Here is a 55,507-nt window from a genome sequence, read left to right on the forward strand (position 1 = left end):
TTATTTTTGAAAACTTTTGAACCAAATTAACCTTAATCCAAACCTATAGTCAAATAAACAGATATGGCCTTTCTACAAAACTGTAGCTTTTCATAGAATTTTGACCAGTTATGCCCTTCAAATGCTCCTTCCATTAGATAATTAAGTTCTCTATTATTTAATAGCTAATGAAGTAGTTCTAATTCCACTAGGAAAAAAAAAAAAAAAAGTATTCTAATAATTCCATACAACAGAATTGTGGAACTTTCAGGTCCTGTCTGTCTCTTGAAGAAAATTAGGAAGTTCTCTAAAACCCATCAGCAAATGATGTATATGCTTCAATGGTAAGATTTTGCTATAAGAGGTGAAGGAAACCTCACATTCTTGATGTAACTTCCACACAATTTTTTCAAGGAATATTGGTGATGCAGATATTTCTGCAGCATTTTGCTTCACCATACTGTGAAGTGTTGAAATAAATATTTCACCTAGTAATAGCTCTACCCATTTTACAAATGTAAGCAACTGAAGCAAGCAGATAAGACGAGTCTGAGTCATGACCAAAGCTAAGATATGGATTAGAATGAATGGAAGCTATTTGGTTATTTATTAATCCAAAGGTACAGGCATGGTTTGCTCCAAATTTATGTATTTTTTTTTTTTTTTAACTGTTCTCTAGCTTTTGGTCCTCAGATTACTGCATTTGGTTTACAAGCATGCATAATAAAAGAGATATTGTGTTACTACTGCACAAGATTGTGCACTCCATATTGAGGGATATATAAAGCCTTACATTTTGCAATTTGTGTGCAACACCAAAGACTGTCTCAGAAATAACACTACTGTTATACTATGGATGACCAAACTCAAGGTCTTCAGACAGCAATGGCTGGTACTTTCCACATACAGCTGAATTGTTTCCGTGTTGAAATAGGGACCAAGCTCTGTGGATCTTTATTGTTATTAAGTCTGTTAGCATCATGGTTTAAAGTAATTGGTGCGACTCACTGTAAATAACAACATGCTCTAGGCCAAGAAAAAAAATACATGGGATGTTAATTATACTGTAGAAAGTACATCAGCTTTTTAAAAGGATAAAATCAAGATGAAATGAGACAGTCATCAAGGTTTATATGAAAATAATCTTACAAGCATTGACAACACACCTGGTATAAACAGCTAGTAAAATATTTCCTGATTTTTATGATTAAGGAACCATTTACATTTGTCATTAATGAAATAAGTACGTGCCTAGATACACAGAACATCACATGCTGCCATCTCATGACACCACTGTCACATCAAACACTGGTCCAGTATTCTCATCTCCAGGGAGAACTGGTGACAGAGGAAACAGCACCCCCATCTTAAGTTAACAGAGCAACTAGCAGCAGCAGCCCTGGGCATTTCTTACCTTACCCTCTAACTGCAGGAAACAGCTGCACTCTGAAAAGAGTAAGAAGCTGGAATGAAGACTGCATACCATTAAACTAATATGTAATGTATATGCTCATAGGAAAGATTTGAACATTAGCCTGTTAGCATTTACAAAGAAGTCTTCCAAGGAGATTTTATACTTTGACACGTTTATTTTAGTTGGATGAACAGAACCCATGAACAAGCTGAAACAAGTATTCCTTCAGCTTCACATTTGCCTCCCTGAAGACTTCAATAACCAAATGTTTAGAGATATCAGAAGTATGTGGACATTCGCATGAAGTAGTAGTTCAATAGTTATTTTTTGTTCCATGCTTCCCTTTCAAGCCGTTCACGGATTACTTCTTTAAGGTATGGTTCAAGATAATGCTTATCCTGAAAAAGAAGAGAGTATTTAAGATTAGTTAACTTCAACTCAAAAGGGAGGTCCAGAAACAACTCAAACCATCCTACGGATTACTTCTCTCTCATTCTTCCTCAGATTTGGCTACAAACTAATCTACAGAGGGGGAAAAGAAAAAAAGAACTATACCACTCACTCTGAAAGGGAAAGCTTGGCATCTACCGAGTCTGCAACGACAAACTCTAATGCAACCACTGCTAATTCTTAATGCTCCCCCAACATTAACAAGTCAAACGATGCCTTCAGCTATAACTTCATATTTTTTGACAAATATCCAAGCATGCAAAATCCACTTTAAATTTTCCTCACACTGCAGAAGCTTATTTTGAACTTAGCTTCTAAACAGCACTGCAAATTCAAACATAACACCTTGTCTGTGTATAACTGCAAATCAATTGCTGCTCAAGCAACTTATACAGTCAATACCAAAATATGACCAAGAACACCACAAGAAACAACCTCTGCTTCTATCGAGAAATTAATGCTCTTATATTATTTTCCAGTCCAAAGTTTAGTGAAAAATTCCTGCTAGGTGATTTGGAGAAAGTTGAAACACGCAGTAACGCAAAGTCTGAATTATTCCACTACAAAGAAACATGTTAATTGAAAATAAAAATGAAGGTGTAGCTTGATTTGGTTTTCAAATTACAGCAATACATTTATTTTAATACAAGGCTTTCCTTTAAATTATTGACATTTTCATAAATAAAAACTTTGGCTCAAGATTTTGTACAAAACCAAGAAACTCATTCAAAAGAATTTCCAAGCCAGTTAGAGCATACTTCCTTACTTGATAGCTTAGAATATTTCATCTGAATATAGAAGTGCTATAGTTTTGAGCTGTAGTTTAAGCCTTTGTCATCTTGAGCAAAAAGATTTAATTTCCAATGTTAAAATACAGATTTTTAAACAGCATTTAAAAGCTGTGTTTTTCAGAGGTATCCCATGAGATGCACACTCATTATAAATAATATGGAAGCATGCATCTCTTCAAGAGACTGAACATCCCAATGACACTACAATGATGAGTCCTAACGACCTCTCCACCTTGAGGCTACTCCATACACATACCTCTTCGTATTTCACCCACTGGTCTTTCGGAAGGATCTGATGTTTCAGGCTTAAGTCGAGTGCTCGCTTTATGCGAAACATTCTTTCATTGTAAAGATCCTCTGGAAGTCTCTTCAGTGCTTCCTTCACATCATCATCTTCATAAAATGTGTCATCTCGCATTAACCCTGTACCAACGATATTTTACATTATCACTGAGTTGATGTTCCTAAGTAAGATTTAGGACCAACACAGGTGTTTTTGCATAACATGGACATAACACTTAAAACGCAAAATTTTGAGGAAAAAAACAAAACAAAACAAAACAATCCAGGCAAAGAGAACCACTAACTGCTCACAGAGAACAAATTGTGAATGCTGACATTCACGTACTCTATTTAATTGCTCTTGCTCCTTTTCTTAAGAAGGAATATGGAAAATTGATATTTGATTTAATGTATTTCATAGTATTTTGCATCATCTATGCAGAACAGTAACCATTCAGGATCTGATGGGTGGACTTTTGTTCACTTTATTTCATATCCTTGATTTCAGATGACTGTCTAGGCAAAGGGTTTAAGAGCTGATTCTGTTGTGGCCAGTCAACTGCAGATGTGACTATTTCAGTTCCTAAGAATTATTGTCTAAGCTCCAGTGAGGATAATGCCTTGATCTCCATCAGCTACAACAAGCAAAGGGAAAATGAACCTACTGAATTTTTTTTGTGCCTGAGTTTCCACTTCTTCCCTCCATCAGAACGTAGTTCAGGGAGGTGTAACTAGCCTTCTGACAGCATAAGGAGATCCCCACACTGTTTTTGGAGTGAAGAATTTCTGAAATTTAACCAATCCTGCTTGAAATTTCAGTATTAGTAACAAAGCACAAAAATGTTACTTCTGTAACATTTTAAAATTGGTATAGATTACAAGTGCACACCTACTGCCTTGAGGTTAAAGGTTTTGCTCTCACGTGACCAAGTTGGCAGGAGCCTCCCAGTAAAAAACAAATTTCCTTTGAGCCATATACTCTTGAAAATATAAGGTGTGGTTTTACAGTTTCTGTTTAAAGGCACAAGAAGCACAGCTGCTAATTTAGCCACTAGATTTCAGTCACATTCATAGAAAATGGAACAAATGTATAAATGCCATCAAGAATTTCAGTGGATAGCACTTCACCTCTAGAAGTGAGTGACCAAAGAATAAACTTTAGTCCTTCATTTTTCTTTTTTCTTTCTAGCTTTCCTGGGGCAGGCAAGTAAACTTCTTTAAATCATGCCCTGAAGGTGCAGCCAGTACTAGTAACAGTCTCTGAATATTCAAATTATCTTGTCATTCAAGAACAGTTCTGCAATCTCTATTGTTGAAACAAACTTGGTAATAACAAGGGATGAATTAATAACAATACCATCAAGGCAAAGCCCTTTACTTAAGGAAACACTATTTTTACAGCCACTTTCCCATTATACAGGCCAGAGACACAGCAGCTCAAGTTACAGTGATACAAAGTGCAAAAATAGCTAAATCCTTTTATACAGGTTGGATGCTTTGCACAAGTAACCCAGACAGACCAACTGCTATTAGCAGCAATCTCTCCAGTTTGGAATGCAGCCCTTGGGAAGGTACCAAGATTAGCAGGTACTAACCTATGCAATTAACTTGGTGGGGAAAAAAAAATAAAGAATCAAGCTTTCAGGACTGCTTTCTGAAAGTTTTTTCAAGGGCTCCAACTTAACCTTAGTTGTTACAGGTTATTTCACTGAAAAGGGGAGCAAACCCAGAAACAACAGAAAAGAAGTCACTGTCTCATTACTAGGCAGCAGTCACGGTGACTGAAGTTGTTGATAACTTTCTTCTTGAAAGAAAAGTAGTAGCTAATGTTGATAAAAAGACATGCAACAAATTGCACGTCCATACACCAGTTGTGAATTATAACTAGATGGAGAACGGTTAACCTTGCAAAGTTTCTAAGGCTTAATGAAACACTCACCGAGCTTGTTGAATCCAGCCGCGTTGTAATACCACTTGCGGATTCTGTCAATCAGACGGCCACCTCCTGAAACTGAAAGCGACTGCCATCAGTCGGGGAACACGACAAAATGCAACCTTACACACTGCTATGACACTATTTGTTGACTTTGTTCACGTACAGTGACGAAACACCACGTCAGGTTTGGACTTGAGCATGTATGACCAGGCTCCTCTGCTTTCCAGTATTCTTACATGGATCCTGAGCATACAGCACGAGTGCTTGCTCCATACGATATTCTGACCTCTCTTTCACTTGATTTAAACATTAGAGCGCTTTAAGACTTGGAACACTGCTCACAATTCATCCCCAAGCACATCAGCAACAGCTTTAAGCTCCATAACTTTCTTGAGCTAACACCACAGTGTTTACCGCCCTGTTTCTCAAAGCGTTTACCTAAGTTTCACAGCTCTCATTACGGGTTAATGTGATTTCAAGACCAGCACATTATGTTGTTAACCTTCTGCTCCCCTCGCCCATTACTTAAATACTATTCCAGACCTGCTTTTCCAAACAGCTGCCAAAGTCAACGGGAAGGTCAACACCGAAACCTCAGAAGAATCGTTGGCTTTAAGAAGGAAAGGATGCAAAATGCAGGATACCGATCTTTTCCTAGCTGTGATTTTGGATATCAAAGGAGGGTTGGTTGGTTGTTTTTTAAGTGTAGTTAAATGCTGTTTGGTACCAAATTAATATAACTCGGCAAGGGTCTGGAAAGGTGAAAACAGCACAGTTCAGGCAATGCGGTGAACACAAGGTTATATTTCATGACTTTAGGAGGGCTGCCTTATGAAGACAATCCAGAAAGTCAGTGCTATGTGTAATAGCAGCACACTATCAGCATGTCGCCTGGTCAGACTTCGACCTTCACATTTTAGCTGAGAAGCAACCACACCAAACGAACCGAGCCCGAAGCCGCTACTTACCACAGAACAGTTTGGGTTGAAATGAACCTTAAAGCTTAAAGCCCACCCAGTCCCAGCCCCCTGCCATGGGCAGGGACACCTCCTCCCAGCCCAGGCTGCCCCAAACCCCATCCAGCCTGGCCGTGGGCCCCTCCCGTGGCGGGACACCCGCACCCTCCCCGGGCAGCCCCTGTGAGCGCCTCAGCGCAGCCCCTGCCCGGCCGCCCCCCCCCCGCTCACCGGTCGCCCTGGCCGCCATGTTGACCTCGGCGCGGCGCGCTGCCTGTTGGGGGGCGCCCGGGGCGCATGCGCGGCGGGGCGGGCTCGATCCGGGCACGGCCGTGAGGGGAGGAGCGGGGCGGGGGCCGGGTCCCTCCGCTTGTCCGTGAGGAAACGTGCCGCTGCGCTCCTAAAGACAAAAATAAAAATAAAATAAAGAAAAAAAAGTTGGTTTATAACAGCAATCTCGTCACACTAGACAATTTGAGGTGGCTGAGGCTCGCAGCAGCACTCAGGGCGCCCTTCAGGCAGCCGCTGCCCGCAGCAGGAGCGGCGCTGTCGGAAATTTCTGTCAGCTTGCAGCCAAAAAGTATCTGATACAACTCAGAAAAGCCTTCTCCCCCCTCTCCTCTTTTCTTTTAGCACTTCTCTCGGTTGTCTTTCTTCACGGTGTTTCTGGGAAGCTATTTTGGCATAAGTCTCACAGTTAGCATTTCAAGGAACCCCTTTAGCTCTGGCAGCGGTGTTCTTTTTTACATCTAAATTAAAAGCTCAAAGTTTAAGACATCCCAAGTTTCATATGTATTCTGTAATGGGTAATGGTTTATCACATGCTAATAGTGCTCAGGGCAGCCAAATAAATGCAAAACCAAACTAATTTAGTGTTATGAACGCACACGTTTTCTGTAATCATTACTCTTACTAGATTGTAATAGTTTATTAGCGTTTAATATTTAAAATCTGATCTTAAGTTAGATTTAGATCCTTGGGTTTGAAAGGAAGGAGCGGGGAAGGGTTCAGCCAGCCCATTTTCAGCCACCACTTCAACTGGTATTTGTGCACCTCCAGCAGGAGCAGTCAGCATGACAGAGGATTCAGTGATCGCTGTGGTGATCAGAACAGGAGAGCATCACGACAGACCCTCAACACAGCTTTTTCCTGCATTTGAAATGAAGATACTCTGGTAAATCAATCAATATACTGCTTATCCTGATGCTATTCCTTACCTTGGGTGGTGTTGCAATTCAAATTTTAATTTTTATTCTGGGTAAAAGTCCCAGATTGTGGTGCTGAGAACTCACTGCTCTTCTCGTTCTTTAAGCTGCACTTTAACGTTACTGTATTCCCCCCTGATTAGGGGAATTTAACCTTTTGCATTTTATTCCGCTATCTGCAGTCAGAATCTTCAGGCTTTTACTCCTGTGGCCCAAATGGGCATTTTAAGTTCCAACACTAACCTTAAAAAAACAACGACAGTTTCATGAAATAAAAAGCTTAAATACAAAAGACAACATCTGGATTTCAATTTCCTGACCTATTTTAACTGAAAGAATAGTTTATTGTTTACAAGTTTCTATTAGTTTGCATTTGTGCAAAGTTAGTTTCTTCACTTTGCGCAAATACACTGTGAAACATTTCGTAACTCTGTGTTAATGTGGTTTATTCACTGATAATATTAACTACTTTTAACGCTCCCACAATTTCTATTTTACTTCAGTTATAACTGAGCAAGATAACTATCAATTAAGTACACATTATAGCTTTTTTTTTTTTTGTGCACAGTTGGTTACTTCTATACTAAAGCCATATAAATCACATCAGGGTGGAGTAAAACTGCTTCTTCCTCTCAACAGTGCCAAAGCAAAAAGTGACTTAAAACTAGACGTGTCCCTGAAATCTAGGCTAGAAGGAGCTTTTCTTCTTATAATTTGTCTAGATTCAATTTGCTGATTTTCTCTTACGTTTCAAGCCTAATTTCACTGTGCAGCTTTTAGGATACTAACTTCAGCAGCCAAGGAAACACCTGGGTAACCTGTTGAAAAGCACCTTCTTTTATAATGGGCTTCACGTGTCATACTGTACTTCTCTTTACTGTTTAAAAGAACAAATAACATTACTAGCTCTTAAGATGACTGGGGAAAAAATAAAGTGATTAACCATTTTTTCCATCTCCCAAGCTTCTGAAGTTATTGAAAGAAAAGAAAAATCACCTTGATTTACTTTGGTTAGCATGCTACATCATTCATACTGAATTAAAAGTTAGCAATTATTTACAAGGATCACATCAATAAAAATGAACATATACTTACCTAATCCTTTTAATTCACCACAAAGTTACCATATGCCTTTACATACTACAAGTGTTTCATAAATAATGATGACAAACAAATAATTAAAAAAGTTTGAGACCATAAAAGGGAGCATTTTTTAAAAATGTTTATTTTACAACTTTATTCTATTCCTTTCTACATGTGTTAATAATTAAATCGTTTTTAAGAATTTTTCAAAGTCCTGTATAGACGCTTTGGCAATCTCTGTACAAAACACCTCATCCGGCAAGGATACTAGCTGGTCCAGAGAGATGTAGCTGGGTTTTGCTGGGTCATACTGGGCTCTTCCCAAAAATGTAAGAAACTTGTGCCTCTCTTTGATTCGTAATAGCTTTGCGTTGAAAACCTAAAAAAGAAAAAAAGGGGAGAATGATCAAAATCTGAAATTTAGACTACCTGAAACAATCTAAAAAACAAGAGCATTTTTTAGACAAACTAGGGATCTAGCAAGAAAATATTTTACATCTTTTTCCCCTCATTTATGTCAACCATAAGGTAGGTTGTATTTAAATACAAAAATGACAGGCTCAGCTGCCCTAGTCATGTCATGAAACTCACCGGTTTTGAAGATGACATGGAAGAACAGAGAAAGGAAAGACTGACCACACCAACAACATAGAGTGGAAGAAACTAACCACTTACTCTTCCGAAGAGAGACCATAAATAATGAGGTGAAGCACCACAAAGCCATAAGACAACTGAGAAGGAAGTGAACAGGACTTGTGATCATTTACAGGTAAAAAAAGGAGAAAAGTGAGACACAGACTGGAGTTACAGAAAGCACTGGTGCTAAGATATGTTAGATACCAAGATAAGTAGCCAAAATCCAGACGAGGAGTCATATTTCCCCATACAAGTTTGGCCTTTTAGCCAGTTTAATTAGAATCAGTTAGTATTAGCTTTAGGAAGAGCGTTGTTGCAGTTTGGAAGTAGCAATTTATACTTTTTTTTTTCCTTGTAAGAAGTTAGAGTGACTGCCTGTCAGTGCTTGAAGTGAGAAGTACTTTGAACTTCAAGTTTGTGAGGAAATAACTTTAATGAGAAGATGGAACAAAAATCATCAAAAAATTCATTTATTTTCACTGTTTATTGCTGCAGCAGAAGAAAGGTCAATCTAACCACATAAAGGATAAAACTTCTTTGCCTTTAAACTACATTTTCAGATCTTGGGATGTACAAAATTTAATTTTTAATTCGGCAAACATGAAATAAATGGTTATATGTTTATCCTGTTTACTGAACAGATCCTCTGCACAATCTGTCTTCTTTTCATGTCTCTGCACAGAAGATTTCAGGACAAGGAATCCCTAAGCTGCTATTAATTCTCTTTTATGAATCCAAAAGAGACAGGCATGATTATTTCTGTCAAAAACTTAAAATTGACCAGACTCGGGGGCTGGGAGGGCACATACACAAGGGAGAGAAGAAAGGCACTTTTACACTTGAATACTCAATGGTTGCTGACTTGTTAATAAAAGTCTTCCCAATTAAAGTAAAAGCCACACATTAAGTTGAAGAATTGTGTGTCCTGCATACAGCAGGCCTCCACTTTCACCAACCTAGTGAAACAGTGATGCACACAACACCTACAACATATCCCCGGATTAACAGCTCACCTGAGGAAAGCGAGTAAGCATGTGGTGGGGAATGCCCATGATGTTGTGCAGGTAGTCAAACGTCTGTCGGAGTCTCTTTCTACTTGCAGTTAAAATCTTAGGGGTTTTATATGCTATCTGTTGAATTTCGTTACGTTGAAAACCAAACTCAATTTGACAAACCTGAAAGAGAGTAGAATTTGATTTTCCAAAGTCAGCTACAGCAAACAGCTTATTTTAACATGCCACTGAAATAAACTTATGCAAAATTCTTCTACCCTTTGTCACATGGCAATATGAACGCAAGCCATATCATCATCTTCCAGTTCTCTGAAGTCAGAGAGTTTAAACTGTTTATCGTCCTGCATTAAAGTGCAATTTGCTTATGGAGTATTCCTGAAGTTAAGACAGCTTCTGTGAGTGCTATCTATTTTTCAGTTTGTCCAAGATATCAACAAAAACGCTTGTGTCTCAGTACGCATGGCAGTTGCGAGCACAAAAACTCTCCCCTGAGAATCCTTCCTAAGTTGAACCTGAAAGAGTTGTGTAGAATATGCAGTGTATTCAGTTTATTTTACAGTTGGTTCATGTCTAAAGTAAGATGTCTTTTTCAAAGACTGCCTTGACTGCAATTATGGTTTCCCAAAAGGAAAAACAAAACAGATTTTTTCAATAAAATCATGAGAACTCCTCCCGACACGCAGGATGGCAAGCAGTTCACTGAGTTGTTGAGAAAGGAATTCAGCATAGAAGAGTGTCTGGTAATTCAACCATTTCTTCTATCCTCCAGTGACATTTACAAGGAGCTTGTTTTCCGTCATGAATTGGGTGGGCTTGCCAGGCAACACAGCCAGACTTTCAAATCCAGCTCAGGTACTTCTTCACAGCTGGCACAAAGATGGTGCTTTTGTGTGTCCAGTTTGATGTGCCAAGACCACTCTCTTCCAGGACTGCCTGGCAAAAGCAGAGGGAAGGGCACGGAACTGGGTTTTGAAGATACTGTAGGATTTCCAGGCCTTTACAGGCAATTGTTTCTAGAGATGACTTTAATCAGGTCTTTCGACTCCTGACTCTTCCTTAACTGCTTTATAATATTTGTGTATCACAAGGAACACTAACCGACTACGATGGCATTCAAGTATGCAGAGATGTGTTTGCACTGTTGTGATGCCTTCCACAGATCTGAGTTAGCAGGGGACAGCTTACTGCAGTAAGAAATATGACTGCAAATAAGACTTCTTGTTAGATCAGTGGAGCCATACAACTGACCCCACTGCAGTTAACTGTGGCAAGTCAATTTGCCTTTTCTGATCTACTATGTGAAACATTTTCCTTGACATAAATAGTGAGCTCAAGTGTAATTTGCTTTGATTCCACTCAGATAATATATTTAATACTCAGTAACTATACCACGTATGCTAATATCCTTACTGTGCAAGTCCTAGCAATGATCAAAACACCCTACATGATTCCCACAACAGATGGTGGTAATGCAAACTTTCCAGCTTTACCCTCTCAATGAATCTCTAATTGTGCTTGAAGAGACCTTTGGAGGATGGAATATTCTATCCTTGAGCTTGCTTAGTCTGTGATTGGTATCTTTTGACAGCCAACATGAGCTGCAGCCTTTATTTCCAATTAGCAGCCCACTCAGTGAGAGGTAGCACCAAATCATTCCTGAAGTGGTGTTACAGGGTTATGCTTTGAGAATGCTGCTTGCTCACGACCAGCTTAAATCACAGAGGTCTGACTTCAGATTCTGAGTCAGAAACATCCAACTTCCTGAAAAAACAGAGCTTCTAATTATCAGTAGATTCAGATATCAAGGACTTGAAATTCTTTCTCCTCTCTTCATAACATACGTTAAAAATAAGGATGCTACACTTTGTATTTCCTTGCAGATAGGCAAGATAGTCAGATAGAACTGAGAGTCTCAAAAAAACACATTCATCATAATATATTGAATCCCCAGCCTGTGGAAACAATGTTCATTAAAAAGAAAGCAGTATTAATTGGAACAGGCTGTTACTTTCCAGTCTCCTCCCTTACCACACACACACATTTCAGATTGCAAGATTCCCAGTGCTTAATGGTTTCAGAGCAGTGAGTCTGTGTGAAAATTATATATTTTAATTCATAGTTATGCATTATAGGATAATGGGACTTCTCAAATTGTTAGACTACATCATGCTGTTTGGCCTAGCTGGCTTTACAGCACAATAATTAAACCAATACACAGTTACATTTTCAAAGAGGAAAGGAGTCCCTGTGGGTTTGAAGTTATTTACCCAACAGTTGTTAATAACGACCATCTGCTATCAGACAATAGGTGTCAAATGCACATTTTGGCAGACTAGCTACCTGCCAAGAGGAAAATAATCAAACGCACATTTCTTGCTCCTAAATCCTCATGAACAATTCGAGTTAGCAAAAAAACATAGTAATTAAGGAAAGAAAAAAAAAAAAAAAGGAGAGAGCAAGCCCTATTTTTCACTCATTGTAAAAAAAACGGGTAACAATTTGTGTCATCAGATAGCAAAATCTGGCAGGAAGGGACCCAGATGAAGTTTGTAACCTACATCAGAATAGAAAACAGAACAAGACATTGTTCCACGTATGCTGTACACTGACTGGCAAACCGCAGAGGAAAAGAAGTGGTCTGACAAAATCCTCAGTTGTTTTCCATCTTCACTAAAATTATTTCATGAAATTCTTTCTGTACAGATTCTTTTCCAGGGAATTTTATCTTCTGTCAACTCAAACTATGCAGGTACTCAATATATTTTTTAACTTCTACTAATAAACTTACCTGAAGATTCTCCTTCACAGGCTCTAATTTGCCAGTCAGTAGCCTTGGCAGACGAATTACCAGATCCTTTGTCTGCAATTAGGGAAAACAAACACAAAGGAAAGATTACCATGAAAGCACAGTTGCAAATATATCTGTAAAAAAAGAAAATATGGATTTTTTATTTTTTTTCAATTGGAAGAGAGATGTATTTTCACTTGCATTTCATCTTCTCTCTAGCCCAAAGCTGAGTTTGCAGGAAACAGTTATGTATTAAGATGCAAATGTTACCCAAATGTCATGTTAATTTGGAGAACAAAAAATACCATAGCCTCTATAAAACAGATGGGGAGAAGGAGTAAAAACACTCCCCAGAAGTAGATATCATGCTGAAAAGCCCTCTCTCGGTGCTTGAGTTGTTTCTCCCCATCTCTTTAAAGAGAAGTAAACAAAACACTACCTGCTAGAGGCTATAAAAGGATTTTTCAACTGCAGTGCTTTATTTGTCTACTTTGGGATCTAGTAACACCATAACATTATGGCAACACAAGAAATTACTCCACATCCCCTGAGCCATGGGACTACTTGTAATCCACCCTGAGTACAAGGCAGTGACTAAACCCTTTTCCAGAGACATCTCTTACCTCAAGCCTGGAAAGGCCAAGAACAGGCACTGTGACAGCTATGACTCTTCAACTAATAGAAGCCAATAGAAGAACAAACGATCTCCCTTGAAAATTGACATTTATTGCAATCACCAGCTACTGCAGGAAATAACTCACATTGTCCACTCATGCTAAGATGCTTCAGCTGCTAGCTCCTCTGACTATCCCAAAGCGTGGTGCTAAATACCTGCTACGCATGTCACAGTGTGGTAGCACTCTGAGAAACAAAGATTACTCTTGGTGAACTAGCACATGACTTGGCATTCAGTTTGATATTATATTTGCAGATTTGACTATTTAACACTGATGAGTGAAATGTTACAGTATCTCGAAGAGATGAAGAGAGCCAATTAATCTGCTTCAAGTTAAAAAGTTGCTTGCACCAACAGATTCAGTCCTGTGAACTACTGCAAATAATAAAACTGGGTACAGGCATGCTTCTTTGTCAACATCCTGCAGCTGATCATCTTCAAGAACTGTACTTAAGCATATTTTGAATGTCAGATGTCCTATTACATCTATGGAAGGTTAAAATCATGTTATACCTTCCTGCAATCCCGTGTTATGCTGGTAACATCAGCAGGGCTCGTGGATAACCTGCCAGCACTGCCATGTAAGCATTAATGTTCTGAGACTTTACAGATGTCATTGACAAGGTACCTAAAGACTTCAGAGTATAGTTTTTACCTTTTTTACACTGAGGCCAAGTTCATTTTTGAAGAAGCCCAGTCTGTTATCCAATCTTTCCACTGAAAACAACAGCAAATATGGAGCTCTTGAGACCATCTGAGCAATTTCTGCGTTACCAAATTTTTTTGATTTTAGGTAAGCCACTCTAGAAAGAGAACAAAAACAAAATAAAAATCTAGTGATGAAAATTTTATTGCCTCCATTTATTCAGTACTCGCTTAAATTCCTCAGTGATATCTTATAAACGGACAGATGTTCTAGCATTAACATGCAACTCTGCCAAAAATAATTAGGGGGAAATCTGCAGTTATCATAAAAGCAAAATACCATCCCTTCCAATTAATTAGAAGTAAAATAAACCTCAGAGCAGAATGTCAATACCGAAGACAGATTTTAATTCCTTCCAGCTGTACTTAAGCAGATAACTATGTTAACCTATATTTAACTACCAGCCTGTCTCCTAGATTGCAAACACATTAATAGATCATCATAGGGTATGGACAAGAAGATATACACAGCCTCTTGCTATTTTAATCAATTCCATTTCTACTGCTGAAAGAACAGAGTACTATACCTCATACATCCCTGTTTTGCCAATAGCACTGGAGGAGAAATATCGTACAACAATGCCATCTGTAGAGACATTGTCCAAAGAGACATTTCTAAATCAGCTGAAGTTACTTTGGTTACCATAGGTCCCTACTTTCAGTCGCTGCTCCAAGGATTTAGTCACAAAACATCTGGTTGTCAGAAAGGTGAAGGGGCTGACTACAGTTTTTATGTTTAACAGATCTTTCTTTCTTTCCAACTCAAAACTTTTTCCAATTTCTATTGAATTCAGTGAAAGTGAAATCCTACTTCAAGTACTACTTACAATAGATTATTACCATAGCTCCCAGGAAAAAAAAAAAGAATGGGGGGAAAAATACAGCATATAAAAAGAGACATGATTAACCCATTTGCCACCATTTACAAAAAACACACTGCTATGTGAAGAGGTTCCCTTTGGTTACAGGTGATCAGAAACAGAAGTACTTGTTGTCAGATGAACTTTGGGCATACAAGAACTGATTTCATCTGACTAATTAAGATACTGCATGGACTGGAGAACATTCTGCAGAAGTAGATACTCAGCAAAAGATGCTTGGTCGTATAGTGGGGGAAAAAGGCTGTGTGTTAAATTACATCTTGTTGAGAGAAAAAAGTAAAATACTTTCTAGTACCTTCTAGCCACTACAACCTCCCTTTCTTTCCACAAACCCTGAAAAATGAAATAACCGTAAGTGAAAAAAGCTCTTCAGAGAAGATAAAAGAACAACGTCTAGAGAACCAATTCCTAACTGAGCAGGTATCCCAACACAGAAGGTAGCAGCCTAGTCTCTAGACAATGCTGATGGAACTGGCTACAGAAACCTGAGAGACACAGACATCAGGAGCGGGAAGAAATACAGGATGCAAAAATAAACAATTGCCCCTTCAAAATGTATCCCGTTATGTTTTGAATGAAGCCGTTTGGCTATGCTGTTCTTCCATTCCATTTTTCGAGGACACAACTGCCAAGCATTCTAGAAACGGAGCTAAATGAGCAGATAAATAATAAAAAAATCTTTTGGTTGTCCTAATTCCCTTACTTTATCTCTGGAACCAGTCATTAAGATTCATACTTGAAGCACTTCTCTGCAACCTGGAAAAGCAGGAAGTCTCAAAGAGGGACACCAAGATCATAATCAGCTGACTCTAGGCAATGGTATATCAGAGAAGAACAGTCATTCACTCTGACCAGGGTTGAGATTGCTCTGTGAGCATCGGCACCAAGGTCAGCCCTCGTTCTCCTACAGCACTCAGCAGTTGTGTGCAGCATGTTAGCAGTTCTAAGTCATCATTAACAACACCGTAAAAACAAAGCATCTGGTGCAGCTGCAGTGCAGACACTGATTTGCAACTGTCAGAATTGTTATGAGTTATGGAATGTTTTGACTTTTGCAGTGTTTATCTGAAGTCAAATGCCAAATCTATTGAAATTTGTGTTTTGTTTCCTGGCAACACGGAATCCACAGCAATAAAACATTCCAGAGTGATGTAACCAATACCGTGTCCATCTGCAGTGAAGCGTTTATGCGAAGGTGATACTCAGCTTTCAAAGACAGCTATCTGAGCCACGTTCATCCTCTGCAGCACACTTACCTTAGAGATTACATTAAACCATTCATCAATGCCGAAGCGAGATAAACTTACTGAAAAATCAAGCTGTTGAATAAGAAGAAATTGGATTGTACTGTTCAGCCCTCATTTTGCTAACTAAATAGTGACACAGGACAGTCACTGAAGAACAAATCTGACTTCACAGGTGAGTTACGATGCTTATCAGAACAAAAACTACACTCTTCAGGAGAGTACAGACAACTCAGACAATCTCAGCTCAGGACTACTGCTGAAAAATCATCTACTTTCTTTCTGGATGCTCTTTCTGAAAGGCCACTTACTGAACAAAAGGATGGAACAGAGGAAAAAAGGAAAAGCCAGATCTGCGTTAGACCTGAATCTGCTGGTATACCTGTTTCCAAAAAGCTGTATTTTTCAGATTTCTGTCTTGGACAGCTACTACACACAAAATCTAAGCAGGCAGCCTTTCTTTTCTGGATTTTCTAAATACCAAGATATCTTGAATTCATTACAAAGCATGTAAGCACACACACGAGTTGTTCTGCAAAAGAAGAACTGAATTAATGCAATGCCTAACATAATTTTGAGAATGTGTGTCCATTCTCCTGCATTTTTTTCTGTAGTCAACACACCTAATGAAAGCATGTATCAGAAGAATGAATTAATTCCATTTCACAATCTGTTATTAAAAAGGTACAAAACAAGCAAACACAGCTGAGTAAAGAAAGGTAGGATGTCTGTAACTACAAGAGAAAGCAGTACAGTACACTCCTATAGTCTAGAGCTGCTACTCTGAGTATCTCCTATCTTAACGTGATCCCACCTGCCAGAACCTAGAATGAAACAGTAAAGCAAAGGAATAAAGAAAAAACATTTGTAGCCATAAACCAAAAAGAGAAAAGACTGGAACACAGTTACACGCTACTACATTGGCCCTGTAGCAGGAACATGTGCATGAAAACATACGCTCCAAACCTACACTCAATTATTTCAGATAAATGAAGAATTAAGGACGACATTTTTTGGGGAAAAAAATAGATTATTACGATGCATTATTTTGAATATTTTAAATTCAGGATATTTAACTTTTGGAAGGATTTTGTTTAAAAGTGAAGGATTTTCTGCCACAGATACAAACTTTATCTTTGAAGTTCTGCAAATAATCCTCCAAAGTTAACAGCCCCAAAATACTGAGAACAGGCTTCAGTTACAACTGTAAGACCAGCATCAGCACAGGTATCTCAGCCACTGCAGTATGAAGCCCAGCACCCTAATTTAAACCTGGTGCACAAACACTTGAAATCTTTGTAAAAGCAGCCAAAGTGCACACGCGTGTGGCAAAACACAATGGTTGATTTCAGACATAAGAAGAATGAATTGCTGCCACCAGTAACATTTTGGACCCTGCCAGGCACACAGCTCCTCAATATTCTTGTTTTACCCACCGTAAGTTACCCCTTCAACTCAGCTACAGATTTATAAAGCTACTTAAAGCAAACAAACAAAACAGTATTATCCCATTATATCTTTAGATATATGCTCAAAGTATTGGTATTGAAATAATGACCACTGAAGACGATGTTCCACTGTTGGCAGAGAACAAAGAATACTACTAAACAGCTTGATTCAGACAACACTAAAACCAGTGAAATTAACAGTGAGACTTCAGTTTACGACTGACACAAATCACAACTTTCTAAATCAGGCTGCTGGAAAAAAAAGGAGTATGTGCATACATCTATCTGATTTCCTCACTGCTTACTTTCAGTCAAATAGCTAGTATATTCAGAATGCAACATGTTTTAAGTAAGTGTTCTCTAGAAAGTCAGACTGCATCAAGTACAGTCTGCAATACACAGATTCTAAATCTAAGACATTGAAAAAGACTAGAGAGGACTAGGAGAGAGTGGTGCAGAAAACAAATGTTTGACAGTAAATGGAGAAAACAGCTTGTTTCTCTTACAGTTTCTGAATAAAGGCCCATAAACACAATGATTTTTCTTAAAAAAATAAACCATTCCACCTCTGGGGTTTTTGGTAAACACATCTACACATGAAGAAGCTTTTTAAAAAAACAAACAAACAAACAAAAAAAAACAAAAACAACACATCAGCAACAAAAAACACCCCAATTCCAAAAAGCAGCTAACTACATAAGCCTTGGTCTAAGACATGAGATCTAAAGAGACTGGCATTTATCCTTATGCACATACAATCTTGAATGACACCAAGGGACAGTCTAGTGCAATACAAGTGGGAACACACAAACAATGAAAATTGGTTCCCGGTAGTCTTGCGTTCAGTTTGGGCTGGACAACAGGAAAAAAAAGGCACCAAAACACTGTGCTGCTATTAAAATTGAGCACAGAAATGATCTGCTCTGCTTCTTTTACTGCAGAATCCACAAAGGAAAACCATACAGAATACGGTTTTGAAGCTTGATTGACAGAAGACAAAATCCATGCCCAGTCATCAGTATCTCCCCATCTGCAGATCACTACATGCGCAATCAACATCTGACAACAACAATACAAAAAAAAAAAAAGAGGTTTACATTGTTCTCCAACTTAATGGAAGCCTCAGGGATCATAATTTTGGAATCTAATTTGACATTGGTAAAGCGAGTGGCCTAGGATGGCAAGCTGCTGCTTCTGCGGCAGAGACAGGAACAGACATTTTAGCCTGAACAGCCGATCTTTGCACCAGTGCTGGACAGGTAAGTAGGACACCAGAAACTGCTGCAGGGTGAGCACAGGCACGTATGCACACGGGTAGCCTGAGAAGTGCACCTGATGAGCAGCAGCAATTGCCTCCATCTCCAGACACAGCAGACTTAAAGAACCTCATTCTGCAGAAACCCTTTCTTTCTGTGCAGCAGTAGAAGTTGCTGCCAGCCATGTCTTGGCCTCCCCCTCCTCCCTGCTCTTAACCCATGAACGTGAAGGTTCCTCATGGAAGGACTAAAAGAGGTGAATGCCTTTATACCCAGCAAAGGGTTGATCAACTCGGGTATCTTACTCCCTCATCACAGCACTACTGAGCATTCCCACTACACCCTTACCCACAGCTGATGCTATTCAACCTCTCCTGATGGCTTCTCGCCTAGTAGAGCAATCCTTGCTCTTCCAAATTCATACCTGTCTTGCTATTGCAAGCCAGCCTGCAACATGATTCACTTAACCAACAGTAAGCAACAACTGCATGGAGAGAGGTGGCTGAGCAGCCCCACACCCAAGTACTTGGCCTGATGCAGTCCCAAGTACATCCTTACAGAGGGATAAATCAAGGCACGAAATCTTAGATAATGTGTATTCAAGGGGCAGTTTCCTTGGTGAGTCAGTTCCCAGCTGCTACCAAAAGAGATGGTCTTACTCTGTTTCTCCTCCTTTCCGAGGTATGTTTCTCCTCATCCTTTGTATGGAAACTAACAGCACACAGCCACATGCCTCACAAATCTGACTGAAAACTTAATAAATTCTGGTAATGGTCAGTTTTCAGACGGATCAGGGGGTTGACTCAACTTACAACACCGCTACCACGTTAATGCTGACTGATGATAAAGGAACACAGAGCCAAGGGACTGAGTGAGGAAGTAAGCAGCCACAACGGGCATTCAGACAAGCTTAAGACAACTCCAAAACTACATCTTCAAGGCCTGGGGCTCAACATCCTGTTGCTGTGTAAAAGGCATACCTGGTTTCGAGAGCTTCCAGATCTTCACCAAGGATGTACGGATTTTTGGTCAGGAACAGTCCCAGCTGATTGTCTTCTATACCCACATCCTTAAGGAACAGGAGTATTTTTTTTATATCTTTCTCAAAGTCCAAGGTCAGTAAGAGCTGACCTGCCTTTTGACGTTTCTCCACTTGGGATAAGTCAACTCCTACAACAAACAAAACGAGATACTGTTTTAATTAAACACAGACCTCATTCCCTATAAATGTTTCAGAAACGCATGCTGATGTTTCTAGGACTATTCTTTTTTTCTTCATTTATTTAGCATACTTTGATTGCTTAACACAGTAAGGTCATGACACCTCCTATATGATGGAGGTATTCCAGATAAAACAAGCAGATTGGTTTCAGACTTTTGCTAGGATTATTTTCCAAAGGATGACATCTCCAAGGAATCCTGCACGTGAGGACTCAAGACACACCAGTACGTGCCACACGCAGTGACCTACTCTTGTCGCACGGAAGCATCTGTACAAGGAATTCCTAACTCCGCTATACCTGGGACAATTTTGCAGTGAGTGATTCACACACCGATTTCTTACTGCAGAGTGCCAGATCTCCCCATCGCAAACATTTGTTTCACCAGCTTTCTGGTATTCCTTGTGCTTCTGGGAAGCGAGGAAGAAGCTAGCAGCCTCGGACTCAACTATCTTTCTCGCACAGTCCGAATGCTTTTCGATGAAAACTAAAGTTCTCTCCCACCCCCTCATTCTTTCCACTTCAGTCTACTGTGCCCCACTTTTACAGTTCTGCATAGCAATCACTCTCCTTCCTTCCTGGAAGGGAGAGCTGCAGTATCTTTTGCAGCAAATTAAAAAATCGTTATCCAGCCTGAATTAAAAGACCAACCAAGGTGCACAAAGTGCTCCCTACCTCCAGAAGCTCTGGGAGATATGCTAAGAAACTAGAGCTAGGCAGCCTTGTCTCTAACTAATGCAGCATTCAGTAAGCCAGACCAATTTTTCTCTTTTTCCATTCACCCTGCATAACATTCTGCTGCCTGTAGCAAGTCACTGCTCCTATAGCTTGAAATTTTCAAATTTACAAAGCCACCACTAAGATCAAAGCACAAACTACAGGAACTCCAAAGCTCCAGGCACAAGGAAACCACACAAACAAAATCACACATACCTAGCTGGACAAGCTTTGTTAGTGTTTCTGAGTGATCAACATAATCTCGGAGCGTGGAAGACTGAAGGGGAAGAAGTGGGTCTGCAAGGATCTGCACGGCTTCTTCCTCAGAAATCTCCTCCAAAGCAGATGAAGGTGGAACATCATCCCAGTCTAGGAAATAAACACAGAAGAGCAAAGTGCATTTTGTGAATGACAAAGCTGTTCCCTTCAAACCCTACGCAGATCTTTGAATCCATTTCAAAATGCAAGAACACTCTGCAAGAGATGAACAGCCAAACTATTGCTGTGTGAAAGCATATGAAAACAGGCTCTGCTCCCAGTTTTTGCTTCTGGAACACTGCCTTGCCACTGCCCATCAAGTCTTGCTCACACGGCCAAATCCAAGCTTAGCCCCTACGTAGCCTGCCTTTGGTCTCCCAGGTTGATCACTGCACACAACAGATCACATCACCTTCCGTAAAAGTCTTCTTTCACATCTTCACAGATTTAATCTTGGCTGATTACATCCAAACCAAAAGCTAACACAAAGATTTTTCATAGCCTGATAAGCGCACCACCTGGCTCCTCCTCCAAATTCAATGCTTGAGCTGCAGTTGTTTCTGACCTTCAAGGCATTTCACAGCCAACTCCAACTGAGCCATCATGTCTTACCCGTTACGGGATGGCTGCTGACTGCCACCAGCTCTGACAGCCAAAGAAACAGAGCTCTGCCTACTCATTAAGGTTTCCAAGTAAGCATCATTATATTTGCTTCCACTTCAGTGTGTTCAAAGTCACAGAAACTCTGTCTTTTTTTGAAAAAAAAAAAAAAATAAAAAAATCTCTAAACTCATTTATTTTTCCACTGACAGAAGCTCACAGCACACAGATCAAGATTGCTGTTTTGCTGGCTGACCGCTAGCATTCACCTCAATTGTTAAGCTGATCACCCGTACTAATTATGAACTCCTCAGGATGGCAATTTTCTGTGTCCTGTTCCTTAGCACAACGACTTCCTAGAAACGAAGGTGACACTCTTCTGTGTTGAAAACACAAAGCTACACCTGAACAAGAAATTCCAAAACCAGCAGGAAGATTCTGATGTTCTAGGAAAAGTTGCATAGACTAGCTCAATTATTGCAGCTCTTACCACCTTTTTTTCCCTCAAAGCCTCGTCAACAGAAGCACAGTGGAACACTTCTAGCAACATTAACAGCTTAAACAGTAATAACAGCTCTCTGTGAATTTGTATGCATATGAAGCATTTCCCTTCAGAACCAAACCAAAACATACCAAGGTCCACTCTGGTAGCACTTTTTTGCTAGACATGCATTTTTTGGCCACTCCAAGTTCTTTGAATCTATTTTCCTATCAGGAAACAGGCCTCAAATGATTAAAAAAATGATAAAACCAAACCAACTACGTCTCTCCCATTATGCACTGCCAACTAGGCAAATTGCTCCACGCACAGCAGTAAGTCTGCCTGAGGATAAAAATCTGGCACGTAGATCAACTGTGTCGCAGGTGTGGACACACACAAGCTGGCTGACCTGTCAGCTCTGCTGCGGCACTGTTTCCAGAACCAGCTGCAAAAACACACAGACCTCAGCTGCAGCTCTGAGCCACCCCAAAAATAAGCTCTGTAGGATCCAAGCTGGCTGGACTCAAAGCCGAATCTGAATATACAGGACTGCTTAATAACTCCAGATCAAGTTTCCTCAGCATATGGTTCCTAAAACCATTTTGCAGAGGGTGGAATACATTATAATACGATATAAGTATCTGAGTAAGGATAAAAGAAAATGCTTACTGGAAGAAAGCGATGCTATTTTATCAGGGCAACAACACCAAGGAGACCTCGCATCTATCTGCCTTCCCTCAGCAGAGGGTTTGACAAAGCATTTCTCATCATGACAGTTCTTAAGGAGGCTTCACCCTCTGCTGCCTCCTGTTGCCCATTCCTAATCATCCTGGAACACCCCCCAGGCGTTGGGCATCGATGTGTGAGCTGCTTCGGGAGTGGCCTCCCTGACACCTGCTCAGCTACTACAAGTAGTTATGAGAAGCTCCTTAGTTGGCTGCTCCAGACTGAGGTTTCTACCCAGCCTGCTGCATTATATTTTAGCTTAAAGGTACTCTTTATAGGCTAGGGCTATCACAGAAATTCTATGTTAGCTATGGGGCAAAAGCTAAGTGAAAGTCATGAAATTCAGATAAATATTTTAATTAAACTGGACAAAAAAAAGAGAGCCAATGGCAACACAAGAAACATGACTTGAAGATTAATAAGAAAAGGTATCCTCAAGGCCTCTTACCTTCACACAGTATTTCTGTGTTCAGGTCAGGGATTGTTTCTGGTTTCACTTGTTCCTGTTTTACTGGTAGCAAATTATTTTCTTGTGGAGATGAGGATCCATCCTGGGCACTGGCAGCCTGCGAACAGTTCTCTACGGCTACATATCTGTACGCCTGCCATCCCCACGGAAGAAAGCCGCGTCTGGAGGCCAGCAGAGCCAGCGGGGCAGCCCCTTGCCGTGCCTGCACCGCCTCGCTGGAGCTCCTCAGCCTCTGCAGGGCCGATAAGCGGGCTCTTTGCAGCCAGCAGCAGCAGCGGGCGGCCGGCCGGGCCCACAGCGCCATCCTCCACCTCAGCCGGGCATCCTGCGGGGAGAGAAGGGGCAGAAGGAGGAGGAGGAGGAAGAGGAGGAGGAGGAAGGCGCTGCCCTCGCCTCAGCCAGCGGAGCGCCGGTTACCCCCTCACGGCGCCCGCCGCCCCTCGGGCAGCCATTTTAGAGCTCCGCACACCCCACGAACCCCCCCAGCGGAGGGCTGACCGCCTCCACAGCCAGGAGGGGGGGTGAGCGCAACCGTTGGGGGGCGTTAACGGCCCTCAGGGACCGTTGGGAGCCGCTAACGGCCGCTGGGGACCGTTAACGGCCGCCGGGGCCGCGCCGCCGCCTCACCTGCCCCTCTCAGCGCCCTCCTCCCCACACGGCCCGCGTGCTGCCGGCGGAACCATCCCGCGGCAAGCAGAGGGGTGTCCGGGCGCGGAGGGGACATCCCATCGCCTGTAAGAGATAGGGGGGATCGCTCCGTCCCCCCCTATTTCTCCCGGTTGGTCTCGCCCTCCCCCCGGCCGCCGTGGCCCCGCCCGTGGGGGCGGCGGGCGCGGCGCGGCTCCCTCAGCGCCTCAGCGGGAGGCGGCGGCGGCGGGGCCCGGCCGGGGCCGGCCGGAGGAGAAGGTTTTGAGGGTGAGGGGGGACAAAAATAAAAAAAAAGTCCCGAAATGGCGTCGTGCGTGGGCAGCCGGACCCTGAGCAAGGACGACGTGAACTACCGGCTGCACTTCCGCATGATCAACGAGCAGCAGGTGGAGGACATCACGCTGGAGTTCTTCTACCGGCCGCACACCATCACCCTGCTCAGCTTCACCATCCTCAGCCTCATGGCCTTCGCCTTCACCAGGTGAGCGGCACCGGGGGGGTGCCGGGGGGCGGGGAGGGTCCCTATGGGAATCCTATGGGGTCCTGGGGGTCCCTATGGGGTCCCTGTGGGGTTCTGGGAGGTCTCTGTGGGGTCCCCATAGGGTTCTGGGGAGGTCCTATGGGGTTCTGGAGGACCCCTATAGCCTTCCTATGGGGTTCTGGGGGGGTCTCTATGGGGTCACTATAGGGTTCTGGGGGTTCCCAATAGGAACCCTATGGGGTTCTGGGGGGTCCCTATGGGGTTCTGGAGAACCTCTATAGCGTTCTTATGGGGTTCTGGGGGGGTCTCTATGGAGTCCCTATAGGGTTCTGGGGGTTCCCTGTAGGAACCCTATGAGGCTCTGGGGGGCCCCTATGGGGTCCCTACTGGGTTCTTAGGGGCCCCCTCTGGGGTTCTGGGAGATCCCTATGGGGTCTTTATAGGGTTCCGAGGGGTCTCTATAGGAACCCTATTGGGCTCTGGGGGGTCCCTATGAGGTCCCTATTGGGTTTTAGGGGCCCCTATGAGGTTCTGGGGGATCCCTGTAGGGTCCTTACAGGGTTCTGGGCGGTCTCTATGGGGTCCCTAAGAGGTTCTGGGCAGCACGGCCCCTGTCAGGGTGGGAGACCCCCCTCAGAAGGGCGCCGCTCTTCTGTGGTGTTTGTTCAGACTTGGGTGGCATTCTCGCTAAAAATGAGCCTGTGGCTCCAGCAGTGCCCAAAAACGGCTTTTTACTAGGTTATCACGGAGCTCGGCGATGACATCACGCCAGCAGGTAACTTACCAAGGGTTCGTGGAGGGCAGGGACTGTTCTGTGTCATCGTTTTCACGCAGCGTGCTTTATCTGGGGCCCATCGCCCCTTGGCATAGGCCCCGGTACTGATAAGCGTAGCCACATTCTTGCCCCACCACAGGAACAGCCTTCACCACCGCAGTCGTGCATGGAAATAAAGCTGAGGACAGGCACAGGTATCTTCAGGAGCCTTATCTGTAAGCAAAAGGTATAGCAGTGCAGGCTACGGGGCACCTTGTGATGTTGTTCCAGGTTGTCCATGTCTTTTATTGCCTCCTGCTGAATGGGACTGTGAAGACAACATTAGCATCCTCCTCTAGGTTCAGTTTCTTGTGCAGTTTCTGGGCAAATAGGGATTCTGGAGAGGTTCTGGCTGAGCTAGTGCATCAGGGTTTGGGCTCGTTTATGCTTTAGTGATGTTGTGTGTATGTGATTACAGATTGCAGTGGCCTCATTCACTATACTCTGCTTTTGATAGAAGGACATCCTAACTCATCCCTAGGCCTCAGATACAATTCAGTGTGTAATCTTCAATATCTGAGAGATCCGTTTTTTTTAGTTAACTCAGAGATGTTTCTATGTGTTGGTACAATATCTAATCAGGAAGCCTTGCTGCGAGTGTTCCTCTTGCCTCATGTTCCCCTGTCTGATAACTTGTCCTGCTGTCAGGCTAATTTAGGTCAAATTGGCAACGTATTGGGGAATTCTCATCCAGACGTTGTTCTGAGGAGCTAATGGAATTGATTGCTCACCTTTGGGAGAAGAAAAGGCTCCTGCCTTTAGTTCTTCCAAGCAGAGGATGAGTCAGGCAGCAGCTTCGGGACTATGCACTCTTGTCGGCCCAAAGAATATTTCTTGAATTCTCAGGTGGTTTGTTCTTTTCTGAAGAGGATTGCTAGCTTTTCTCTCCATTTGTCTTGCTAGCTTTCTAACTTGCTTTGGTTTCATGTTCTTTCCCCTTTCTCTCTCTCTCTCTGCTCAGCCTCACTTCCTGTGTTTAAGTACCTATTGACTTCTCTTTAACACTTCACTGTTGCTCCTCTTGTCAGATTGTGGGAGTTAGTGTTTTTTTTAATGTGTTTTGTGTTGTTTTTTTTGTTTGTTTGTTTTTTCCTTCCCCTTTTCTGCTATTTCCAGCCATCACAGGAATTTCCTAAATCAGGGTGATACCAGAGCGTTGCCTCCGTTGCCTTATTTGGGACGCTGTTCGAGCCATATGTTCTTGAGAAGCTGAGGGAGGTGGGAATAGCTCCCCACGTGCTTCCAGTGTGTGCTCCCAGCTCTGGGCTTTCTGCTCCCATCAGCTTATTGCACGAGTCTCCAGTGGCTGCGTTCATATTTCCACCTCCTGTGCTCAGTCAGGTGTGCCAAATGATTCCTCTTCCTTGCTTCCCCTGTGCTGTCAGATGTTCCGTAACACTCCCGATCGATTTATAAAGCAGGGGATTTTTTTCCACATTACATTCGTACCAATGTTCAGCAAAATGTATTTTTTTCAGGAACTTCAGCATAGGCAGAGGAAATCTGGCTTCCCTTAAAGTCTCTCTTGCCTCCTCTGTAATTGTTCAGTGCCAGAAATACCCAAAGGTTCACGCAAACTTCCAAAATGCTTTTCCCTTGGATATACCAAGCCTCCCTTGGGATCAGTGGGAGCTGATGACACCGCCTTTGAGCTGGCAGATGAGGGTGAGACAGAACTCCAGATAGCAGTAATGTTCAAGGAGCAGTAATCAGAGTCCAGAGGAAGAAACGTGAGTGTTTTTAGCTTCTCCATTTTACAGCGTGGGGTAGTGGGCATTCTGTTTTTAAAGCACATCCTTCTGGTGCCTCTGACAATGGCTGCAGCTGCCGAGCTTGTTTCCTGCTGAACGAGCTAGACGCAGGCTCCTCTGCTTCCAGGCCTCACCCAGCGTGGAGGCACAGAGTGGTTCTTGCTTTCCCTGCCCTTTTCCTCCCTGGAGCATAGGGCTGTGGCCCTCTCCCAGCCCCAAGGCAGCCTGCAGGAGGGCAGCTGGCTGCTGGAGGGGATGTTGGTGGAGCACAGCAGCGTTTATGGAAGGCTTCTTTTCCCCTACACTCTAAATTTAGCGTCCTTGCTATTTTTACCCCAGTTCAGTGTCCTCAATTCTTCTCGTTGTGATTTAATACCTACTTCGTGTTTTTGCAAGATGCTTTTGGAATGCAGTGCTCTGGAACAGGGAGAAGATCAGGAGAGACAAAAACATTATGAAGTTATGAGGTGCTTTGTTTTTTTTATTATTATTTCTTCAGAAAGCGCCAGACTTGAAAAACGCATTTGTGAAGTGGGTTCAAACCGAGAGAATTTTCTTCCGTCCTCCCACACGAGCGTTAGAAATCTCATTTGTGCTGCATGAACACCGACATTTCAAAGTCGGCATCAAAGTTCCTGAGGCTAAGCGAGGAGATGATTTAGCACATTTTCCTGATTGCAGCTTGTTGTGATCGTGTCTTTCCTCCACCGGTTATTTTGCCTCCCTGTTTCCTTTGGTGTCCTCAAACCAACTCTTCTGGGCAAGCGTTGTAATTCTTATCTTAACTAGCACGCCGCAGCAGGTCTCTTGCTGCTACCTGTCTTTACCTGCTTCTGGCAAGGAGATCGGTTATCTAGCCCTCCTGAGAGGCACCTCCGAGCAAACAGCCAAAAATGCTTCTACCACTTGCTTGGAAAGAGCTGTGCGGTGATGTGACTTCAGTAATCTCTTCAAAATAAAGAAACCCGCCCAGTTGGTGGCACCAGTGACAGCCTGTGGTATTTGCGTGCATTAAAACAGGAACATGGCTTTGGCTGAGCCCTCGGGGCCTGAAGCTCTGTCTGGGAAGGGCTCTGGATGAGATGAGCTCTGGGGGTTGCCAGGGGAGCCAGAGTGAAGTCCTGGAGCTGGGAATTTGGGGCTGGCGTGAAGTGTCAGCCCATGCAGCATGGCTGCTGGAAAGTGACTGCGAATTCCGGGGTCAGCTGCTTTAAGGAAAATGCTGTAGGGGGTCCCCAAGGCCTGCAGAGAAACCATTCGTGTTTAATGTACATTTTGCTGCCGTACGGATGAACTAACACAGCGCTCAAATGTCTCCTCGTGATGAAAGTCTGCCATGGAGCTATTAAGGTTGGGTTCTGAGGGCAAGGGAAATAATTTGGCAAAGAGAGAGAGTTTATGGCTGCAGCAAATACGTCTAGTGTGGAGCACATTTGTGCTGTCACAGATTATTACCGAGCCATCCAGAAAAGTGACAAATGCTCTGCCAGAAAGAGCTGTAGTCCCTCTAAAGTTGTCTGGGACTCTTTTGTGTGTCGTGGGTTGGGGATAAATAAAGGAATTTATTTAAATAGATAAACTGATCACAGGCACATTGAAATTACCCAGATAGAGAAACTTTGAGCAGTAGTAGCTGATACATCGTGAAATATCAGTTGTGCTTTTTACTGTAGTTTGAAGCTTTTCTAATTTTATCGCTGAAGTCTCCTAGAAGCTGACTGCTGGTGAGAAGGCTTGGGTGCTGTCTTTGTTAATGTTGCTGCTGTATTCTTTAAATTCTACCTGCAAGAGAAAGAAGAGCTTGGTCAGGTGTGCCTTGAATTCTTAGATCTCTCTTCTGGTCATAATATGACAGTAGCACAAATAATACTCACATGTTATTCAGAACAGAAGGGGATTGCAGCATCAACCAAAACAGCAGAAGGGAAACTGGGAACTGCATCCAGGCTTCTAGAGTCTTGGTCACCATTTGCAGTGTAAAAATGCTTTTGATGATTTTTCTGTGAAAATTAAAACAGCGGGATTTTTTCACGTTACTTCAAATTTAGTTACTGTTAGAAGTCACTGCAGAAGCAATGCTTGTGGCTTGCAGGTGTTGATGATGTTTAAATGCCTTGTAAGAAAGGATAGCCAGAAGTGCAGAGTGAAAACCATTCACTGCAATTACTGTCTTGACTGGGTGCATAACCAGCATGCTTATTTCTTCTACTTATTTCCATGTAATCTTTTATTGAAGTAATTACATCTTCAGAGCCTTTCAACTTCACCTTCAAAATAACACTTTAACACTTTGATGTTTTCTTTCTCTCTCTCTCTTCAGAGATGACTCTGTCCCAGAGGAAAATATTTGGAGGGGTATCCTCTCAGTGATTTTCTTCTTTCTAATCATCAGTGTTCTAGCTTTTCCCAATGGTGAGTAAGGTCCATACATCATTTTTTGCAGCATGTGAATTTGCCTTTATCGCCACTACGTTTATTTTGATTAAAGTGCCACTTTTAAATGTAATTTTTCTCTACTCCTCTGAATTCCCTTATGTTAGGGCACAGTATAAAAATGGGTTGCAGTCGCGCTGAGTGGAGATAACAGTGAAGTGCCAGTTATTTATAGCTTGTCTGTACCTAACCAGGAAGTCGGGTTTTCAAAATCAGCGTCTATGTTTGCAGGTGCACAGCTGCAGCTCAGACTGCGAAGTAATGATGCTGCCAGATCCTTAAGTAATGTTTAAAAACACGCTGCCTCTGTGTGTTTTAGCAGAAGTGTAATTCTGCAGTAATTCTGAGATGTAACACGTAAATCACCTGGTGATGGTTAGGAACCCTCTACATCACATTACAATGTAAAACCACAGTTGCTCAGTAGACATTTAAGTCAGACAAAGATTTTGATAATTGTATGGGGAACAGAAGGTGCAAAAGGGGTAAAATCTGTGGGTGACACTTAGTTCTGCAGAGGAAATGCTGTCTTTCCTGTTTTTATTTATTTTAAATTTTTGCTCGTTGCTGTCAGCAAGAGCCTTATTCTTGGGTCAACTCCAACCAGTCTTAGGTTCGGCAGTGTTCAGAAATAAATGAACGGTAATTGTGCTCATGGCATGCTCTTGGGATGTATTTTTCTGATGTTTGAACATTATTAATTGATGGCTTTCACAAAGCGCTCCCTGAAAAACCAAGTGTGAGAGAAAAATGAACTTCATGCTTAACAACTGTGAAAGAGCAATCCACAGCGTGCACTGAAAAAACTAGTTGGCCACATCTCGCTCTCTAAATGTACATTTCGTGTTTAGATGTTTCTCACTTTTGCCAGACTCAACTTTTATGCTTTTTTGCATTAACTCAGGTGATTTTAATCGAATAAAGTCAGGTTAATCACTGGCTTTAAAGTAAATCATAGCGACACTGGTGAAGAGTACAGGGTACAGGTATTGCGCACAGCTATTAGATGTGTGATACTTAGTTTGGAAGTTTTAGGAGGCCTGTTTGCTAACGTTTCTTTGTCATCTGAAGGCTGAGCACTGTATTTCTTTGCTGGTGTGCAAAAAGAGTGTATTTGACTTCACTGAGAGCAAGCCATGAGTTGCTGTGGTCTAGCAAGCAGCAAGAGATTCTCAGCTGAGATATGGTATATGCTAAGCAAATGGTACACTACTGTTCTGGGAACAGCTCCCATTAAAATAATTGAACATTATATTTATGTCCTGCTAATTGGCAGTCTCTCTCCCCTCTCAAATCTGATACATTTTTTTTCTTAAATATACAGGAAGGAGCCCTAAAGTTTTGGGCATGTTATACAGCTTGACATAGAACTGATCTGTGCTTATGTCAAACTTGGGATGAGAAATGCCGTTCTTACTGACTGTTTTCTAACAGGCTTTTTGTTTACCCTCCACAGGACCTTTTACACGCCCCCACCCTGCAATATGGCGAATGGTTTTTGGTAAGTTTAAGTTGTGTTTCTGACTCAGTGCTTTGGCAGGACCGACCATTTTTCTTTTCCGATGAATGGATTTGTCGTGAAACATAATTTGTGTGTCAAACTTAGTGAATAACTCTTCCCTCCCACTTCTGAGCTGTTGCTTATAATCTGTTCTCAATTATGTTTGGGAACATCATTGGAGTTTCTCTATGTTGGGATGGTGTAAATTAAATCATCAGAAAAGGAGCATTCCCTCCGATTCTCTGTTTTAATCCTATTTTGTCTGTATGCTTCCGAATTCCTTCCCCACTTTACTGCCATCTCTTCCCAACTCAAAAAGATGTGTTTTTTTTGAGGCTACTAAAAGAACTAGCTTACTTCAAACTAAACCTGGTTTAGTAGAGTGTTTCTTTTCATTATCTGCAAAACATGCTATTTTTTCTTAAATAGCAGAATTGTGTAGTTGAATATGCATTTATTAATATTCCTAAGGTATATTTTTTTAATTTTTTTTAAATTTCAGCAAAATTACTGTATGTATGGGAAAATAATTCCATTAACTGCAGTAGCTACCAAGTGAAATCCTGCTCCTTAAACACCTGAACTACATGGCAGGAACATAAACATTTTAAAAATAATCTAGAGTTCACAGAGCACAGCCTAAATGTTAAGCATATTTACAGGGAATTAGGCGGATTTGGTTTAAAAGCTGCTCCCTTTCTTTTTAACGGGACTATGAATGTCCCTCTCTCCTGCCACTTCACAGAGCTAAAAATAAGTAGCTTCCCAAAGTAGCTGATTACTCATCTGTTGACATTGGGAGGATACTGCTGATTAGATAGTACTGGTTAAAGAATCCTGCTCCTTTTGAAGCTGGGGAAACGCAGGTCCTACTGCACACTTCCGATTACAGCAAATGTAAATTAAAAGAGCTTTCCCAGGCAGAGCTTGACCCTCTGTATTTCTGGGGAAAAACTGCAAGGAAAATCACGAGTGACATCTTCCCATCTGTAATCCTGCTTCCTTTGGTATGACTTACTTAGCCATACTAGAGGTCTCAGATCTATGCAGTCGATGAAAGGCAGGAATGGCACATCTTCAGCATTTCAGGACGCACCCCCACCCCCAGGCTGCACTTATTTTAGTAGTTTGGCATCTGTTTACCTGATGCATTTTAGGGACACGCTGCATAAGACAATATAGGCTGTCTGTACACGTGTGCACTTGAATGGAAATTTTCTAGCACGTCCTGGGGGTTAATAACAATTCAGTTCTTCTTTTCATAATTGCTATAGTCTGTTTTGGATGGCAGATACTAAGTTTTTATTCATGTTAATTTTTCTACCCTCCACGACATCACTGCAGGATGCAAGTAAGTTTGAGTGTTAGACTTTAGAATTGGTGTGTTTATGTGCCTCTTCCAAATGTGGTCATAGATATCTGTGAACTTGGGAGTAATGTAAAGATGTTCCCAAAAGCAGCTTCATCTATCTGCAGATCTACACCTGGGATCCTTCTTAACTTCATACAAGTTTTGATTTTTTTATAAAATCCATACTCTGACACTGGGAGGAGAGAGGAGGTAGTCTCAAATGTATCGGTGTTTCTTAATTTATAAATGTATGTAAGCATATCATCATCTTTATCTTCAAAAGCTTCAAACAGCCAATTTTCCAACTCACAGAAGTTATTCAAGCCTGCCAGTCCTCCAGTTTATATTTGTAACCACTCTTTGTTGTCAGATTAGTAAATTGATCTTGGTGCTGAAATCTGCATTTAGGCTTGGAGATTTGACCAACAAAACTTAAAGCAAAGGCAAAAAGCCAATCCAGTCCTGTGACCCTGATGTGTCTCCTACTACAGAGCTTCCTGATCACAGGCTTGTGTTACTCATGCCCAAACTGTCTAGACTGATTCTTTTTTGACTGGATTGATAGAGTTGAGCATACATCGTATCACGTGAAGCAGGAGATAATATGAAAGGCTGTGCGCTCAAAGATTACCACCTGCCTTGTTTCTTAAGCTGCTTTGCTTGTAGGCACTGTATGTAGAAAACTTAATCTGTGCAAAGTGGGCATGCCTTGAGTGCCTGTTTGAAAGCTTTTTGAACCTTCTATGTCCAAAAATGTTCTTGTGAATATGATTCTAAAGCAGAGTCTTTTTGCAGGTCTCAGTGTGCTCTATTTTCTGTTCCTGGTGTTCGTGCTCTTCCTTAACTTTGAGCAGGTAAAAGCAGTGATGTACTGGCTGGATCCTAATCTTCGGTACGCCACAAGGGAAGCAGATATTATGGTATGTATCCTCGGCACCTCATTGGACATTTTGGCTTCTTTAGGTATGTTTTGCATGGCTGGGAATGGATCAATCTGAATTTACTGGCATGTGCCATGCAAGATTTTGCCTGTACTTGATAAGAGCCAACGAGGCCTTTGTGTCAACTGCTATTTAGTGACATTGAAATCAGTTGGAGTGAAAAACAGTCTTCTGGGAGAGCAGATTCAGGAAAGGGGGAGGAAAAAAAAGGCTGTGCAACAGCAGCTGGGAGACAGGAGTGAGAAGCAGCCCTGCAGCCTGTGGAGAGGCCCCTGGTGGGACGTTTTGCAGGACGTGTGGTGGTGCTGAGGCAAGGGCAGCCTGCTGTTAGGGTGCTGGGAGGACACGTTCCTAAATGGAGCCTGAGCATGGGCGTTAGTGATGTTGCTGAGCAACAAAAGGGAGCTGAGACGAAGTCTGCTGGTAAACCAGGCTCACCTGGCTCTCCTGTCATTTAAGCTAGAAATAAATTCAAGTCAGGGGAGGACTAGTGTTACTGCTGGCACAGAACCACAGTACAGCAGATTTCCAGCCTGTAGCAGCAGCAGAGACTTCTGAACTACTGATCCCGATAACTGTCATTTAAAAAAAGTTGGAGTAAAGTTTTCAAGTGCAGAGATAATGGAGGCTGTAACTTGGTCTCTTCTTGTTCTGGCCAAGTTGCTTGTGTATAAAAGGAAGTTAAACACGTTTCACTGTATGACTGGCAGAGCGGCGGTTGAAAAGGTGATGCATCAGGTGGGGGGAAAGGTCCTAGTAAAAATATAAGCAAAAATACTTTTTTTCTCTTTCATCTGTATACCAGGGCAAGAGTCCTGTAAAATTCTGCATTCTTGTCTTCATGGAGACCAGGATTTAACCATTTCTCTACCATCCCTTTTTCAACTTGTTCATGGCTCGTTTGTGCAGGGGTAGCAATGATTCTGGCCTGAGGGAGAAGCCTTTCTTCAGCAGCTCTGAGCAGTGCTGTGTTGTTACCTGCAGATGGCAATGTATGTTTTAGGAGGGTTGAAGAGCAGAGAGCTTTTTACATGTGTATTTCCAGTTGGAGATAGTTCAATTTGTGCCCAGTGGCAAGACAGAACCCCCCAGATGCAGCTTCCTGGTGGAATCCTGATTTGTATCCTGCCTGTTTTAAGTGGACAGTGATTTCTAGCTCTCACTGTTAGAATGTAATGAGAGAACACATTTCTTTTGATATTGGTGACTGAAATATTAATTAAGATTCTTAAGGAATCAGCTGCTCATCTGGGTTTCACTGGGTAGAAATAAATTTGCTCGTTCTAGTGTTTCTGTAGTTTCCTGTTCGTTGAAGTCATTTTTGTTTGTATCTTTAACAGGAATATGCTGTGAACTGCCACGTTATCACTTGGGAGAGAATCCTCAGCCACTTTGATATATTTGCTTTTGGGCATTTCTGGGGCTGGGCTATGAAGGCTTTGCTGATCCGCAGCTACGGGCTGTGCTGGACTATCAGCATCACCTGGGAGCTCACGGAGGTAGGGCACCCGTTTATCTCAAGAAAATACGTGACTTTTTAATTGTTCTGGAACAGAAGGGGAATGTTCCTAGAAGGATGACTCGCTAGCTCTCAGTACAGATTCATATTTTAAGCCTTATAAACCACGTGCAGAGCAATTGGTTTGGTCGCAGTAATGGAGAACAACAATCTGGGCTTTAGGTAAGTTGGGCAGATGATGGTTTACTTAAATAGAAAGGAAGTCCTGGCAGCGTATTGTTGCTGTCCATACTTTGTATTTCTGCTGTAATAGGAGCCAAACCTCATATTATTTCAGGTGCTGATTTTTATACCCTGATTCTGAGTAGCTTTTTCACCTTGTAATACCTGTCATCAACTGTCATGATCCCCTTACTCCAAATAAAATAGCATTTAAACGTTTTATATGGTTTATACACCATACAAGTGTTTTAAATACTGCACAGTAAAAAGGAGTTCTGGAATCCCCGAGGGAAGTGAGAGGACTCAGGGAGAAGTCTATATGGAGCAGCAGAACATCATTCAGTGTGCTGTTCTCTGTCATGAGGCCAGAGGGCATAGCCACTTGTTTAGTTAAATCATACCCCACAAGCCTCATTTATTCATGTTCACTGACATAAAAATGTGGTTTTTATTGAACCAGGATTTAAATTATTTCATACCCATTGTAGTCCCCTGTACCATGGTTTGGGGGACGATTGACTTCTTTTTGTTACCCAGCTTTACCACAATTCTCCCAAGCATATGTTTCAGTCAGTTAAAATAGGATTTAAAAGTGTCAAAAGTTATTTAAAATAAACCCTATTGAAACCTAACTTGTTTTAGTCAATTGACTTGCTTGGACTGATGATCTTTATTGTTAGATCTGTTTTGAGAGTTCAAGCTGATTAATTAGAATATGCATCACCAACAATGCAAGGATGTGTTTCTATAAAAAATGAGTTTCATGATATTTTTTGATGGGACAATTCAGAGAAAAAAAGTCCACATTTTATCAGCTTTGGGGGCAGTGTAGTTTAGCCTATCATACTTAAGATACCAAATGTCGATAGAAACACATTAATTTAATCTTTAAAACTAGTTTTCTATAGGGCTCACCTTCTTGAGAACGCTTGGCTTATCTGACAGTGCGTTTATAATTCAGAAATGTAGATAAGGATCTAGTTGTCAAACTAAATTTCTGGGTTTGAAAATATTGGTGCCATGAACTCATATTCAAAAAATATTTTTGTTCTGTGGCATTCAAGGATACGCTGGTTTTTAAGCCATTTTGAAACTATTTTAAGCTCAGAATTTCACAAGTACCCATTCACAGAGAACAGCTTTGGTGGTTATTGTACTCGTTTTTCCCTTTGGAAAAGAAGTTTTAAATTTGGATTTGTTTCACACACTCTCTTATCGTTCAGCTGATCTTTACACAACCATCGTCTTCAACTTGACACCGCACGGGGTGTCTAGTGTTCCCACTTGCTGAAAGGCAGATCGTGGGGACAGACAATGTGTTGGGTAAGGTTCAACATATGGAGGGGTTATCACCACCCAAATGGATTTTTAATGAATTGGTTAATTCAGGGGAGTCATTAGAAACCTGCAGAAGTTATCGGGGCAGTTACGGAGGGATTTAGCTGTGCATCTCCTGTTAGCATTAATGGCTTTGAGCTGGCTCCCCCTTCTGAAATGGGACACTTGGCTCTCGCTGCTTACTATCGGATTAAAGCTGGGACATGGGCGGGCCTTGGTCTCTTGTTCTGAGAAAGCAGCGAGCAGCTCAGACAGACTGCCTAACACCTGTGGTCTGCTCTTTGCTGCCTCCCTATCTGTAACTTCTGGTGCCTTTGTCTGGATTATTGCATACTGGGATTCATAGCCTAGTGTCCCTTTTGGTGTTAAACTTACTTGAAACATGAAAGGGAAGCCGTCTGTAGCAAGATAACAAGCAACATTGTCTAGCTTAAGGCCTGAAGAGAACTCAGTTTTCTTCTTTACAGGTTGAAATTCAATATAGCATTGGCAGAGGCAACCAAGCTGCTTTGATACATTTTGCAAGAGTTTTCAAAGGAAGGGTCACTTGTCAACATCAGGCACTGATTTATTATAACTTGACCACTAGTCATTCATCCTGTATAGCAAGAACGTTCTTCTTGTTCCTTTTGACAGATCTGATTTTTGGGGGGTATTTTATTTATACGTTTGTCAACAAAAGATGCTCTGCCACCAAATTGCACCAATAATCTTCCACAGACACACGAATCAAATTATGTATGTTCGTTTACTGACAAAATTTGTGCCATGCTTATCAGAGGGTTATTTAGTTAGCAATTTGTTTTGTTAAGCTTCTGCATGAGTATTTCAAGGGGACAGTTTAACAGGTGGCTTTCTTGAGTGCCAGTCCACAGCTAGATTTTTTTTTTCAGTCTTAATTTTTGGGTTGCTCTGATTTTTTTTCTTTATTTTTTCCCCTTGTAGAACAAATAATACAACTATTTTCCTTTTAAAGGAGGATGACAAGAGCTGAATCCATCTCTCAGTAAATTATGCTTGTATCTTGCCTCAGCTGTTGCCATCTGGCCAACTGTCCTCCTCCACTCTACCAAAAGCTATCAAATGTATCTGTAAACATTTTTAACTACCTTACTGATGCCTCATAGCGGTCTTCAGTTAAGCTGAGGATTGAGTTCAGAAAGGAACTGATTGCTAAAGAAGTAAATCATTTTCCAGGGGAAATTTTTAAGGGCTTGAATTTTGTTTTGCTCTTTCCCGGTGGTGGCAGCTTTTCAGTCCGACACTGAGTTGTTCCTGGGTTATTTCCCAGTATCTTCGTCTTAAAATCACCTTCACAATTAGTACTTACCAGTATGCTCTTAACTGCTGGAGCCATTCTGGATCAAGTATGGCAGCAAAGCTTGTAGTGTCTGAGTTACTGGTGGACTCTAAATCTTCTTACAGTCACTAAATTTCCCAAAAAAAACAGTAAATGAAGGAGTTTTGAGATTTTTTTTTTTTTTTAAATCAGAGCAAGTCTTAAGTCCTGAATTCCAACACATTTTAGTGCTGACAGCTATTTAAAAATCTTTATGTACAGCATTGCCCCAGCAGGGAATGGTGAGAAGGAGCCCTGAGGTCTTACATACTCTTACCCAAGGCCTTCCAAAGTTAATGAGAGGACTCCCATCAAATTTCAGTGATTGTGGCTCGTGTCCTTGAAGTATGGCATGTACTGAAATGCTGGTGTTTGGATGTGTTCTTAAAAATGAATTTGTATTAATTCTGTGCTGTTCCTCACCCAGACTCTTCTTTTTGCTGTATTCTGTAGCTCTTCTTCATGCACCTTCTGCCTAATTTTGCTGAATGCTGGTGGGATCAAGTCATTTTGGACATCCTGCTTTGTAACGGGGGTGGCATCTGGTTGGGCATGGTAGTTTGTCGTTTCTTGGAGATGAGGACCTATCACTGGGCAAGCTTCAAGTAGGTCTAAATTAAAGCTTAATTAAATATTCTTTAATATTAAATTGTTTGGAAAATAGACATTCTTTGCATATGTAAAATGCATGTAGTACAGAAATGACATGCAATCTGCACGTGCTAACAGTGCTGTAAATTTATTTTGTCTTAAAAATCCTTTTCATATTAATATTACTTTAGAGCATATCTTTGTAAATATGGTTATGTATATATTTTTCTTTGCAATCCAAGTTACAATTATTGATGCCAAATGAAGGAGGGGGGAGGAAGTAAAGCTATTTGCATTTTCAGCTTATTTTATAGAAATAAAACTTTGAAGAAAGCAGTGAGCAAAGCTAATTGTAACTGCTTTTCTCCTTATACAGTGTTTGTAATCTCCAGATTTGGGTTTGGCTTGATGAGGCAGCGTGGCAGTCTGTTGATATAAAAAAGGAATCAGGCTGGTTGTACCTGTGTTGTAAATTACCTTACCCCACTGCTGACCCTCCAAAATAAATGATTTATTTGCAAAATAAAGTAGCATTTGCTGTGTAAAAGGGCAACAGCTTGTGGCTGAGTAGGTTCCAGTTCTAGCTCTCCCACTGTGGTTTCTTTCTGTTGTTTTTGCCCACCTTCTCCCACCTCCTACCTTTGTTCATTGCTCTGAGAACCATCCAGCCTTCAGCCTCAATTCAGTTTTCCCACATTTCAGTTCAGACAGAATAATGAGCATTACAGCTGATGTTCCCTCTGATTTTGGAGAGCTCACTGAGAATTAGAGCAGATAGCAGAGTATCTTTGGCAGAACTAGTTTTTATTATCCTTGTGGGATATTTTTCTTGTAGACTTTTTGGACCTTTAATGTGAGGAGGAACTGCAGAGAATGAGAAGCTTTTGCTTATGCCCTTTTGTTTTCTTTTCCCTTTTTTTGATGAATAAACACGGATCTTAAAGATCAGAATATTTCCCCCCACCCTGCCCCCCTTAACCTCTTTAACCTTAGATTCCACTAGCCTAAGAGAACATAAATATTACAAAAATGAAGTCTGATTTTTTTTTTTTTTCAGAAGGGACAGGGAAATAGGTTGAAAAATGACTTCTAACCCAGAAATCTCTTGATTTTTCTTTTTTTTTTTCTTAGAATTCCCTGTCCTTTGGGTGGTGTTGCTCATCTGAATTGTTACCAAAAGCAATAACCATAAGTCATCTGTCAGATGAACCTCCATTCCCTTTCAAAAGGGAATTTAAAAATCTGCTAGCTTATGACAGTGCTACCACATTTCTCTGGAAGAGAGTGCAGCTAAATACCAGAACAGCAAGGGCTGTGTGTGCTGTTAGTGCAGTATGCTTCACCCTGTGGAGCCAGCCTCTTAAACATTTGATGAATAAGAAATTTGACAGATCCTTGAAGGACTGATGTCCACGAGCTCTGGAACATCAGAGATATATTTGGCATTGGGATAAGAGCAGTGGCAGCATAGACTGAGGAGAAATATCCTCAAGATTCTTCAGGGTATTTGGAGAATTGTAATCCTCCTTTATTTTTCCTTCACGGAGAGAATGAGAGAAGTTTTTCAGGTAGTTACTGACTCAGGGTAGAGGTGGGTGGGCTTTCATAGTGTGTCCTGACCGAAATGCTTAACAGATCACATTTCTCAATTCCCCCTTGCCCGGTACACAGTTGTTTCTGTAGAGATCTTTGCTATCCAGCAAAAAAAAAGTGTGATGGTTCTGAAACATCCGTAACGTGGCTATTGTTTCTTTTTTTTCCCTTGCCTCTTCCTTGTCTTCACTCCAGCCATTCTCTTTTTCTAGGGATATTCACACGACCACAGGGAAAATCAAAAGAGCTGTGTTGCAGTTCACCCCAGCCAGCTGGACCTACGTCCGCTGGTTTGACCCGAAGTCTTCATTTCAAAGGGTGGCTGGAATCTACCTTTTCATGATCATTTGGCAGGTAAGAAGCAAATTCTGTGAAATCAAAGCTGCCATCAGCTCAGTTACTTATTGGCTGTGTTCGGCTAGAAGATATTCTAATGCAATGTATGGCTGTCACTGAAATGCACGATTAAATGAATTGATCATACAAAGCTAGTCAGGGCATTGTTCACAGGAGTTACATGATAGTTCGGGAGTGTAATTACAGAATCTGTGGAAAAGGGGGGAAAAAAACACAAATGCCACTGGCCATCAGTTTACTTTTTGCAATTGATACAGTTTTAAAAACTGCCAGACAGGTAGGTTTTGTTTGTTTTTTGTTTTTTCTTTCCCATTGACTTTTGGATGGATCACTGATCCTCACAATTCTGGCTGAGATCCAGCAAGACTCCATAATATGTTCCAGTTGCCTGCGTACGTAGTCAGGCAAATGCTGACAGAATTCACTAAAATAGCTTGTTGTTAACTTGCCGTATTTAGTTTTTGAAAGGACAACCAGAGGTGTTAAATCGTTTTTTGGGGGGTTGGTTGGTTTCTGTTTTAAATAGATAAGTTCTCTTCTACCCCTCTACAAAATTTGCCTCAGTTATTCATACCTGATCTGTATCTGAAAGATTCCAGAAGCCTTCTGCAGTGCAAGTTAGTATCTGGTCCAGGTTTCATGAGAGACTAAATGCTTTCACAGAGGTGTCTAGGGAAGAATTCCTTGTTTTAATGGCTCATTCCTTGCTTCTAGGCACTTTACATTCTCAGCCTAATAAGCAAGGCTACAGTGGAGCATTAAATAGTCCTTCTCTGTTTAAGTTACCATATTAATCCACAATTTTTTGTAGTAACTCATTAAGAGTTATGCAAATTGAACACTACTGACTGATTTTTTTTATTTTTATGTAGCTGACTGAGTTGAACACATTCTTTTTGAAACATATCTTTGTGTTCCAAGCAAGCCACCCTTTAAGCTGGGGAAGAATTCTCTTCATAGGAATCATTACAGCACCCACTGTAAGGTAATTTTTTTTTTTTTTTTAAACGTTCAGAGTAACTTGACTTCTAGGGACCCAAAAACAACATGTAATTTGTGAAAGATTGCAGTTCATTTCAAGGAATTTACGCTTTAGCCACCATGAAAAGCAAAAACAATCACCAATTCTCAATAAAGTGTCTTTTCTGCCCAAACTAGTAAGGTAAATTGTATGTAAACATCTGTGTTTCCATAGGGATGCAGAACCTGTCTGTTCCATCTTCTGTTTGTATAGCAGCTGCACACTTTATCCTTGAGGACTGGGTGCATGCAGAAGTTTGGGTTGATGAGTCAGATGCTCACAAAATTGTAGATGAGGGAAAATAGAGCTGTTGTTTTTTCAGAGTTCCTTACGTTGCTTGTCTACAGGAAACATTAGCATGTTATAAGATAGAGCATTACCTTATTCTGAATGATAGGACGTCATCTGTGCTCTGTTAACTTTTTTGTAGGAACTACCCTGCCTTTAGTCACGCATGCTATTTCACAGTCCTCTTTTTTTTCCCCCTGTGACATAGCTGAATGTAGACAGAATTCGGTTTTGATGTTAAGAAATGAGGATTCCCATTCACAAGTAATGTAATGTTACCTTGGACAGTTAAATAGCAGCCATGCATTGCTTTATTCCTAAAAGTGTTTTTTTGAAGCTGGTAGTCACTGAAGTTATGTGCGGTGATTTCACACTGTTAATTAAATCACCTTAAACATCCTATAATCTCCTAAACGAGTTTTCAGGTGTTTTATGGCACTTCACAGCCTGTAGAGATCTTTATTCTTAAACAATCCTTATGTTGTTTGATTAACAGCGCTTGCCTTCCCCGTCTGTCAGCAGAAATCAGACACTGAGGAAAGGAACTTTGTTCTCATTTACTTAGGGTTCTCCTCTCTTTTAAAAGAGAGGATTTTAAAATTCTCTTAAAAATTTAGGAGCTCAAAGAAAACACAGCAGAATTTTCTCACTACTTAGTCTAGAGACCAGAAAAACGTGCTGGGTAGAGCATTCACCCAGGATATGGGGTAGCCACATTCAGTTACTTCCAAGGTTTAAACCCACATCTCTCAAAGTGCAATTGTTAGCAAATTGAAGAGAAGCTGTGGAAAAAAAATGGGGATTTTCTAATTCTGAAGCTGTTGCTTGTTGCCTAAAAGAACTGGAGATTCAGTGGAGAGACAGGAGGCTCTGCTAGCCTACTAGTTTGGGTACTTTCCCAGTCCTCGCTCTCAGGATTGTTTTCTGTGTTGTTTCAAGCTATTTGATCTATGTGATAATCTGTCCTGCTAGAATTGGAGCCATCTGGTAGACATCCAGCATGATTGCATGTGAATTCAAGCATCAGCACTTCATTTTCAGTGCAGATCCAGTTGTAACATAAACTAGGTTTCTAAATGTAAATATTCTGGGGACTTTCAACATCGCTGAAGAATTTTCTTGTGTTTTCCTTCGCAGGCAGTACTATGCCTACCTCACAGATACGCAGTGCAAGAGGGTGGGAACTCAGTGCTGGGTGTTCGGGTAAGTGTTCTTGCTGCGTACAAACCTGAAGCACTTGAAGAGGTATCCAGGAATCCAGCACAGAAACAGGCTTGAAACTGGATGAAGCCAGTTCCTGTCTTGTAGTTCCTGTCTTGTAGTGGTTTTAGTATAAATAACAGTAAAGAGAGAATTTTTTTTCTTTTTGCAAGTTCAGAGGAAAGGAAAATTCTGGATTTAGAGGTAGAACATGAGAATTGATGGAATGAGTAAGGAGAAGAATAAAAGGAAGATCTAGAAACTGCTGGATAAAGCTAGCCTCCTTCAAAGTAGCACTGGCCTTGCTGCCTGTATTCTCAGTCAGGTGAGAAGGACAAAGCTTTTGCACCTACTGCTTTTCTGTCATTAGAGTAACATTTACCAGGCTGTCGAGGTGGGCACTGCTGCTATTTGAGGAATCACAACAAAAGGCGGTGAAACAAACCACAGTTCTTAAAAACTTCTATTCTGTTCTCGAAGAGGGAAAAGAATAACGCTGCGAATAATGGTTACCTTGACTACGATCTCTTTCAACATCTCTTAGAGACCTTTAAATGAAGAGTTCGCAGGATTGCTTCTGGTGAGAACTTCCTTCTTTAGGTGGTTTGACTGAAATGCAGCCTTCTGGAAACCAGAAGCATATGCTGTTGTGGTACTGTAAAAGCTTGCGAACAAACAACCCAGTAATGTCCCTCCTGGTTTATGACTTGGAAGCTTACAAACGGGCAAGCATAAAAGATCCTAAATCAAGTCTTATGAAAAAATACACGTCAATTTTAAGAAGCTATTAAAGAAGCTCATTTCTGATGGCAATGATTTTAAATGAAAACAGGCTTTTCATTCTCATTGTCAGGATTAGTGTATGTCTTATCTCCAGTTGTCTAAATCATTTTTGTGCTTAATAGAAGCAGCTGTTGCTTAAATTAGCGTAGCATTTCAATGAGCCATAAAATGCTCAAATTTAATTTAGTTACAGTGCTCTGCCAAACTGCCCCTCACCTTCATTGTTGGTCTCGGGGATGTCCCAGCATTTAAGGAATTGCTGAGCTGGCAGGCTTGTGTCCAGGGACACTGTATCACCATAAGCAATACCCATTTTTCGGCAGTTAGTTGAGATGAGAGTGGAACACGCTGCAATGTAATTGAAGGGACTTCTAGTCTTGCTTTAAATGTACCCTGGAGAACATGACACATGTCTCCTTGGGTTTGGAAGGACTTAAATATTCACCTCTTTCACTGAGATTCCACCTTCTTGGATGGATCTATTACTGTCTTCAACTCATGGTCATAACATCCAATGGATATTCAAAAGGTAGTAACTTTTTGTTCTTGTTTAGGTTTATTAGAGCTGAGTAGGAGTAAGTAATGTATTCTGTAAGCCTAAATCCCCTTACCTGGGGAGGATTGCCCGATTCTCCCTCCTCAAAACATGCATTATGATCACTAAAGGGAGACTGCGACATACATAGTCCTTAAAAAGGCATTGGCTTTTTTTAATGATCATTACAGAGTAATCTGTCTTTTGGATTTGGATGTTAATTTAGTACCAAAATAACTAATCAATCAAATAGTTAATGACTGCTTAATTTACAATTAGAATCAAATAAACTTGCTCTGTTTGTGCATAAACATCTGAGTAGTGACAGAGCAACTGAATTACCGTTTCAGAGGTTCACATTTAAATACAGACATTTTACTGAAATATGTATTTAAATGATTTAGGAATTGAGATGTTTGTATGGAAGAAAAAACATTCTTTTTAGCTACAGATGGCAATCTCAGAGTCATATAAAAGATGCATATTAAACTGTTTTATAATTTGGAGGGGGGAATTTTCAAAGTCTGTGCTATGAAGGAAGAAAGATGCGCTCCCTATTTCATCCAAGAGAAACAATGTCTACATATTCTTTTACAAGATGAAGGGAGACATAGTTCTGAATGTTTGTTTTCTGACTCAAATCATTGAGGATGGATTACAGCAACTATCATCCTTGGTTCAAAGCTCTCACTGAACATGTTTGTCTAATAAGTCAGAAAATAGATATTCAAATAAGTTTTTGTGATTGCATATCTGCAGCCTGATCTAATTGTGGAAAGTGTGCACAGCGCAAGTATTTTTCATGCTGCTTGTTGCTGTAATCTGCTGGAAAAAACAGAGTAACACCAGGAGTTGGAAGCTTTGGATTTATAGCCCCTTCGTTCCACCCCAAGTGGCAGAGAGGACTCCATAGCTTTGAGCCTGACAAGATGTAAATACCTGGTGATGAGGGAGAGATGGAGCTTGGTTTTATTCTTACAATGTTGGCTAGGAAAGTAAATACAGCAATTTTTTCCTCTCACATTTCTCCACAAATCCTCTAATATTACAGCGTGGACCTGGGTTTACATGTAAACCAGAGCAAATGTGTGGGCTCTCAGAGAATTTGGAATACTGTTTCATGTTGTTTTTCTCATTAAAATACTTCTGAAGTGAGCAAAGTAACCTATTTAGAACTGTAGTAAATCTGTGTCCTGCAGAGAAATATCCAAAGTGTAGTTCTAGCTCACCCAACAGGGAGTCTATTGGTCGTTCAGCATGCAAAAGACATTTCTATCTGGTGAGGGCTGAAGCACAGTGGTAGGTATAAACAGAAATTCTCAGCTATTGGCACACATTCCTGCTTGTTCCTTGGACAAGCAGAGGCTTGTGGAATTGTGGCCTACTAGCTTAGCATTTTCTGTGGGCTGTTTATGCTGAAGAAAAATAAAGAATGAACAATAAACTTGCCAAAGATAAACTTGCCAAAGACTTTGAGTTAATGCTGTTGTTGGGGAGATGTGTGCTCGCTAGAGAGTAGTGCTTGTTTAGAGCTGACCATCCCAAGCCTGGGCTGTGGACATGAGAGTTAAGTCCTTTGTGTTTGTAACCACTTTTTTTTTTTCTTCTCTTTTTCTTGTATTCACTCACAGGGTTATTGCTTTCCTTGAAGCTATTGTGTGCATAAAGTTTGGACAGGATCTTTTCTCCAAAACACAAATCCTGTATGTTGTGTTTTGGCTTCTCTGCGTGGTAAGTGAGATTTCTCATGTGAAACATAAGGCACAGCAAAGGCATTGAAAGCATCTAAATAGCTTCCTCTCTGGAACATTGGCAGCAGGGGATCCTTGTGAGGGAATGCTGGTAAAGAACTTTGTGCATGTCCCAGGAAGAGCAAATATGAGATCGTTTAGAACTACTCTGAAGAGATAAGAATAACTTTTTCCTTAGTTCTTGACCTAGTAGAATGTAGTCACTTAACCAGTACTTAACAAAGAAACAAACTGTGGTTATAGATCTTAGCTTTATGAGAGAAAATGACAGTTCAGTTGAGGATAATCTGGGAGCTGCTTCCGATGGTGCCCTCTGGAAGAGAACAGGAGTTAATGAATAGCATTAATAAGTAATGCATGTTGCTTCACACTGAAGTCTTACAACTGCAGAAGCCCTGCTTTATCAGGCAAATTGTTTTCACTCAGCCTGCAGCTTTCTGCACTTCAGTGTAATTACTGCAAATGCAGCTTGAAATGCCCATTTTACAACAGCAAACACGTTAGTTAGTCTTGCCCAACTTGTAACTCTGATGCCAAACACATTTTAATGAAAACTAAGGCATTTCTTCTGGGCTGTGACAGTTAAATGCTTCTCCCTTCTGACTGGGAACACAGTTCGAACAGGTGATAGGAAGTCGGAATTGATTGTTCTGCTATTTAGTGTATCCTAAAGTTGGAGCCCAAGTTTTAATTGATGTGAAAAAAGATGCAGAGAGAAACAGAGCATGAAAGTCTCCAAACATGGAATCTCCAGGAATTCAAAGATTTTTGAACTAGCAAGGAATTTTGGAAAAATAAGTAAATAAGTAGTTACATTTGTTTTTCCTCTCCTTCCTTGTTTAGGCCTTTACAACTTTCCTGTGTTTATATGGAATGGTTTGGTACGCAGAATACTACGGCCACCGAGAAAAGGTACTTTACTAGGATGCCTGGTCTTGTTTTATACCAGAATGAAACAACAAAGCTACTAGATGTTAGGATCCTTTACCAGAACTAACATACGTGGGGGAGAGGGGGATGGTTTGGAGCCTTAACTGAAGTCAATAGAAAGAACTCTGAATTCAGTGAGCCTTGGACAGATCCCAGCTTACACGGTGGTTTCTAAAGAATGTTGTCCTCTTGGATACCCAAAACGAGGCTGTAATTTTGGCAAAGCATTCAGGGACGAGTGGTCAGCTGCTGTTCCCATTGTACAGGTGGAATGCTAGGGGAATATTAAGAATACTGGGTTACACAACAGATCACCTGGCAAGTGGTGAATTCTTACTGCACCATCTATGTCGTACCTCTTAACTATGGAGGGAAACATCCGAAGTGCTGGTTGTATGTTTTATCAGGACTTCTGCCACAGTTTCAATCTACAAGCCTGTGCTGGTCTCAGGAATCAGCATCCCAATGACGTGTGTCCCTCTTGTGTTTTGCAGACCTTATCAGAAAGCGAAGACAGCCCATACAGTCCAGATGCTTCCTGGCTTCATTCTAAATTCAGCAGAGGTATCGGCACTTATACATGTGTGTTATTAAAGGGGGAGCATTAATGCTTAGCATTAGATAATAAGGCTTGAGAAACTTACCTGGGAGACAGCTGGACTTCCTTAAACATCCCTGCAGAAGCTACACAGATAAATCATCTACAAAGCTATTTGGTTTTACTGCCTTTTTTTCTTCCAATTCTAAGAAATGTATGTATTTTTTTTCATGGAGCAGTTTCTTTTTTCCCCTACTATTCCAGATCATTCTTGGAGGTTTAGGACGTTATATATTTCATAAGTGTTCTGGATGGGTTTTCTACCTAAACATTGCATGTTTGGTTTTAAATATGAGTGCAAATTATACTTCTATTCCTCCTTTTTAAGAAAGTAAAGTATGTGCCCTGGAGCTTATGTTCTTGCTGACACTTGCCTAGTTAGTGCAGCACTGATAGTCATAAACAGCTTCTTCTGTACTTAGAGGCAGCCCACCTCTAACTTCTTTTCCCTACACTAGAGGTCAGTTAATTTACTCTTCCTCTTACTCTTTAGTGTGGGCTTATTGAAAAAAATCAAGCTTCACATCTGGAGGTGACCTGTCAGAGCTCACGCTCCAGATGTGTTAGTATCATTAAAATATTTCTTATTTACCATATACTTTAAAAACATCTACAATTGAGCTTTTATATACCAAATGTGATTTCTCTATATGCAGATATTAACTTATTCTTAGCTTTGTGCATTTGTGGACTTTTATTTGAAGAAAAATTGCTTGCACTTGAAAAGTATCTCCTTTATACACGCTGGAGAAATCTAGCCAAGCAAAATTTGTTCTCTGACTTTATCTGTTTCTTCGTTAATTGTGAACTTAACTTCTTCCGTGTTTTGCTCTTGGATCCTTCTTTCAGTCCCCATTGCCTCCCTTTGCTTTCTCAGAGTCAAACACTGCCTGTCAAGAAAGACTGAATCTGTGACTTCAGTCTCATAGTTCTTCAATTCTGATAGTAACAAAACTTCTGCCAGTAAAAAAAAAAAAAAGTGTAGAGATCTGAATTATTGATGTCATTTCAAAATAGAAGATGCTTCACCACTATACTCTGCTGTGAGAAACTTCTGAAATCTCTTGTACGAGGAGGAATTTTACAGTTCTTAAATTTGTTTTCATTCTTTTTTGTAATTAGGCCACTAGATGGAGCAGGAGTACCAGTTTGTATTAGCTTGAACTACTCCATACTGTAAATGCTGTAGCTCCAGAAAGCCTTCACTGTCTTTCAGACAAGAACTTGTCAATGTCAGATAGTCAAAAAGTGTTTTATTTCTCAGCAGGTGCTGACAATAGCCCACCAAAACATACGGTCAATAGTGAAAGCCACTCATCTCGGAGGAGGAATCGGCACTCCAAGTCAAAAGTAACGAATGGAATTGGCAAGAAGTAAGAAAGGTGCCTGAAGATACTCTACGATGTGATTAGAGATGACAAAGAAAATCAGACCTGGTTCTGAGCTTCCAAATGGAAGATTGATATATTTTTTTTTAAATTTAAAATTTAAAAAAAGAAAGGCGTTGAAGAAAAGGATGGTCAAGAGGGAGCCACCGGTGTTGTGCAACTCATCGCCTGCTGATACTTGCCATTCACTGATTTAAACCTAGTTTCTTCAGCATGTGGCAACAAAAGCTAATGAAGAGTATGCTGGAAAGAAAAGTAATTTTATCATAGCAGGTACACCCTGTTTTGTGTTCAGGTGTTACAAGTGCATTTTAATATCGTAGCTGAGGCCATAAACATGAAGGTTAGTAAACTGATAATCAGTTTGCATGGTTGATTGGATTGTTCTGTTTCACTGTGTTCTTGTTGTTTTCTAGAAGAGTATGCAATCCTTTGACTAAAAGCCACTGCCCGTCTTTCTCACCACTAAACTTTTCTATATGACAGTTGGTAAATATTTAAAACGTCCATACACGTAGACAGCTGCTTGCTTTTATTTAAAGGCTCTACAGACCTGGTGACAGTGTTCTACCAGCTGAGAAATGGGTCCAGGTTTCTTGTAAATGATGTGAAATTGACCTTCAAATGCGGTCCTTTTGTTCTGCATTGTCCTTCTGCTTGACTGTTACAGATTCTATTTCTTTGAACGTTTTAAAATCCTTGTATAAAAACCTGTTGTGAAACAGAGAGGGCCGTGCCTCCTGCCCTCAGAGACAGATATCTCATTTAGCTGGTTTTTCTTTACTGCAGCATTTTGCATCTTCAAGTGCAAGTCTGCCATTCTTTCAGCCGTGTCACATTGCATTCAGTGTTCCTTCCTTCTCCCCTTTGATTTGCCTCTGCCTCAGCTGGAACCAAGAAATCCCAGCTTCTTCAGACTGAAAGCAGAAACTGCTTTGAAGGCTCTGGTGCCCTACCAAGCCTGATGATAAGGCAGGCTTGTTTTTTTTTTGCTGGAGCCCAGTTGCTTACTACTTCCGTAAACATAATTATTTGTAAAGACTTGCTGAGGTCTTTGGTGTCTGAGAGCTAGCATGATATTTCTGTGATACACTGTCTTGGTTTGTACTTCCTATCATGCAGTTGGACACCCAACAGCAAAATGACTTTCATGCAGATTTTTTATTTTCTTTTTCTCGGGGAGTAGGCCGAGGGGTTTGAAATATTAAATCCAACGTCTAGTAACGTGGGTAATACTCCAGGTGTGACCATAATTATTAAATCAGGAGGTAAACAATCAAGAGCAATCTGTTCCTGTATTAAGTTATCAAAATGTTTTTGTGCCAATTAAATTTGGGGGTTGATAGAGGTAGGTAGCTTACGTAAGGGTAATTAATACCCTCAGCCACTAGTCTTCAGAAGAACCTGGGATTTTCTTTTTCTGTGAATAAGTTACTTTGATTTGCCACAGAGTAACGACGAAAGAAGATGCAGCAGAGACTTTATACAAGTGTATGATACTGTAAATAGGAGGAAAAAACAAGTATCCTGTGTAATCCATGAATTCCTGTGTGCCACAGATGATCGACATTGTCAATGCACTTAACTGTTGCTGCTGAACTCCTCAAAGGCCCTTTGCTCCCCACCCCCCTTTTCAATCAAGTAAGTGTACAACTTCAGAGGCCACACAGTGGAAGCTGCTAGATCAGCATTGCTACGGTGACATTAAACATTACGGGGGAAAAAACAATAGGAAGACTTTCAGGCTTTCCTGCAACTTCTTGGTTTTCATTCATATCAGCAGATCCGTGTATTATTGTCTCTTTCTTTGTGGTGTGCTGCATATTGATGAATGTATTTGTAGATTTCTTTGGATGTTCAGCTCGTTACTTTATTTCCTTGGTTAATAAGCCAGCCTGTGTAAGGCTGAAGAACGGCATTGTAAATTTTCTGTTGATCCAATACCAAAGCGAGAGGTTGGAAGCCGAGTGGTTTCGATCCAGTAAGTCCTGTGGCTGTGCAAGGTGAGAGCCTGTTTCGTACTTGCACGGTGTATGCACACCAGCTGTGTCTACAACGCTTACGTGTGCAAGCAGACACTGAAGTACACCATCTGGTTGCCTGTGGGGACAAGCACACCTCTTGTAACTGCAGACCTGGTGCTTCCGCTGCTGCACTGCACCCTAAAAACTGAAAAGGCAAATGCGAAGCGTTGTCTTGTTGGAAGCTGACTTCTCTATGCTGTTACAACAGCGCTGGCCTTGAAGAAATGTTGTTTGACAACATCTTTTTAAATATTTCCCGTGATTTTTTTTGTTTGTCTGTTTGTTTGTTTTTGCTACTCTTTCAGAGGGAGGGCTGGGGTGAGGGGAAACAAGTAAACTCTTCAAGTGCTGCTTGGAAAATGGTATTTCCTGTCCTCTGTCAACAGTTCTGCCTGGAATTCACACGTGTTCTCACAAGTCCTCTGCTGACTGACAACTGTATTTTCAGCTCCATCGTCTCTGGATGTGAGCTTTGCACTAGCAGGCATTGGAAAGGTGCTTTTGATCACTGCTGTAAACTTCAGGTGATCCCAGTTTTACCGTTTTACTATGCTACTGCTGAATTTGGTGTGCGCGCGACACCTACCGTGACAAATCACCGAGCTCTTTAGCAACAAGCATCCACGTATGAATCCTGCTGCTTGAACAGTATTTTGTAATAGTCACAGCTGCACTGTCCTGTTTTTAACTACTTATTCTGCCTCAACATCTCCTCCGTACTCTCCTGCTTCTGATGTTGTTTCTCTGTCCTCTGGTGATCTCCCCTGCTGCCAGTGAGGGAGCTGAGTTGGCCCTCCAGAGGCTGGCTGTCAGTCATTGAAGGGAGGCTAATTCAGGGCAGCAGGGCATAAAGCAGGGGGTTGTGGCCAGAACTTTGTGTAGTGGGCTAAATAAAAACGAAGAGTTTTAAGGTGCAGGCATGAAGTGAACCAGTGCTAGCCTGGAGTACTGGATTCCAGTACCGAAGTTGCTGTATAGGTTATATACAGCATCCAATTCAATAGTGGGAGTGTAATTTCAACCAGTGCTTTTGTTACTCTTCTGTGAAGATGACCATTTATTGTTCCATCTGTTAAAACTTGTACTGTTTTTTTACCATGTTATCACAAGAGGACACAGATGTTACCATGTATTTAATAGTTTTGAATAGAGTTGCTCTGTATCGATTGCAAAGTCTTGTATTTTGCAATAACTCAGTAAATCAACCCATGTCACCCGTGTCTGTGTGTCTGTCTGTACTTGCAAGGCGTAGGAAAAGATTACATCCTTGAAGTCATTACATACCTTCAGAAGTTATTTTATTGTTTGTAATTGCAGCAGCAACTGTTCCTGAGCAGCAAATTGTTATTTCAGCGCAACAGCTTCGATAATAAATACAAACAGTTGTATGCCTTCTGAAGCTCCTACAGTACACAGCTTAAGCCTTGTCTTAAACAATCCCCTTATTCTTTTTGGAGTTGTTTTACTACAGGACCAGAAAACTGAGTTGGGAGATGGCCTCAAGACAGATCTTCAAAGGAGAAACGAGACTTCCTGTGGAAGAGCAGTGAGACAGGCTGCTAGCAAGTAAACTTCTGCCAGCACAGTGGTGTCAGCGAGAGTCAGAAATACTCTGCTTTGGCTTACGCTGCTGCCCTAGTTTCCATAACAGCAGTTTCTCGTTGTTTTTGTATATAAAAACAAAAAAAAAACTTGATTGTGAGCTGCTGATTGCACCTCTGCTGTTAGCATTAGCCTGATGTCTGGTGTGCACAGGCTTTCCCTTCTTTCCTCAGTTCCTTCTCTCCACAGGCAGTGAATGCTTCTTGGGAAAGACTTCAACATAACTTATTGTCTTGAATATTAATTTATATATAGAGTCAATAAATTCCGAGGTTGTAGTGAAAGGTGGAAGTTTTTTCAACCTCTGAGGACAGCAAATGTTGAGTTTGTTTTGTCAGTTCTTTTCCCACTCTTCAGATCTACAAATTATTACAACTAATGTGTTAGAGGAGTTGCTGATTCTGCTTTCTCAGAATTGCTCTCTCAGAACTAAAGAGGAGCCCAGCAACTTTATTTTTATTTTTTTAACTGGTTTTCTTAGGTATTAGTATTCACATTCAGCTGCATCATGGTTATGTGCCTGTAGGCCCAGGCACTGCCCTCCCAGGGCACTCTTCTCCCACTGGTATTTCTCGTTCTGACTGTTGGAGGGACTGTAAAGACTTACATGGTCATGGGGTGTGGTTTAACCAGAGGATTCTCAGCTGATTTTAGGCCTTTTATGTTCAAAATAACTTGAAATATTCTGCTTCCCTCCCCCTCTGGGTTTGCTCTGCCTTGTTTTATCTATCTGTTGTCACTACATAATTTTGTTTTCTGGAGCCCTGGCAGAGACTGGTCCTATCTCAACAAATAAAGGTGCAGTTTCACAACTGGATAAAATGAATTTTGGACAAACGCACCCCAAGTCACTCAATTTAATGTGGTCGGGGGTGGGGAGGCAGGTCAGGATTTGAGGACACATTCTTAAGAAAACAGGACTAGAAATCCAAGAGGACTTAATCCAGTAGGCTCCAAGCCCAAGGACAGCATGACCACTGGTGTTTGCCCGAGGAGCTTCGTGCACCTGCCCCCCTCTGAAGCCTGCTGAAGCACGGAGCCAGGTTTGAGAGGTAAGCAAGGAAGAAGTGCCCTGGCACCGTGGCAGTAGGTTGAGTACACTTTTTATAGGGCCAGTAAGCCCATCCAGGTGCTCTCTAGGTAGAGTCAGGCTGGGACTAACGAGGTCAGGTGTTACTTTGCACCAGCTCTGCCTGCTTCCAGCTCCTTTTGGAGTTGCTGCTGTGCCCTCGCACTTCTCAGCCTACCTGGGTCCAGAAAGACTTACAGTGAAGGTGTGAAGATAGGCAGCTGCCAGGCTTAAAGCAGCTCCTTGTGTTTTATATGGTACCAATCCAATAACCTGCCTGTATGTGAGAGCCCATGCCCCTCTAGAGACCCATTTTGGGTCTGGAAGGAACACCAGTGCTTCCCTTATTCTGAAGGATTTCAGATCTGTTGCCTTTGACAAAGTCCAGCTGGCTGGACTTGACGGGACACCTTGAGAAGATGCTCTACAACTCTTCTGCAGCGTGTCTTTCACCCAGCTGCTTGCTCCAGACAGCTGCAGAAAAAATTATCAACCTTCTTCATACTTGAAAGAAGAGTCCAAGTCTTGGTTATCTCAACCGGCTTTGGAAATGTTCGGTAGCAATTATTTTTTTTCTCAGCTCCTTTCTACATCTTTACTTTGGATCCTATCTTGTGTTTCCTTCAGGTCTCAGCCCAGGATCAGTGTCTCAGGCTTGGACTTCGCTTCTCTTGCAAAGGAGCACTCCTGCTGTCCTCAACAGCCTAAATTGTATTATGATAAGGCCAAGGGAGTTTTTGCTTCAATTTGAGGGGGAAAAAAAAAAAAAAAAGTCTGGGAAAGAATGTAAATTGTAAACATTGAATTCCTATAATCAGCAACAACGTAAGTGCCAGACTATACTAAGCATACACATGGATTTAATTTTCATTTTTTCATGGATCTCGGCTTGCAGATGATCGCAAAATAACTGGATAGCTCATTTAATGCGTTTTGGAGTAGGGGAATTTACAGCAGTAGCGTTCCTATGGACGTCATCCAGAGTACGTTCTGCAATTGTTGTGCCCTCCAATTCAGTAATTCAGTGGGTTTTCCTTAAAAAAATGCATAAAATGCTCGTGTGTATGTGTATATGTATCTACCAGGTGAGCCATCTCAGCAAAATGCTCAGGGCCTGACTGAGTGTAGCCTCTGTGACAGCGACTGCTGTGTGTGGGGATGCTCAAAGGGATCCAAGCCTGCCTGTGTGCAGTGTCCAGGAGGGTGGACATGAATCCGAGCTGCAGCCTCTAGGTGTTGCTGTAACACAAACGCAGGGACCTGGATTTTCAAACCTCGCTTCTAATTTTGGGCTGCCAGCTTTAGCCACCCTGGCTCAGTTTTAAAGGCTTCGTAACCCCCGTTGGCTTTAATTACATGTGCCATACAAGCAGGCCTGCAAAGTGCCCGTGTTGTCAGACTTGCTGCAGAACAACCAAAGCAAAATAAAATCAAATGAGTAGCTTTGGGGAGGCTTTTAATTAAAACCTGAAATGATAGCTCTGGTCCTTGGAGAATAAGCGAGAGAAAGACTTCTATTTTGGTTGCTACCAAGCGCACAGCCTACCAATTTGTTGCCCAAGCACCTTCCCTGCTTGCAGGGAGCTCTGCTCTCTGCAGATCGCTGGGCTGAAGCCCTGGGCAGGGTTCTTGTGGCTCTCCTCCTCTGACCACTGCCCTTTGTGCAGGGCATCGGGGTGGGACAGGGTGACCGCTGTTGGGAGGGGTGGGTAGGTTTCTGCACCAGGCTCGCCTCCGTTTCAGCCGGGTGCAGTGAAGCTCTGAGCTTTTCTGCTTGCTCGGGTGAGCCCGTCCCTCCTCCCTGCAGCCTGGTTTGGGGAAGGGAAGGTGCTGTGCAGATCAATATTGCCTCGTGTCTTTATGCAGCTCAGAATCGGAAGAGTTCAGTGGGCGTTCAGGACTTCATGGCATCCCCAAAGAGTTTCCATATTTCCAATAAGAGCCAGCTGTCACCAAACATTTATTCTAAAGGTTTGGAAAATCCTTTTAGTCCCAAACCTCAATGAGGCACCTGATTTGTACCATTTACCATGACTGCTATCTGTCAGCTTTGAGATGTTCCTATTGACCTAGAGAAAAAGAAGTCTAGATCATTTAACTTGCCTGTGGGCAGCTGGGGGAAGAAATTACAGCCCTCCTTCCTTGTGGGATGACACACGATGTCCTTGCTTTTCTGAATCTCTGCTCTACAGGGTCACCACCAGTAGAAACCTGTGGTGGTTTTGTTGTAGCCTGACTGCAGTACTTGCTTTCACAAAGCTCTCAATGGACAGGAAAAAGAACAC

The 55,507-nt window shown here is 41.5% G+C and overlaps 3 protein-coding genes across 5 annotated transcripts; 1 reads left to right on the forward strand and 2 right to left on the reverse strand.

Annotated features, from left to right (window-relative positions):
• Positions 1-1,548: 1,548 nt before the first annotated feature.
• On the reverse strand, positions 1,549-6,132 carry UQCRB (ubiquinol-cytochrome c reductase binding protein). The gene is made up of 4 exons (XM_068672309.1): positions 6,040-6,132; positions 4,856-4,927; positions 2,891-3,057; positions 1,549-1,791 (listed from the first exon to the last, which is right to left on the reverse strand). Exons 1-4 carry the CDS (start codon positions 6,056-6,058, stop codon positions 1,714-1,716), a joined length of 336 nt encoding a protein of 111 aa, XP_068528410.1. The 5' UTR covers positions 6,059-6,132; the 3' UTR covers positions 1,549-1,713.
• Positions 6,133-8,219: 2,087 nt separating this feature from the next.
• On the reverse strand, positions 8,220-23,979 carry MTERF3 (mitochondrial transcription termination factor 3). Of its 2 annotated transcripts, none has more exons than XM_068672306.1 (8): positions 23,842-23,979; positions 23,194-23,539; positions 20,897-21,049; positions 19,724-19,913; positions 13,865-14,012; positions 12,534-12,605; positions 9,746-9,907; positions 8,220-8,475 (listed from the first exon to the last, which is right to left on the reverse strand). In XM_068672306.1, exons 2-8 carry the CDS (start codon positions 23,516-23,518, stop codon positions 8,281-8,283), a joined length of 1,245 nt encoding a protein of 414 aa, XP_068528407.1. In that variant the 5' UTR covers positions 23,519-23,539; positions 23,842-23,979; the 3' UTR covers positions 8,220-8,280. The 2 variants fall into 2 exon arrangements, with proteins under 2 accessions (XP_068528407.1, XP_068528409.1); XM_068672308.1 differs by lacking the exon at positions 23,842-23,979 and adding an exon at positions 23,632-23,835.
• Positions 23,980-24,016: 37 nt separating this feature from the next.
• On the forward strand, positions 24,017-51,768 carry PTDSS1 (phosphatidylserine synthase 1). 2 transcript variants are annotated; one of them, XM_068672305.1, is made up of 13 exons: positions 24,017-24,343; positions 29,229-29,320; positions 30,798-30,842; positions 32,989-33,113; positions 34,475-34,633; positions 37,946-38,097; positions 39,889-40,030; positions 40,906-41,018; positions 42,480-42,545; positions 45,492-45,591; positions 46,455-46,523; positions 47,036-47,105; positions 48,407-51,768. In XM_068672305.1, the coding sequence occupies exons 1-13, from the start codon at positions 24,165-24,167 to the stop codon at positions 48,514-48,516; spliced, it is 1,422 nt and encodes a 473-aa protein (XP_068528406.1). In that variant the 5' UTR covers positions 24,017-24,164; the 3' UTR covers positions 48,517-51,768. The 2 variants fall into 2 exon arrangements, with proteins under 2 accessions (XP_068528406.1, XP_068528405.1); XM_068672304.1 differs by having other exon boundaries at positions 24,018-24,343; positions 48,404-51,768.
• Positions 51,769-55,507: the final 3,739 nt, after the last annotated feature.

Source organism: Anas acuta, chromosome 2, assembly GCF_963932015.1.
Source record: "Anas acuta chromosome 2, bAnaAcu1.1, whole genome shotgun sequence".
Classification (NCBI taxonomy): Eukaryota; Metazoa; Chordata; class Aves; order Anseriformes; family Anatidae; genus Anas; species Anas acuta.

Bases quoted from the DNA above. Each gene is read 5' to 3' on its own strand.
- MTERF3 (XM_068672306.1), bottom strand. From the start codon at position 23,518: ATGGCGCTGTGGGCCCGGCCGGCCGCCCGCTGCTGCTGCTGGCTGCAA. The intron at 21,050-23,193 runs GTAAGAGGCCTT...TTTATTTCCTAG, and splicing joins CACAGAAATACTGTGTGAAG to ACTGGGATGATGTTCCACCT. The intron at 14,013-19,723 runs GTATGCCTTTTA...TTCTCTTTCTAG, and splicing joins CTGGAAGCTCTCGAAACCAG to AGTGGCTTACCTAAAATCAA.
- PTDSS1 (XM_068672304.1), top strand. From the start codon at position 24,165: ATGGCGTCGTGCGTGGGCAGCCGGACCCTGAGCAAGGACGACGTGAAC. The intron at 29,321-30,797 runs GTGAGTAAGGTC...TACCCTCCACAG, and splicing joins TGTTCTAGCTTTTCCCAATG to GACCTTTTACACGCCCCCAC. The intron at 47,106-48,403 runs GTATCGGCACTT...TTTATTTCTCAG, and splicing joins TCATTCTAAATTCAGCAGAG to CAGGTGCTGACAATAGCCCA.
- UQCRB (XM_068672309.1), bottom strand. The intron at 3,058-4,855 runs GTGAGTGTTTCA...TCGTTGGTACAG, and splicing joins GGCTGGATTCAACAAGCTCG to GGTTAATGCGAGATGACACA. The intron at 1,792-2,890 runs GTATGTGTATGG...CTTCTTTTTCAG, and splicing joins AGTGGGTGAAATACGAAGAG to GATAAGCATTATCTTGAACC.